Raw genomic sequence first — 70,411 nt, forward strand, 5'->3', positions numbered from 1 at the left:
AATGTGTTTTTTTTTTTAATTTATTTATTTATGCATACAAGAATACCAGGATTCACCAGAAACAGGACGGGGAACAGAACAGGCAGACTGACTGAAATACATTGCTGAGGGGAGCAGCGGACGAGACAGGAGAGGTCTGCTGCACTATGTGTGTAGCTCCCTGGCGGGCCGGGGATCAAACTCATCTCATGCTGCAATACTTGTGGATCACTTCGCAGTGCTGTCCTGTGCTGTGCTTAACCCCTTGCAACACCAGGGAGCCCCCCTCCACCCCAATAAGGTTTTTAAACCTGGGCCATGACAAGACCTGGGTGCAGAACCAAGTGTGGACACTAGGGGCAGCGCTGCGCCTCTAGTTAATGCCTTTGAGACTACAAAGGACTGCCATTGCCAGGAGAGAATCCAGAATACAAACTTAAGGCCATGGAAAGTCATATGTCCTGTAGATGTACAATTCAAAATTGCTAGAGTAAAGAAATTCAAAGAGATAGGAGGAAACAATGAAAGATAAGTCAAAATGATACAAGAGAACTCAATAAGATGTAAGGAGATACAACAGGTAGTGCTTGTTAACAAACACTTGCTGGTGCTTTTGTAAGTGGCACCCAGGGTGACTCAGCCCCTCCTTTTGTCTCTTCTCACAGATTCAAGATGAAGGGAAATGGAGATATCTGGGCCTCAAAGACAGAGACATGGGCTGAGAATTATTTGAAAGGCGTACAAACCTGCCTTTGAAGGAAATGAGTGAAAACCTTTCCATCCTGAACCCGGAGACCACATGGCTTCCTTGCACCTGAACCCCTAAGCTGACACTGATTTTTCTGCTCCAATTTTGGTGGGCCATAGAGGGTTGCTGGGCCCTGATAAGCTATGTTGTACTTTATATATTTAAATTCTAGAATCTTCATCTCCTGCTTTCTTGTGTCTTTGGACTCCACAGGGATTTTGGGGTGCAGACTTAATTGGCTTTGAGATGCTGGGACCAAGACTGGAGTGAAGGATGGTGAAGGAGAGAGACATATTGGACCTGGTCCCAGGGTACTGATTTCTTGTCATTCAGAGCCAATGAAAGAGTCATAACTGTCAGCCACCTGCCTTTGTCCTGTGGGGAAGCATTGACTTAGGGTACACTTTGCGGCTTGGTGGATTGGCAAGCCATTATGAAGCAGAAAGCTGGGTGCAGACCCTTCTATCCCTGCTCTGCTCAGAGGGCTTGGGACTGATGAGCCAAAAGTCACTTATGCCCTGGCCAGAGAGCATCTGTGAGGTCCTCTGCATATAAGATGTTGCTAGGGCCTCCCCGGTGGCGCAGTGTTTGAGCGCTGGGTTGCAAAGCTGCCCGCAGCCTCTGCAGCACTGGTTTGATCCCTGGCTGCTGGGTGAGGGTCCCACATGGTGCGCAGACCTCTCCTGCCGCCCACTGCTCCCCTCAATAGTGTATTTCCTGGGTCTGCCTGTTCTGTTTCCTGCTCTGGCTCTGGTGAATTCTCTCACCCGCCATGCTTCTGACTGTACCCAGTGCTTGTATAAATAAATAAATAAATCTTTAAAAAAAAAAAGATGTTTCTTGCCTCATTTTACAGTGAGGAGAGTGGGTACTGGAAAGAAAAATGACAGCATGCAGATACACAGCTGTTCAGATTCAGATTGTGCTTTCAGGCCCAGGGTGCTGTCTCCAGGCCAGAGCTCTTTTCTGTGCCCCACGTTGCCAGGTGAGTACCTGGAACAGCCTGGCACAAGGTCCTCTCTCAACCACAAAGGCCTGGGTTTGCTGGAGCTTCTCCGTGGTTGTCCAAGAGGATGTCCAAGAAATGAAAACACAACTCATCCAGAAAAGAGGCATCTTGGTAGGAACAGGGGTACCCTCCCTGCACTCAATGAACTCTAGAGACCTCAGCCCACCTGCTGCCAGGAAGGAAGCCTGCCTGGGATAGGAGGAAGGAGGGGTGTGGAAGAAGGAGTGTGTGTGGACCATCACCTCTGCCCTTGCTTCTTCTGGATAAGGGGGCCTGGCTTCTGATAAAACAACAGGAGGTGTGAGCTGACACGCATCCAGGGAGGAGGGAGGGCGTGTTGCCTGCCCTAGGAGGGTTTAGGATATAACTATAGGAGGATCTGGATTCTATTGTCTGCTGAATCTTAACTTCAGAGCTTAAGATCCCAGATCAGTCTGATGTCCTTCTCTGGGGCAGAAGTTAGAATGGGTGGGGAGGTTAGTGGGGAGGACACAGGAGGATGAGGAGTTGGGTGGGGATGTGGAGGTGAGCAGTGTTTTTCTGCCTACATGACCGCTTCCTGGGAGCACTTGCTGCTGGTGAATTGATAGCTCTTCAGTCTCTGCAAAGGGATCGTCTTACTGTGAAATGTGAAACAGCAGTAGACAGGGCTCTGAGCACATCTAGAAATAAAGTCACAGAGGAAAGTCCTGGGAGAAGGTGCTAGGTTTTTCTCCACTTGAAGGCAGCAGGAGTGTCTGCAGGGGGAGGAGAGGGAGAAGAGGATCTAATCCACCCCTTGTCCTGTGATCCTGCCCCGGGCCCTGGGTGGTACCTGCCACCTGAACTCAAGATCTGAGGTCACCTCCTTCAGCTGCTTGATGGACATGGTCATTAGTGATCAGGGAGCCCAATGTGTCCAGGCCTGGATGGGCCTCCTGATCTGCAGAGTTTGGGGAGATCAGATGGGAAGAGAAAATGTTCTGGATTTGGAGTGGGCAGCTTAGTTTAGGATTTATTCTGACTCTACTAATAGGTGTGGGGAGGACTCCTGTCTCCTACCTGGCTTTCAGTTTTCTGTTTTTATTTATTTATTTATTTATTTATTTATTTATTTATTTATTTAAGATTTATTTATTTATTTATACAAGCACTGGGTACAGTTAGAAGCGCAGGAGGGTGAGAGAATCCACCAGAGCCAGAACGGAGAACAGAGCAGGTAGACTGACGAAATACACTGCTGAAGGGAGCAGCAGGTGGCAGGAGAGGTCTGCGCGCCATGTGGGACCCTCGCCCGGGGGCTGGGGATCGAACCAGCACTGCAGAGGCTGTGAGCAGCTTTGCAACCCAGTGCTCAACCGCTGCGCCACTGGGGAGGCCCAGTTTTCTGTTTTTAAATCAGGTATTTAAAATGAAATGGTGAGGACCTTTCTGCTCTGATGGGTTGAGAAATGGGCCATTTCAGCATTGGGCTCATTAGAAGGAGAAAAGCAGAGAGAGAGACTGAGCTTACCTGGCTGAGTGAGCACCTGGGAGCTGAGGGAGGCAGCTGTGAGCAGCAGGCACAGGAGGGCTGCGGAGACCTGCATGCTGGAGGGTGAGTAAGGATGGCAGCTGCAGCCTGAGAGTGATGGTTGCTGGGTTGTCTCAGCCCCTCTGCTGCTCTGGCTGGCGCCTCTGCCTGCATTTATAGGAAGCACGAAGGATGGGAGCACCAAGGGGATATTTACCTGGACAGCAAACTTGTGTGTGCTGAACACCTGCACACAGGAGGGTCTCCTGGCCTCCCAGTAGTGGCTTAAGGGATGCTGAGCAGCTTGTGCAATATGTAGGTCCATTTTCGCAGATCTGCTTCCCTGAGCTTTTGCCCTCTTCATAATGTTCCAGGGAAGTTCCGGCATTTCAAATTCATTAACTGCAAACTCCTTTTCTTAAGTCTAAAAAGAAACAATCAAGCTAACTGAACATTAACTTCACTCCCAGGAACTTGTATAACCACTCACAGTCAATGCATGTGTCTGATTAGGCCCTGTACTCCCCCCCCCATGGAATTCACCCCCACACGTGGGCCCCCAAATTTCTTCCAAAGGCAGTAGTAAGAGGACATCACACCCTCCCAGCCATAAGGACTCCTGTCTTTCCTTCCATGGACGCCAGAAACTAACATCTCAGAGTGTGCTCAGGAGCCTGGGATCCACAGCCAGTCAGACCAGGGTGTGAGTCCTGTATCCACCACTGACAAGGAGCAAATGGTCTCTTTGAGGCTCGAAGAGGAACAGATTGCTGCTATGACCTCAGGGTGATGTTGTGAGATTCTGATCATGCCTGGAAAGTGCTCATCTCAGTGTGGGTCATTTCCACTACATGAAGGCCCAGGTGATACTGATCCTGTCTGTCTGGGGGCCGCACTGGGGGAGCCCCTGTTGTGAGGAGCTGGGTTAGGGTATCAGTGGGAGGAGTGGCATCTGGGGTGGCAGATGCCGGCAGTGGTACTTGTTAGGCAGCAGAGACAAGGTGGACACAATACCCCCAACATGCCCCAAGTTGGGAGGGGAGGATCAGAGTATTTTGCCCAGTAGGGATCTGCCGCAAAGGTGACAGGATCCCAGCATGGAACGCATGGGCTGCTTACTAGGGTGCTGTTGGCCCTGGGCAGGGGGGCTAGCTGATGAGAAGTGGAGTCTACATCTCTGTTGGAGATTCATGGCCTTGCACCCAGTTATGATGTTGAGCCAGCTACAGCCTGGAGCCCCTTGATGGATGTGGGGGTGGGCAGGGTCCTACAGGAAAGCCCTCTAGTGCCTGCTTGAAATGCAGACTTTTAGTTAAATTTGAATTTCAAATAAACAGTGTAATTTTGTAATATGAATATGCCCTTATTCTCATGTTGCCAAATCTGGGAACCTGTCCATCATTACTATAAATCTTCTCTCGACTGTCATATAACCAGGGGGAGTCTGCCCTGGGGAAGGAAGTCCTCTGAGATAGGTGATGATGGCTCTCATCAATGATGTTCTCTAGAGGCCTGGGCATCCACCTTGGTCCCACTGACAGAGTGGAAGCTTCTAGAGGTCCTACCCCAGAGCAGACGTTCAGCCTGCTCTTTCCCTACCCATTGATCTCTATAAAACAGAAATCTTCTAGAACTGTGGAATTCTGTGGTTTTAGAATCATTATGCTGCTGTCTTAGCACCAAGCATCCTGCCATCTGCCTCTAACAGCCCTGGGCAGCCTTGGTGCCCTGCTGTCCTAGGTGAGAACACAGTGAAGTTGGCTACAGCATGCAATGTTGTGTTTTAATTTAATCAATTATTTAACATATTTTGAAATTTGAGGTTACATTGGTTTACAACACTGTACATGGTTTTTAGGTACAGGATCACCTCGGCAGGTGTTTTTTGCACAATACCCACCACCAAGACACCCAGAGTCCTCTATCATAGCCCACAGTGCTCCCTCCCCACTAAACTCCCCTCCCCCCCGCCACCTTTTGCTTGCCCTCTAGTAGCCTCAATTCTGCAGTTGGATTTCTGTGTTTGTTATTGGTTTGGATTTACCCTTTGTTTTGTTTCCCTATATTCCACATATAACTGACATTCTCCTTCTGAAGATATTTTGCTTAGTCCATATTCCCTCCAGTTCCAACCATTCTATTGCAAATGACAATAGTTTTTTTTAAGATTTATTTATTCATACAAGAACTGGAGCACAGGCCAGAGGTATGGGGGCTGAAAGGATTCACCAGAGACAGAGTGGGGAACAGAACAGGCAGATCCACTGAAATACACTGCTGAGGGGAGCAGCAGGCCAGTCAGGAAAGGTCTGCTGCGCCATGTGGGTTGCTCCCTGGTTGGGGGTGGAACTCATACTGCAGTGGCTGCAGATAGATTCATAGATTGCTTCTTAACCCCTTGCGTCACCAGGGAGGCCCCCAAATGGCAATAGTTTATATCATTTTTTAAACTGAGTAGTAATCCATTGTGTGTATATAGCACAGTTTCCTAACCACTCATCTCTCTTTGACACTTTGGTGGTTTCCCTAACTTGGTTATTGTAAGTAGTCATCTACTAAAATCTGTCCTCACAGTATCACTTATTTGGCTGCCCTGATAAGCAACTGATTAAAACTAGAACTTTCAGCATGTGGGCGGGGCACTCTACACTACTCTTCTCCTTGTCCATCTCACTTCACTCTTCAAGGCTCCCAGGAATATTGAGATGGTGACACTTTCCACTTGACAAAGCAGGCACCTGGTTACTGCAGTGGCCAATTTAAGGGGGTGGGAGCCACCTCCAGTTCCTTCTAGCTGCTGGGGAGCCTGGAAGGTGAAGTCATGACTAAATGTTTCTGCCCCTCTTTTCCTGTCTTGGGCTCATGGTGGCCACAATGAGGGGCAGGAGGGGAAGTGAATTTCTAGAGGGGAAATTCTGGCCCCTTGATTCTCAAGTGGGCAGCATCCCCAGGAAGAGTGGAAAAAGAGAAGAATTTCCCATTGTAACACTGTCCTCTCCATGCCCAGGTGAGCTAAAGAACCCCTGGTTATTTCCCACAGATTAATCACACCTTTATCTCTGATCTAACCCAGGTCCCCATGTTACAATAGTAAAGGAAGAAAAAAAGCATCAATCTTCAAGGACACGGGATAAGGGAGTCCCTACAGTGAGTTAGTGATTTCTACTACTTCAAGTACCTTTGGGTGGTCTGAAGAAGGGAAACTGACAGAGAAGGGCTTTGGTGACTATGTTCCTGCCTGAAAGTTCTGAGATGGTCCATGTAGAGGTCAAACAACCGGGGTCAAGTGCATCGGCCCACCTCCTCAAGTTCTCAGCATGACCTTGGCAAATTCAGTTTCCTCTTTCTGGGATGTCTCTTTCCCCATCTGTGACATGTGGAGAAAACACCAAATCTACAATTATTATGTTCCAGGTCCTGAATCAACTGGAATTCCACCCCACCCCCCAACTTGTTCAGGCATATCTATTTGATTCTGATTCTGAAATGGAAATATGACATCTTCATTTTTTTTCAAAAGCCTTCCCAGGAGCCTTTTAGGAGCCATTGCTGCAGAGGGTGTTCAAAGAGCTTTCAACTCCCATGTACCAGTATTCCTGGGCTCCATTTGGGAACTACACAGAATAGGGGGATTGCAGGTGTAGAAGACCTTCATATGGGAGATCCAGACACATGGGGGTTCAAAGAGGCTGTGAGCCTGTCTGCTGGGGAGCAGAAGGGTCCTTATGGAGACACTGAATTTGAAATGGATTGAAGGTTCACAATCAGGGACAATGCCGTGAGTTCAGCAGGTAGAAGAGCAAGAGGGAAAGCCTGAGAGAGGGAAACACTCATGTTTAGGGACGTGCAAATATTCAAACACCCAGAAATCCATGGGGGAGGTATAAATGTCCAGGAAAGCAGCCTGTATGTACCCCAAATGACAGTGGGAGGGGCACTGAGGTTGTTGAGGTGGAGAGTGCACGACCAAAGTTACTCTAGGTTATGGGTAGGTCTTATGAATCTAACAGAAATTGAGCCAGCTATTTTTCTTGAGCACCTATTATGTGTTCCTTATTCCAAATAGGACATTCATTGTCTTCAAGACCCAGCTTAGGGTCACACCTCTCCGAAGCCACTTCCTCACTCTGGATGCTCTTCTTCCACCAGCACTATAGCTCCCTCCGGTAGCTCTGAAGGAAGATGCCCCTTTCATTAAGTCTCATTGTCCCTGCCCAAGCCCCTTCTCCCTTAGTGTGATTCCTGCCTCTTCAGCCCTCCTGCAGGAGAGTCTGGTAGAAGAACATTCCCTGGAGCCTCTCTGGTGCCTCAGGACAGCCCCTTGTCCTCCTCTGTGCCTCCATGTGGCACATCTGCTGTCCTTACCCTGGATGATTTTCCTTGTCTCACTGTGAGTCAAAAGGTAGGGGCTCAAGTTCACATCCTGCATCTCATTGGTCTCCCCTGGGGGAACTGAACACCTAGAACAGAGTTGCTGTGGAAAAGTGTGGCATGGTTGGCAAAAGTGACATAGCCAGTATGTGGGCCAGGCACGTGCCATCACAGAGCTTGCTGAATTCCCATCACACCCTCTTGAGGCCCCTGTTACTCTCTCCATCTGCAGTTGATACGTGACTGGGGGAGGTCACACAACTGGGAATGTGCAGAACTGGGTGTGGCCCACATTGATCCTGGGCCAGAGCTCTTTGGCTTTTCATGTCCCAGCACAGAAGCTCCATCCCTGAATGAAACTCATGGGATTAAAGAGGCCACGAACAGTCCACTTCCTCTCACATAACTTCACTTCCCACTCACCTGGGACAGCTCCTACTCATTTTCTCAAGATCCTTATCTCCTCCTGAATCGGGGGAGTTTCCCCACACCTCAAATACCACTCAGGAGTTTTCCATGCTGCCGTGATAACCGCAGGTGTTGGCTGTGGAACCAGCCCATTTTCTATGACTTATTGGGGCCTGGAAAACCCCTCTCCAGGCTAATAAAAGCTTCAAGAGATGCAGGATAGGCCAGAGAAAAGCTCTTAGCTCGTCGGACTCATCAAGACCATTCTAGTGAGCCCTGAATCTCTTGAAGCTGCCCGAGATGAAGCTGACCAGTGTGGCCCTGGTGTGCCTCCTACTGGCTGCCATGTGTCTGCAAGCCTTGGACGGCAAGAGCAGTGAGTGTGGCTAAGTCATTTGGTTTCTCCTTGGAGGAAGGGGGGATAGAAACATGGCAGGTGCTCTGGATTTGGGGAGAGCTCACCCTGAACTCACTGTCTCCAATAGCCTTTCTTTGGGAAAAATTCTAGTCCACGAGCAGGAATGAAAGACTTAGGTATGGTGGCCTGGAAGAGAAACAGTAGTCTGGAGCAACAGAGAGAGAGCTGAACTGCCAGCTTGAGCAAAAGGAGGCTCTGATGGAGGGCACCTGGCAGATTACTTAGGCTGAGTGAGACCAGAGGAGGGAGTGGGTTTGGCCCCCATAGCATAACAGATAACCAACAGAATCTGAAGTCAGGACTCAGGGCCAAAACAGTTGGCTAGCCTCAGGCAAGTCACTTATCTCTCAAACTCTGGTCCATCAGGTAAGTGGGATTGCAATGTCTGCTCTTTGGGACTATTAAAACAATGTTGACCTAATGGCAGACACACAAAGGGGCTACATGAACCCCAAAACCAGGAGGAAAGAACCAGGACTGGAATGCAAATTTCTTGAAGGTAAGGTGTACAAGACAGATGAGTGGGGCCAGCGGCTGGAACAGAGCTCAGAGCCAAGGGAGAAGGTATCTGGAGGGCCTGTGGGGCAGCTGGTCAGTCCTGGAAGCTCTTCCTCTCTCCTCCCATCCCTTTGAGCTCCTTGCACACTTCCTCATCCTGCCCCAGGTCCCAAGACCACAGTTGTTCTGAATGCACCAGACTCACCAGGCCCCCAAATTTGAGGTCCAGAGATTTTGCACCCACATATGGGGACAGAACTAGACACTAATGCTGATATCAGAACTGGAAGAGCCTTTAGACATTATTCTGTAAAGTCTCATTTTGCAAATAGGGAGTGTGGTGCTCAGAGTGAAGGCTCATTGAAATTAAGGCCACACAACTCATTTTTGGGGAATTTGTGTATGTACCGAGCTAGGTGGCTCCAAGACCCTCTGGATGTGGTCCCAAAACCTTGGTCTGCAGTGGAAGATGCTTAAAAAAAAATTCATTTTGGATGAGAGAAAGTAGTCCAAGGGAGAAATGAATGCAAAACAAGTCTGTGCTTCTCTCCTAGTGCACGTGTCCTCCTCCAATTGTTGTTACACATCTACAACAAGAAGGATCCACGAGAAGTTCATCAAGTGCTACAAAAACACCAGCTCTTCCTGCTCCTACAAGGATCAAGTAATGTGAGTTGACTCCCCTGGACGATCCCCACTTTCCCCTGCTGAGAACAGAAAACTGCCCTCCTGGAATGAGAAGTCGCTAGATGGCGGTGCTCCCCCAGAATAAGATTTTTAAACCTAGACAGTGAGGCCAAGACCTGAGTGCAGAACCAAGTGAGGATGCTTGGGGGCAGCGCTGCGCTTGTTAATGAGAGGATGGTGGCAGCTGTGGTCCTGCAGGAACTTACTTCATGGAGCACCAAGGTCCCAACTATTATATAGCTAATTTTATGCTCAAAATATGCTTAACAGTTCCAGGCATTACTGCATAGTAGAAGGAGGGAGGGATCACGATTAGTTCCTGCTTCTGAATTTACTATAGGTGTGGGGGACTTGTGTAGGTAACTCTTCTTACTATATATAGTTCATTATCTGGGTACTACTCTGCCCTCCTTATCTGTGAAGTGGAGTACACATGATAGAGATGACACAGGCCAGCCGGAGCTTGATGAAATAGTGGACACAAGTCATTCCGCATCTGCTGTAAGGACTAATATTTTAGCTGTCTCGGACACACATTTTATCTTGAAAACTGAGGTCAGGGAGATAGAGAGACTTGTCTAAAGACATGCAGCTCCTTAAGGCAGAATTGCCCTATAGCATGAATAGTTGACAGGTTTAGGAGATCAGATCAGAAAAAAAAAAAAACACTCATATGCACACTCATGCACACATACATGCCCAAACTGAGGCTCCCAGACAGACACATGCACAAGAAAAAGATGCAAAATGGGCACCTATGAGACATGCTGGGATGGGAATTTCACAACAGCTAATCTTCATGTGTCTGCAGCCTTCCCCTCAATGTGATACCCCCAGGGACACTCTTCAGGGATCCAGCAAACACAGTTTACTAACCTCTCCCCGGTGCTGTGTGCTGCTCCCAGTGAGCAGGTCAGGGGCTGTGCAATGGCTTAGTGCACAGGCCCAGAGAGAGCAGCTCAGGGATATGGAGATGGGGCTTGCATGTGGCAACCAGGGGGACTCAGCCCCTCCTTTGTCTCTACCCACAGATTCAAGTTGAAAAGAGGAAAAGAGAGTTGTGCCTCAAAGACAGAGCCATGGGTTAGGGATTATTTAAACAAGACGGACCCCTGCACTTGAAAAATGAGTGAATTCCTTTTCATCCTGGACCTTGGAGGCCACCTGGCTTCACCTGTACCTGAACCCGAAGCTGACACCGATCCTTTTGCACCAAATTTGCTGGGTCATGGGTGGTTACTGGGTCCTATAAGCTATGTTGTTGCACTTTATATTTAAATTCTAGAACCTTCAACTCCTGCCTCCCTATGTTTCTTAGACCACATAGGAATTTTGGCATTGAAATTGGCATTGAAATTAATTGGCATTGAAATTCTGAGACCAAGGTCTGGGGAATGGTGGAGGAGGGAGACTGATTTCATGTCATTCAGAACCAATAAAAGAGTCATGACCTCATCTGCCTGCCTTTTTCCTGCGGGGAAGCCTTGACTTTGGGGTATGATGTTGATTCTCTGCTTTGGGCCTTAGTGGTCTCGCAGCCACAGTGAAGAAGCAAACTTGGTGCCAGATCTTCTCTCTCCCTGCTGTTCCCACAGCTTAGATATCATTCAAAAACCAATTCTTCCCTGGCCAGAGAGGACCTGTGATTTCACATGTCTATACGTTGTTGCTAATCCACATTTTACACATGAGGCGTTTGGGGACTGGAGAAAGAAACCACAGGCACAGCAAGTCCATATCAGATCTGGCCTGGGGCCCAGGGTGCTGCCTCCCAAGCTAGAGCTCTTTCTTGTGCCCCAGGTTGCCAGGTGACTGGCTGGCACGACCTAGCTCAGGGACCTCTCTCCTCACATAGACTTGGGTTAGCAGGAACTTCTTGGGTTGACCAGCAGGACACCCAGATATGGCAAGGCTTCATCCAGAGGACAAGAGACATCTTGGTGAGAGCAGTGGAACCCTCACTGGGACGCTAAAGCCTGCTCGGCCCACCTGCTGCTAGGGAGGAAGCCCCCCTGGGACAGGAGGAAGGAGGTGTGTAGAAAGAGGGGTGTCTGTAGACTATCATGTCTGCTTTTGCTCTTCCTGGAGAAGGTAGCCTGGCTTCTGATAAAGCAACAGGAGGTGGGAGTGGACACTCATCCAGCAAGGAGTTGCCAGCCCTCAGGAAGGTTTAAGATGTAACACTAGGTGGATCTGGATTCCATTGTTTGGTGAATCTTATCTTCACAGCTTAAGATCTCAAATAAGTCTGATGTCTTTCTCTGGCACAGAAATTAGAATGGCAGGGGGAGGATCCAGGACTTGGGTAGGGATGTGGAGATGAGCTGTGTTTTTCTACCTACATGACAGCTTCCTGGGCGCATTGGATGCTGGGGAATTGGTAGCTCTTCAGTCTCTGCAATGGGGGCTTCTTACTATTTAATGTGAAACAGCAAGTGGACACGGCTCTGAGCACATCTAGAACTACAATCACAGAGGAAAAGCCTTTGAGAAGGTGCCAGGTTTTTCTCCACTTGAAGGCAGTGGAGGGTCTGGAGGGCAAGGGAGAGATGGAAGAGGATTTGATCCACCTCTGGTCTATGATCCTGCCCAAGGTCCCAGGTGGTACCTGCCACGCAGACTCAAAATCTGAGGTCACCTCCCTCAGCTGCTTGATGGACATGGTCATTAGTGATCAGGGAGCCAATGTGTCCGGGCCTGGATGGGCCTCCTGATCTGCAGAGTTTGGGGAGATCAGATGGGAGATAGAAAAAGTTCTGGATTTGGAGTGGGCAGCTTAGTTTAGGATTTATTCTGGCTCTACTAATAGGTCTGGGGAGGACTCCTGTCTCCTACCTGGCTGGCAGTTTTCTGTCTTAAAAATTAGATCTATAAAGTGAAATGCTGAGGACACTTCTGCTCTGATGAGTTCGGAACCAAGACACTTCAGATTCAGCCTTCCTAGAAAAAGAGAAGCAGAGAGAGCGAGAGAGAGAAGGAGTTTACCTGACTGAGTGAGCACCTGGGTGCTGAGGGCAGCAGCCCTGAGCAGCAAGCACAGGAGCTCTGCGGAGACCTGCACACTGAGGGCTGATGATGGCAGCTGCAGCCTGAGAGTGATGGCTGCTGGGTTGATTCAGTCCCTTGCTGTTCTGGCTGGCGCCTCTGCCTGCGCTTATAGGCTGATAAAGGGTGGGAACTCCCAGAGCATATTTACCTGGACAGCAAAGCTTGTGTGAACACTGCACACAGGCAGTATCTCCTGGCCTCTCAGGAGCGGGCTCAGGGGTGCTGAGTAGCTTACAGAGCTATAGGTCCATTATCACAGATCTACTTCCCTGAGACTTTGCCCTCTTCATAATGTCCCGGGGAAGTTCCGGTATTTCCATTTCATTAACTGTAGACTCGATTTTTAAGCCTAGACCTCATCAATCAAGCTAACTGAACATTAACATCACTCCCAGGAACTCATACAACCACTGAGTCAGTGAATTTGTCTGATTGGGCCCTGTACTCCCCCCTTGGAATTTACTCCCACACACCAAGATGATATTCTTCCAAATGGAGTGGGAAGAGGCCATCATACCCTCCCAGCCACAAGGACTCCTATCTTTCCTTCCGTGGACACCAGGACCTAATATCTCAGAGGGTGCTCAGGAGCCTGGGATTGGCAGCCAGCCAGACCTGGGTGTGAGTCCTGTATCCACCACTTACTGGTTTTGTGACTAGGAGCACATGGCCTCTTTGAATCTCAAAGAGGACAAGTTGCTACTATGACCTAAGGGGGATGTGGTGAGGGTCTAGTAATGTCTGGAAAGTGCTTAGCTCAGTGTGGGTCATTTCCACTTCTGAAGGCCCAGGTGATGCTAATGCTGCCTGTCTGGGGGCCACACTGGGGGAGCCCCTACTGTGAGGAGCTGGGTTTGGGTCTCAGTGGGAGGAGTGGCATCCGGGTTGGCAGATGTTGGGCAGCAGAGACAAGGTGGGCACGATACCCCAAGATGCCCCAGGTTAGGGGGGGTGATCAGAGTATTTTGCCCAGTAGGGATCTGCAGCAAAGACGAGGGGATCCCAGCATGGAAAGCATGGGCTGCTTACTGGGGTGCCGTTGGCCCTGGGCAGGGGGGCTAGCTTCTGGATGAGATACGGAGTCCCTGTCTCTGTTGGAGATTCATGACCTTGTACCCCATTATCATGATGAGACAACCACAGCCTGGAATCCCTGTTTGGGGCTGGGTGTAGGCAGGGTCCTTTCAGGATAGTTAGTTAAATTTAAATTTTAATTAAATAATGAGTAGTTTTGTAGTATGAATATGACCCAGAGGTCATTTTGGGAAAGCTGGAAACCTATTGGTCTTTACATCAGTAAAATTTTTCTCTGGGCAGGAGGGCCACACTGTGAAGGGCCACGCTGTGAAGATGTCTGCAGCCTCTGCAGTGTGGGTTCGATTCCCGGCTGGCTGGGGGAAACCCACATGGCGCGCAGACCTCTCCTGCCTTGCCCGCTGCTCCCCTCAGCAGTGTCTTCCATCTGTCTGCTTGTTCTGCTCCCTGCTCTGTCTCTGGTGGGTTCTCTCACCCTCCCGTGCCTCTGATTTTACCCCAGTTCTTGTATAAATAAATAAATCTTAAAAAAAAAAAAATTCTCTGTCTGCTGTCATATAACCAGGGGGAGTCTGCCTGAGGAAGGAGACCCTCTAGGATAGGGGATGATGGCTCTCATGAATGCTGTTCTCTAGAGGCCTGGATGTCCACCTTGGTGCCACTGGCAAAGTGGAAGCTTCTAGAGGTCCTACCCCAGAGCAGACGTTTAGCCTGTTTTTTTCCTACCCGATGATCTCTACGTAACAGAAATCTTCTAGAACTGCGGGATTCTGTGGTTTTAGAATCATTATTTTGCTAAGGAGTTTTAGCACCAAGCTTCCTGCCATCTGCCTCCACAGCCCTGGGCAGTCTTAGTTGCCTGTTTTAAGTGAGAACACAGTGCAATTGGCTTCAGCATGAATGTTGTGTTTTTAATTTAAACAATTGTTTAACTTTTTTTTTATTTGAGGTTATATTAGTTTTCAGCACTATTTTATTTAGAGGTATAGGATCACCTTTCCAGGTGTTGTTAGCACAACACACTCACCACTAAGACACACATAGTCCTCCATCAGAGTCCTCCACTGTGCTCCTTCCCCCCCACCTGCTCCCTCCTGCTCCCTCCCCCACCTGCTCCCCCTCTAGAGACTTCAATTTTTTTTCAGTCAGATTTCTAGAGTTTTAATAGGTTTGGCTTTATCTGACCCTTTGTTGTATTTCACTGTATTACACTTGTAAGTGACACCGGTCTCATATTTGTCTTTCTCTTGACTTATTTCACTTAGCATAAGCCCCTCCAGTTCCATCCATGTTGTTGCAAATGGCAATAGTTAATAATTTTTTTTTTAAGATTTATTTATTTATACAAGCACTGGATATAGTCAGAAGTGCGGGAGGGTGAGAGAATCCACCAGAGACAGAGCAGGGAGCAGAACAGGCAGACCGATGAAATACACTGCTGAGGGGAGCAGCAGGCACAGCAGGAGAGGTCAGCGCACCATGTGGGACCCTCGCTGGTGGCCGGGGATCAAACCGGCGCTGCAGAGGCTGTGGGCAGCTTCGCAGCCCAGCACTCAACCGCTGAGCCACCAGGGGAGGCCCAGTTTATATCTTTTTTAAAGCTGAGTAGTATTCCATGTGTGCCTATCCCACAGCTTCCAAACCACTCATCACTCTTTGACACTGGTTGTTTCCACAACTTGGTTATTGCAAATAATTACCTGTTAAAATCTGTCCTCATGGAATCACTTATTGGGCAGCCCTGATAAGCAACAGATTAAATTGGCTGGGCACCCTGTACTACTCTTCTCCTTGTCCATTTTTATGATTCCCAGGAATATTGAGATGGTAACATCTTCTGCTTGAAAAAGAAGACACCTGGCTACTGCATGGCTAAAGCAGGGGTGGAGGGAGCCCTTTCCAGCTCCTTCCAGCTGCTGGGGAGCCTGGAAGCCAAAGGCATGACTAAGTATTTCTGTTTCTCTTTTCCTGTCCTGGGCTCATGGTGGCCACAATAAGGGGCAGGAGGGGAAGTGAATTTCCTGAGGGGCAGTCCCACCCCCTTCCTGAGTGGGCTTGATGTTTGAGTGAGCAGCATTCCTTGGAATAGGGGAAGAGAGAAGAATTTCTCAGTGGCCACATGTTCTCTCTGTGTCCCAGGTAAGTTTGAAGAACTGATGATTACTTTACAGGTGAATGACACCTTTATTCCATCTCTCCTGAGACCCCAGTAAAACCACAGTAAAGGAAGAAAAGAAGTATCAGTTTACAAGGACAGGGGATAGGAGAGTCACAACAATGGGTTAGTATTTCAACTACTTCAATTACCTTTATGTGGCCTGAAGAAGTGAAACTGACAGAACAGGGCTTTGGTTACTGTGGTCCTGCCTGAAAGTTCTGAGATGGTCCAAGTAGAGGTCAGTTACCCCGGTCAAGTGCACTGGCCCACTTCCGGAAGTTCTCAGCAAGTCCTTGAAAGTCTGTTTCCTTTTTTCTGAGAATCCTCTTTTTCCATCTGTGACATGTGGAGAATTTACCAGATCCGGTGCCTGAATTACCTAGAATTTCCCTCTTCCTGCTGACTTGCATGTGCACATCTATTTTGATTCTGATTCTGAAATGGGCTTAAGACATCCACATTTTTTTCACAAACTTGCCTAAGAACATCTAGGTGCCTTTGCTGCTGAGGGTTTCAAAGAGTTTTAAATTCCTACATACCAGGATTCCTATGTTGACTCTCGGGACAGCAGCACTATAAGTGGTGCTGAAAGAGAGCAATTTCTCAGAGTCTATGTGCAGCAACAAGAAGCCTAGAGGGGCTATACCAGAAGTAAAGTGCAGCCTTGATCCAAGGGAGTTTCATATTTATTTAGAACCAGGTTCAGAGAAGGTGGTCAAGCATGTGGAGGAATGCATATGAGTGGGGGTGTGTTATCGGGGATGCAGCATTATCTGGTGCCAGCTAGGGTGGCGTGACCATGCTTATTGCTTGGGGAGCTCCATAGTTCCTGCTAATCAGGGAATACTCTCTCTACTCCCTATTCTTACCTAACTTTCTGCTAATCTTTATAGGTAAGTATTCTAGTTGGTCTTGCTAATCTGGCCATAATGTCTGCCTGCTATTTTCAGCAGATACTGGCTTCCCAGTATATTCATCATACCAGGACTTTTGCCCTGGTGAGAGGCCCCTGCCTGACTGTACGTTTAGCTTGACCAGTAGGAACTCTAGGCACCAAGAAAACTGTCCTGCTAACAAGGAGAGTTAGGGCTTAGTTTGGAGACTACACAGTGTAAATAGGGCACTTGCAGAAGTAGAAGTCCTTCACGTGGAAGATCAAGGCAGAGGGTGCTTCAAAGAGGTTTGAATTTATCTGCTGGGGAAGCAGAAGGGTCCTTATGGAGAACTGGAGATTTGAAATGGGTTGAGCGTTCACACGGGGAGATAGTGCTGAGGGCTCCACAGGTGGAGTGTGGAAGGCAAATCCTTAAGAGAGGAAAGCATCCAGCATGTTCAGGAACTTGCAAATGTTCAAACACACAGAAATCCATGGGGGAGGTATAAATGTCCAGGGAAGCAGCCTGTATGTACCCTAATTGACAGTGTAGGGGGGCACTGAGTTTTGTTTTTGTTTTTTTTTTTAAATTTTTTTTTAAAGAGGTATGTATTTTATTCATTTATTTATTTATTTGTTTGTTTGTTTTTTGTTTATACATGCACTGGGTAAAGTGAGAAGTGCGGGAGGGTGAGAGAATTCACCAGAGCCAGAGCAGGGAGCAGAGCAGGCAGAAGGACCGAAGTACACTGCTGAGGGGAGCAGCGGGCGGCAGGAGAGGTCTGCGCGCCATGTGGGACCCTCCTCTGGTGGCCAGGGAGCAGCCGGGGATCGACCGGGGATAGAGCCAGCGCTGCAGAGGCCGCGGGCAGCTTCGCAACCCAGCGCTCAACCGCTACGCCACCGGGGAGGCCCGGCACTGAGGTTGTTGAGGTGGAAAGTGCATGACCAAAGTCACTCTAGGTTATATGATACATGTGGGTCTTCTGCATCTAACAGAAATTGGGCCAGCTATCTTTCTTGAGCACCTATTATGTGTTCCTTATTCCAAGTAGGACATTCATTGTCTTCAAGACCCAGCTTAGGGTCATACTCTCCAAAGTCACTTCCTCACTCTGGATGCTCTTCTTCCACCAGCACTATAGCTCCCCCCAGCAGCTCTGAAGGAAGGTGCCCCTTTTGTTAAGTCTCATTGTCCCTGCCCAAGCCCTTTCTCCTCCTAGTGTGATTCCTGCCACTTCAGCCCTCCTGCAGGAGAGTCTGGTAGAAGAACATTCCCTGGAGCCTCTCTGGTGCCTCAGGACAGCCCCTCGTCCTCCTCTGTGCCTCCATGTGGCACATCTGCTGTCCTTACCCTGGATGATTTTCCTTGTCTCACTGTGAGTCAAAAGGTAGGGGCTCAAGTTCACATCCTGCATCTCATTGGTCTCCCCTGGGGGAACTGAACACCTAGAACAGAGTTGCTGTGGAAAAGTGTGGCATGGTTGGCAAAAGTGACATAGCCAGTATGTGGGCCAGGCACGTGCCATCACAGAGCTTGCTGAATTCCCATCACACCCCTCTGAGGCCCCTGTTACTCTCTCCATTTGCAGTGGATATGTGACTGGTGGAGGTCACACAACTGGGAATGCATAGGACTGGAATTCCCATACTGGTCCTGGTCCAGAGTTCATTGGCTCCATGTATCCTAGCATAGCAGCTCTACCCCTAGGTGGAAATTTATGGCATCAGAGAAGCCACAAACATACCACTTCCTCTTGCTCACCTTTCTCCAGTTTCACTCAGCCTGGACAGCTAGGTTTCTCAAGGTCCTTATCTCCTCCTGAACTTGGGGGAGTTTCCCGACACCTCAAATTCTGTTACAAGGCAGGATGTGTGGTACCCCAAACCTGCCAGCTCAAAATGGGATCTTCCTTCTACTGTATCAAGATAAAACATATTCTACTGCATAATATTTTTAGTTGAAAGGAATTTTAATACAATTAGAGTACAATAGAAGGGAAAGAGAAAGAACATAGGTTCCAAGTCAAGCACCCAATATTACCCATGCCCTCATTAGTAAGTGCCCAGCCAAATAGAGCTGACCTGTAACAGGGCCACTGAGGCCCAAAAGCTTGCCACAAGTTTAAGTCATCTTCTGGTTAAGGACCCTCAGGAAAGGGGCAGAAAGAGCCAGGCAAGTCTGGAAAGAAAAGACCAAAATCAGGGCCTCCCTTGTGCTGCAAGAGGTTAAGATGCAACCTATGAAGGTATCTGCAGCCTCTGCAGCACGAGTTCAATGCCCAGCCTGCCAGGGAGCTACCCACATGGCGTAGCAGACCTTTCCTGACTGGCCCACTGCTCCCCTCAGCAGTGTATTTCAGTCTATCTGCCTGTTCTGTTCCCCACTCTGTCTCTGGTGAATCCTCTCACCCTCCACACCTCTGACCTATACCCCAGTTCTTGTATGCATACATAAATCTTAAAAAAAAAAAATCAACATCAAGATAAAGGCTGCCATTGTTAGCCTCCCCACAGGCCTCTCACCCACATCTTTTTCAAATTTCTCCTTTACGTCCCCCAAGTCTCTGGTGCAAGTCCAAGATGAAAGCAAGCTTACCTTCTTCTCATGTTTCTCTGCTCCTTGTGGCTTCTCCAAGTCTCCCAACTCTCCTTTCCTTCTTCTAGTCTCCAGTCTCCTTCTTCTCATCTCCAGTTGCTCCTCCCTACCCAGCTCCACCCTTCTTTAAGGTGGAGCAGGAAACCTGGAACCTCCCCTCACCCTGGGGTATACTATGTTCCAATTCTATCAGGAGAGGCGGGGAAAGGACTTTTCCATGCAGCCAGGGTTATGTAACCAGTCCTTTACAGTGTGATTTACCAGGGCCTGGAAAAATCCTCTCCCTGCTCACAGAAGCTTTAAGGGCTACAAGATATGCCTGAGAAGAGCTCTTATTAGCTTCACCAACCCATTAAGACCATTCCAGTTTGGCCTGAGCTAACTGAAGCTCCCAAAGATGAAGCTGATTGCTGTGGCCCTTGTGTGCCTGCTGCTGGCTGCCACGTGTCTGAAGTACAGCAAGAGCTGTGAGTCTTGTTGGAGTCACTTGGCTTCTCCCTGGGGAGGGCAGAACATGGAAGGCACTCAGGGGTGGGGAGAGGGTTCACCCTGAACTCACTGTCTCCAACAGACTTTCTCTGGAAAGAACTCTAAGAGGAGGAATGGAGGAATTTGGCAGTGTGGAAGACTGGAAGTAAAGAGGAGCCTGGGGCAGACACAGAGAGACCTTGAACTTGAGCAAAAGGGGGCTCTGATGGAAGGGACCTGGCAGATTATTTAGAATAAGTGAACCCAGAGGGGATACTGGGTCTGGCCCCCATAGTGTAACCGATAATAGACAGAACAAGGAATCATGGCTTAGGGCCAAACCATTTGGTAAACCTCAGATAAATCATTTCCCTCTCAAACTCAGATTTCTCCATCAGGTAAATGGGACTATGATGTCTACTCTCTGAAGCTAGTAAGACAATATTACCTAATCGTAAAAACACAAAGGGGCTTTAAACTTCTCTAAAACCAGGAAGATGGAACCAGGGCTAGAACACAAGTTTCTTGAAGGGAAGGGGTGAGAGGAGGTGTATAAGAATGCAGAGGGGACCTGAGGCTGGAACAGAGCTGAAAGCCAAGGGAGAGTGTGTCTGAGGGCCAGGGGGGCAGCTGGTCAGTGCTGGAAGCTCTTCCCTTGTCATCCCATCCCTTTGATCTCCTTGTACACTTCCTGCTCCTGCCCTAGGTCCCTTGACCACGTTTGTCCTGAGTGCACCAGACACACCAGGCCTGGCAGAGTATGGGGTCTAGAGCTCTTGGACCAAATATGGGGGCAGAACCAGACACTGGTGCTGTAAGATCTTGTAAACATTTGTGTATAAATTCTTATTTACAAATAGGGGGTGTGGTACCCAGAGTGAGGCTCAATGTGATTAAGACCATACAACTGTTTTGGGGGAGCTGGAATCTGTCCAAGTATAGGACCAGGTGGCACTAGGACTGTCTGGATGTGGTCCTAAGGCCTGGGTTAGCCTTGGAAGTTGCTTAAAAAATTCATTCATTCTGACTTCACTTGAGTTCAAATATTCACATACACAAGTACAAATTAAATAAATAATTAAATGATTATTCATGTCTCTATTTTCTCATAAATAAAATTAGAAAAAAGCAGAACCTATCTTATAGGGCTGCTGTAAAAATTATTTCTTTCTGCCATGTTTAGAGCATATATTCAAAAATGTTTATAGATAAGGATATTTAATTCTATAATATTTTGTAGAGGAAAAAGAAGCTGAATGACTGGCTGATTAATGTCTTTGTAACACTAGTTCCTAAAGATTTCAAAAACTGAGAAGAAAATTATGTAACACCAATTTGTTGGAGTTATTTTTGGATAGGTAAGTCTCTTTTTAGACAGTATCAATTGTAGCAAGAAATTAGTTTGGAAATAAACACTGATATTATTATGTTAGTTATGTTATCTCTCTTATTTTTCAAGATTTGTAAGATTTTTTCTGTTCTATCTTTATAATTTTCCTAATCAAATGTATAATTAAAGAAAAAATTCATTCTGGATAAGAGGAAGAAATCCAGGGGAGAAATGAGTACAAAACATGTCTGCTTCTCTTCTAGTGCTTGCTTCCTTCTCCAATTGTTGCTACACATCTATGAAGGAAAGGATTCCCCAGCAGGCAATCAGGTGTTACAGAAACACCAGCTCCTTCTGCCCCTACAAAGATGTTGTAATGTGAGTGTAGCCCCTGGGCAGCCCATCCTTCTCCCTGCAGAGAACAGAAACCTGCCTGTCCGGAATTAGCAGATGCTAGATAGTGATGCATCCCCAGTTATTTATTCCCCAGCTTTTATTTATTTATTTATTTATTTATTTATTTATTTGTTTGTTTGTTTGTTTGTTTGTTTGTTTGTTTGTTTAATATTACTGCACAATGGAAGAAGGGAGGGGTCACACTTAGTTCCTGCTTCTGGATTTGCTGTAGCCTTGGGGGATTTTGTGTAGGAAACTCTTTTTTCTATGGCTCATTGTCTGGGTACTACTCTGCCCTCCTTATCTATGAAGTGGGGTACATGTGATAAAGATGACACGGGTGACTAGGGCTGAAATCGCTGAAGATCCAAAAACACTGATAATCCTGAACACCCTATGCTCAAACACTGAATCCTGAACACTGAAAAATCCTGGGGGCTGCTTCTGCAGTCCCTTATATTTCTTTTCAGAGTCTCCACCCCAAAATGTGATACTTTATTTGCATTTTCCCTGGAGCTATCTATCTTCACCAGCACCCCCCCTCCTGGGACACCATCTGTAATAGTTTTTGGCTTTAGCCACCGGTTACAATATGAAGCAAAAGTAGGTTCCCAGAGCTTTAGAGCCATCAGGGGCCAGAGCTTGATGAGATAGTTGACACATGTCATTCAGTATCTGTGAGGACTTTCATGTCTATTATTTCAGAAAACTGTCTCCAGACACACATTTATCATGAAAACTGATGTCAGGGAGTTAGAGGAATTTATCTAAAGCCAAGAAGCTCCTTAAAGGCAGACTTGCCCTGTAGTGTGGACAACTGCCAGGCATAGGAGATCATCAGAAAAGAAATAACACACAAGCCCACATATGTGTCCACACATATACATACACACAACAGCAAAACTGAGGGTCCCATATGCAACAGGGGAAATCACTGAGACATTCTAGGGCAGGAATTTTCATGGAACTAATCTTCACAGTGTCTGCAGCCTGCCCTGCCCCATGACACACCCAGGGACGCTCTTCAGGGATCCAGGAAACACAGTTTACTAACCTCTCCCTGGTGCTGTGTGCTGCTCCCAGTGAGCAGGTCAGGGGCTGTGCAATGGCTTAGTGCACAGGCCCTGAGAGAGCAGCTCAGGGACGTGGAGATGGGGCTTGTGTGTGGCACCCAGGGGGACTCAGCCCCTCCTTTGTCTCTACCCGCAGATCCCAGATGAAGGGAAACAGAGAGATCTGTTCCTCGAAGACAGAGAAATGGGTTCAGAATTACATGAAAAGGTTGCCATCCTGCTTTTGAAGGAAATGAGCGAATTGCTTTCCATCTGGACCCTGGAAACCAGTGACTTCACCTGCACCTGAACCCCAAAACTGATACCGATCCTTTTACCCTCTTTTACTGGATCATGAAGACTTTCTGATCCTAATAAGCTATACTGTTACACTTTATATATTTAAATTCTAGAACCATTGTCTCTTGCTTTCTTGTGTCTTTTGGGCCCCAGAGAGATTTGGGGGTGCAGACTTAATTGGCTTGGAGATACTGGGACCAAGGCTGGAGGATGGTGAAGGAGAGAGACATATTGAATCTGGTGCCAGGAGACTGATTTCTTGTAGTTCAGAGCTAATAAATGAGTCATAACTCTCAGCCTCTTGCCTCTGTCCTGAGGCGGAAGGTCTGATTTGGAATGTGGTGTTGATACTCCGCTTACGGGCTTGGTGGCCTGGCAGCCACAGTGAAGCACAAGGCTGGTGCTAGACTTTCTCTTTCCCTGTTCTTCCCAAAGGGCTTGGGGTGATGTCATTCAAAATTTACTTCTGCCCTGGTCAAGAGCCTCTGTGAGGCCATCTGCCTGTAAGACGGTGCTAGCCCTATTTTACAGGGGAGGTGACTGGGTACTGGAGGAAAAACCACAGGCATGTGGATACAGAATGAATCTGTATCAGATTACATTGGCCTTAGGCCATAGGGTGCTGCCTCGATGGCCAGAGCTCTTTACTGTGCCCCAGGTTGCCAGGTGACTGGCTGGCACAGCCTGGGACCTCTCTCTACCACACAGATCTGGCAGAATGGGTTAGCAGGAGCTTCTAACAGAGATGCCAACACATCTCATCCAGAGGAGGCAAGGCATCCCGGTAGAGCAGGGCAATGCTCAGGGACCTATGGGAGAGGAGGTTCTGTCCCTTTGAAAAGGACAGTCCCAAGTTCAACTGTGTCATTTGTGACTCTAGGGAGATTAGCAAGGGAGGGGAGTCATTCTGGGTCTCACTGGGCTTCCCCCTTTGTCAGGTCAGTGGCTTTAAAGAAGAAGGTCTAGTGTCCTCTGTCCCAGGACTGCTCTCTCTCCCCAGCATTCAGTATGTCACATACCTGGCCCTTTCTTAAACTGCCTCCTCCCTTCACCACCATCATCTCCCTGCCTTGCCCTCTCCCTCTGCCTAGACCACTGCCATGGGCTGTTCTCAGTCCTTGCCAACTCCATCCTGCCCAGGCCCACAGGCTGCACTTCCTGGTCCCCCTGATGGCTCTAAAGCCGTTGGCACCTCCTTCCTGCTTCAGACCTGACTCCAAACTCCCCATCTCCATTCTTTTATACCTTCCAGTCCCTCTATACTTAACCTCCCTTCCAAATATCTCCAGCTATGCCATTCCAGACTCTGGCCACATGGAGATGTGCTGTCCTGGCACTATTTCCCTCACCTCCTCTGAGAGACTCATTCTTCAGACTGTGTTCCCCCACACTCAGGATCAATTCTGCCCAATTCCCTCCTTTTTGGTCAAGTCTGTTGCTCAGACAGGCTTAGTCAAATAGTTTTCTCTGGGGATCAGGTGTATTGAAAGTCTGTATTGCTCTAGTAGGGAGGACTGTGTGGAGCAGGGAGGCATGAAGGCAGGGAGACCAGCTAGAAGCCAATGTTGGGGATGGGGCCAGTTTTGAAGAACACTCTGGGCTGCTGAGCTACACCTGAGACTCATATAAACCCAGGCTAGTCAGATAGGTAGGGCCCCTCTACTTCTAAATTCCTCTAGCTCCCTGAGTCATCCCCATGCACCCTAAAACACTCCCTACTTGTTGAAAGTGTCCTCCCATCTCAAAAAAAGAGAGAGAAATCACCTATGTCAGATATTTAAAGAAAATGTCTTGTCTGCAAAAAGTAGTCCTAAGATTGCACTCATCTTCCTGCAACCTCACAGTCAGCAGCCTCACATTCCCAGGAGCTCTCCTCCCTGAATGACAGTAGCCCTTCTTCTCCATGATCTTACCACCCCTAGGGTGTAGGTCAGTCTCAGCATGGTTGCCCATATTTCATAGGGAAGAAATTTGGACTCACAGACAGAAGCTAACTAGCTCAAAAACTTGCTTTAAAAAAATAAAGTTCATCATTGGGCCTCCCTGGTGGCACAAGGGGTTAAGCACAGTACTACGCAGCTGTCTGCAGCCTCTGCAGCATGAGTTTGATCCCCAGCCAGCCAGGGAGCTACCCACATGGCACAGCAGACCTCTCCTGCCTCACCTGCTGCTCCCCTCAGCAGTGTATTTCAGTCAGTCTGCCTGTTTTGTTCCCCACTCTGTCTCTGGTGAATTCTCTTACCCCCTGTACCTCTGTCCTATACCCCAGTTCTTCTATGCATAAATAAATAATTCTTTAAAAATAAATGAAGTTCATCAACTTTCAAAATAAACACATCAAACCAGCAGCAATTCCAATAATATTAAATATTATTTAAGACATACGTGTTTTACAGAAATCATCTTATTTGAAAATTACAGTAAAATTAGTCCTAGAGGTAGATGGGAGGCTGGTGGAGAAGGAGTCATTTCTCGAGCTGGGGCTTGGACTGAGTGGGGCTGGAGGAGTTGACGTCTTCAAGGCATGAGATTTTCGCTGCAGGTATTTCACACCATCCTGGACCCACTTGTCCTTGGGGCTGGCACAGATCTCCCTGGCTAGTTTGGTTGTGAAGCTATAGATGGAAGAGCATAGGAGGCACCATTAGAGGGTACGCTTTGAAATTTTTACCCAAGAGATGACTCACTGGACTCTAAAGCTAGCTTGTCGCACCTGGTGACTAGGAGGAAGCCTCCCTGGGACGGAAGGAAGGAGGGGTGTGGAAAGAGGGGTGTGTGGACCATCTCCTCTGGTCTTGCTTCTACTGGAGAAGGGGGCCTGGCTCCTGCTAAAGCAACAGGAAGTGCGAGCAGACACTCATCCAGGGAGCAGGGTGGGCAGGTTGACTTGGGGAAGGTTTAAATTGTAACAATAGAAAGATCTGGATTCTACTGTTGAATAGAATCTTATCCTCAGAGTTTTAGATCCTAGATTAGTCTGAGAACAGGGTGGGGGAGGATCCAGGAGTTGGGTAGAGATATGAACATGAGCATCATTTTTCTACCTACATGACAGCATCCTGGGCGCACTGCATGCTGGTGAATCGAAAGCTCTTCAGTCTCTGCAAAGGGATCTTCTTACTTTGAAATGTGAAACAGCAAGTGGGCACAATTCTGGAGGCGTCTAGAAATAAAGACACAAAAGACAGGCCTGTGAGAAGGTGCCAGGTTTTTTTCCACTCGAAGGCGGCAGGAGTGTCTGGAGGGGGAGGGAGAGGGAGAAGAGGATCTAATCCATCCCTTGTCCTGTGATCCTGCCCCGGGCCCTGGGTGGGACCTGCCACCTGGACTCAAGCTCTGAGGTCACCTCCCTCACCTGCTTGATGGACATGGTCATTAGTGATCAGGAAGCCCAATGTGGCAGGGCCTGGATGGGCCTCCTGATCTGCAGAGTGTGGGGAGAACTGCTGGATAAAGAAAAGTTTCTGGGGGCCTCTCCGGTGGTGCAGTGGTTGAGCGCTGGGTTGCGAAGCTGCCCGCAACCTCTGTAGGGCCGGTTCAATCCCCGGCGGCCGGTGGCCGAGGGTCCCAATGGCGCGCAGACCTCTGCTGCCGCCCGCTGCTCCCCTCAGCAGTGTACTTAGGTCCCTCTGCCTGCTCTGCTCCCCGCTCTGGCTCTGGTGAATTCTCTCACCCTCCCGCGCTTCTGACTGTACCCAGTGCTTGTATAAATAAATAAATAAATCTTAAAAAAAAAAAAAAATTCTGGGTTTGGAGTGCTCACCTTAGCTTAGGTTTTATTCTGGCTCTGCCATTAGGTGTGGGGAGGACTCCTGTCTACAATCTCACTTTCAGTTTTCTCTTTTAAAAATTAGATTTTAAAGTGCAATGCTAGAACCTTTGCTCTGAGAGGTTCAGAAGGTTCAGAGGTTCAGAGGTTCAGCTGCAAGCTTCCTAGAAAGAGAGAAGCACAGAAAGGGAGTCTGCCTTACCTGGCTGAGTGAGCACCTGGGTGCTGAGGGCAGCAGCTGTGAGCAGCAGGCACAGGAGGGCTGCGGAGACCTGCATGCTGGAGGGTGAGTAAGGATGGCAGCTGCAGCCTGAGAGTGATGGTTGCTGGGTTGTCTCAGCCCCTCTGCTGCTCTGGCTGGCGCCTCTGCCTGCTTTTATAGACAGCATCGAGGGTGGGAGCACCCAGGAGATCTTTGCCTGGACAAGGTCAGGGTCATGTCATGGTGAAAGGGACTCCGGAATCTGCGGAACTGGAGACTGGGCTGCCAGAGTTTTCCAGGAAATGCAAGAGGGAAGCTGTGGTGGCAGCAGGATAGGCGTTGTTTCCTCCCAGCTGCCCAGAGCACAGAGGAAGGAGTCCAGATGTGCTCCCCACCCCTACAAGTGGAAGTGAGCCTGGGGGCTAATCCCCAGCCTTGCTGTCTCCGAAATAACTCCATAAAGGAGGAGCACTGTGCTTAGGGCTCTGCAGGTTCTCTGCATGTGGTCCTCAGGAGGTCTGTGCCTTCATCATTGTGTCCCTATAGATGAGGATGCAGAGGTGCAGAGAGATGTTCCATTGGAAGTGGGTAGTGACACTGGAAGAGAAAGCCATTTATATATAAACGCCAAGGCAGTTTCAGACTTTCATTTAATTGGCAAAGTCTTTTCCAAGTCAGGGTTTACCTTCTACTTGAAACAAAGCCAGCTTCTGATTCCAGGGGCTCCTCACATGACTGATGCTGCCCCTTGTTCACGCTCAGACCCAGAGGGAGATGGTTTGAAAAGCTCTGATTTGTCTAGGTTCCTGGCCTTCAGGACCACTGGTTTTTAGAGCCATTGTGGAGAGGTGGGGAGCACTGAAAGGGAGCATCCTGTTGCTCCTGGTTCTGGCTTCCTCCTGCAGGGTATGTTCCTGAGTTAGTGCCTGGGAGTGCAGGAGGGGAGGGGGGACAGTGTTGGGTTCCCCACACTTACTCCTGACTCCTCAGCTTTGCTTATTTTTTGCGTCTTCCTGGAATACTCACCATCCCAGATGCTTTCCACTTTAGCAAAACAAGCCCTGATAAGAGTAAAAGAAAGGAATTAAAGAACTAAGATTAGTGGAACAGAAAAGAATACATACTAGAAACGATTGACAAAACTCAAAGTTGGTTTTTTGACAAGCCTATAATGAAGCTAAAACTATCTTGAGCCCAGTCATGAAAAAAAGGCAAAACATCTCACCAGCTGGGAGAGATGGGGATATTGCCATGGAGCCTGCAGACACAGAAGTAAAAACTTTATGCCTCCCATTTAATTTAGATAAAATCCATGAATTCCTGAAAAATATAACTTACCACCTTGCAAGAATGAAAAAAAAAATCTTTCTAAATGTAGTCAAGGAATTGAATCAATAATTGAAAAACATCCTGTGGGTGCTGAGGGATTGCATAGCTAGTTCCTCAAGCATTCTAAGAACCACTCATTTCACTCTTACATAATCTTTTCCAGATACATCAAAAGAGTGTATACTTCAACTCATTCTAACAATCTTGCGTGACTTGGATACAAAAATGATATCAAGATCCACATGAGAAAAGAAGAGCTGGCAAATGTCTCCCTCTGAAATCACATCTCACTTTTCTGTCCTCTTCTCTAGCTGGGAAACCCACCTGTGTGGCTCACAGCAAGGGGATGGCAGGTCTCTGGGTCTGATCAGATCTGGACACTGGAGTGCTCAGGGCATTGGAGACCGAGTGAGGTGAGTGAGGTGGGGGGCTTTCTGCTCTGCTGTCTCCACAGTGCGCAACCTGGATGCAGACCCACCCATGGTCTTTCACTTCTCTCCAGGTGGCTTCTCCCTAGCTCTTTCCATCCACATTCGTGGAATTGTTCTGTGTCCTTTCCCCTCAGACCCAGAGTCATACTGGTATTAGCCCCTGAGAGCTGAGGCATCCAGTAGTTTCTCCAGCCTGGCCCACATCTTGGTAAATAGCTTCTTTATCAGACCCTGCTCAAATAACTAGAATCGAAGTGTCATCTATTTCTTTCTGGCACTCTGACTGACATAAGTTTGGGCACCAGAAGGGGTGCCCACAAGTTCTGAAATTGGGCTACCTATACCCCCTGGGAGCACAGGAATGGAGATGCCAACATCCTGATGGCCAAGGTTATCCAAGGATGCAATGGCTGAAATTTAAAAAGTTTCCAGGTGATTCTGATGTGCACTAGAAATTTAAGAACACAATTTCGAAATCACATCACACTCCATGACCATTTCTTATCTACAATAAGGAGCTACCAGAGCATTCTCAAGGATGCTAACCTCCTCTGACCACAGTAAAGCTGGTCTGAACACCTGCACACACGAAGTGTCTCCTGGCCTCCCAGGAGTATGCTAGTGGGTGCTGAGCATCTTGCACGCTTCTAAATCCATTTTCAAAGATCTTCTTCCCTGAGCCTTTGCCTCTTCATAAAGTTCAGGGAAATTCGGCATTTCAAATTCATTAACTGCAAACTCCTTTTTCAAGCCTAGAAAGAACCAATCAAGCTAAATGAACATTAACATCACTCCCAGGAACTCATACAACCACTCACAGTCAATGCATGTGTCTAATTGGGCCCTGTACTCCCCCCTTGGGATTCACCCCCACACACGGGCCCCCGATTTTCTTTCAAAGGGAGTGGCTATCACACACTCCAAGCCATAAGGACTCCTGTCTTTCCTTCCGTGGACACCAGGACCTAACATCTCAGAGGGTGCTCAGGAGCCTGGGATCGGCAGCCAGCCAGACCTGGGTGTGAGTCCTGTATCCACCACTTACTGGTTTTGTGACTAGGAGCACATGGTCTCTTTGAATCTCAAAGAGGAACAGGTTGCTACTATAACCTCAGGGGGATGTGGTGAGGATCTAGTAATGTCTGGAAAGTGCTCAGCTCAGTGTGGGTCATTTCCACTTCATGAAGGCCCAGGTGATGCTAATGCTGCCTGTCTGGGAGGCATACTGGGAGAGCCCCTACTGTGAGGAGCTGGGTTTGGGTGTCAGTGGGAATAATAGGAACCAGGGCTGCAGAGGTCCAGCAGTAGTGCTTTTTAGGCATCAGAGACAGGTGGAAACAATACCCCAAGATGCCCCAGGTTGGGAGGGGTGATCAGAGCATTTTGCCCAGTAGGGATCTGCAGCAAAGATGAAGGGGTCCCAGCATGGAATGTGTGGGCTGCTTACTAGGGTGCTGTTGGCCCTGGGCAGGGGGGCGCTTACTTCCGTGATGAGAAATGGACTCCCAGTCTCTGTTGGAGATTCATGGCCTTGTACCCCATTATCATGTTGAGCCAGCTACAGCCTGGAGCCCCTTGATGGGTGTTGGGGTGGGCAGGGTCCTACAGGAAAGCCCTGCAGTACCTGCTTGAAATACAGTTAGTTAAATTTGAATTTCAGATAATTGAGTCATTTTGTTGTATAAATATGCTCTTAGCAGTTATTTTGCCAAATGTGGAAACCTATCAGTCATTACTATAAATCTTCTCTGTCTGCTGTCATATAACCAGGGGGTGTCTGCCCTGGGGAAGGAGGCCCTCTGAGACAGGTGATGATGGCTCTCATCAGTGCTGATCAATGGTGTTCTCCAGAGGCCTGGACTTCCACCCTGGCCCCACTTGCAGAGTGGGCGCTTCTGGAGGTCCTGCCCCAGAGCTGACATTCAGTCTGCTCTTTCTCCACCCAATGATCTCTATAAAACAGAAATCTGCTGGTGAAGCACAAAGTTTCCCAAGGCTGCTGCTTGCGGGAGTCTACCGCTTTGATTCTGTTGCTTTCCCAGGCCTGCTGCTTGGAGGAGTCTATGGCTTTGATTCTGTTGCTTGCTGGAGAGGAGAACTTGCTGGGTGTACTGCTCTGCTTGTTCACAGTGGTAGCCATGACTACCTTGAACACCTTCCCCAACAATAAAGAATGCTTATGCTATGATGGATGGGATAGCCAGTTTCCTCAGACAAACTGTGTAAAACCTTGCCATTTTGTGACAATTCACTCACTCTCCCTTCACCTCTCTGAGTGCCGTCTGATTTCTCTGGGAAATTGTGGTAACACTGGAACTTTGGAATTATGTGGTTTTAGAATCACCATGCTGCTGTTGAGTCCTAGCACCAAGCATCCTGCCATCTGCCTCCAACAGCCCTGGGCAGTCTTAGAGGCCTGTCGTCCTAGGTGAGAACACAGTGCGATTTTTTTAGCATGCAATGTTGTATTGTTAATTTAGATAACATTTGAACATTTTTGTAATGGAGCTAACATTGGTTACCACTGTATATGATCTAGAGGTATAGGATCACCCTTTCGCGAAAGGTGTTGTCAAACAACACACTCATCACCAATACACACAGTCTTCCATTGTGCTTCCTCCCTACTATCCTTTCCCCTCCCCCTCCTGCTACTGCCTTGGTAGCCTCAATTCTACAGTACAATATCTAGGATTTGTTATTGGTTTGACTTTATCTGACTCTTTGTCAGTGATACTCCACATATAACTGACATTCTCTTTCTGACATATTTTGCTTATCACAATTCCCTCCAGTTCCATCCATATTGTTGCAAATGGTAACAGTTTATATCTTTTTAAAAACTGAGTAGTGTTCTATAGTGTGTATACAACAGAGTTCCTACCCACTCATGTCTCTTTAGCACTTTGGTTGTTGTAGTCACCTACTTAAGTCTGTCTTCGCAAAATCGCTCATTGGGCCGCCCTGAAAAGCAATAGATTAAAACCAGAACTGCTCAGGGTGTGGGTTGGGCACCCTGCACTACTCTTCTTCCTGTCCATCCCACTTTTCTTTAAGGCTCCCAGGAATATGAGTGATGACACCATCCACTTGAACAAGCAAATCCTGACTGTCTCAGTGACTAATGCAAAGGGGAGGGGCCAGCACAGCTGCAAGCCTGCAGAGGAAGAGAACACTGCCATTGTGACTCGGGGGAGTCCACCCACCAACCCTGCAACACAGCAAGGTGTATCTCTCTCTTCACACTGCCAGCTCTCCTAGCTCTATTTCATTCTAATACCCCACCCTCCTTTTGCCTCTTCTTTCCATCAGTTCCAAGCAAGAATCATTTGAGGTCTGGCTTCCATTGTGTCTCATCCATAAAGACTTGTCACCTTTCACAGATTTCATAGAAAACCAAATCCTCCTCTGAAGCAGAAGGCTAATGACCCTCCAAGTTCAGCCCTACCACTTCTGCTCTAGAAAGCAGAGCATTTTGGGGAGTCGGGTCTGCAAGAGCACACAGAATTGAATACTTAACGAATATTAGAGAGCTAAAGGCCTTTAAAGGCTCTAAAGGCCCTTAGAGGGCTAAAACCATTGGGTCCACCCCCTGGGAGACAGTGATCATATAATCTATCTCCCATGTATGTATAGACATAACCAGGATTGTCCCTGGCAAACCGAGGCATACGTCTCCTTCCCACTGGGGTCTTATGTTCTTATCACTTGCCTTGCCAATTCAGGTAGGGTGCTTACTGTTTCTAGCTGCTGCTGTCCTTTCTCTTTGGGAAAATCCCAAGATGAATACCTGGGAAGGTCTCTTCCCCTGACTCAATAGAAAATGTAGGCAGCGAAGAGTTTGTATTGGGAACACACAGGAATTGAGAGTGAGCTCAGAAAAGTTTAGATGTTGGGGCAGCCACCTGATAGAAATACTTAAAAGCATTTTTTAATAATAGAAGCTCACTGAGTTTTCCTGGAAGATACTTCTTAAAAAGCTGAAAAATGTTATGAAATGATTTGTACACTCAGCATTAAGACAAAACCACAGAAATAACTTTCTTGTTTTTTTTTTTCTTTCCATGTGAACATTTTAGGAATTTTACTAGCTATAAATTTGTCTCAATTTGTTCATCTATGTCAAAATATTGCCAAAAACCACTATTTAACCATCAATAATTTCATTTCTTAATGGTGGATAGTTACTTGTTTTATGAAAACACCATCATTTACCTAGACCCTATCGAGTTATTGGGCATTTAGTCTATTCACTTTGATTCCAAGGAATACTGTGCACACAATGCAGAAAATGACAAACCTTTACCAGCATCTCTGTTTACTTTGTGACCATGGAAGCTGGATCAATAGTATTGTTATAGGACAAGGAGAGGGGCAGCCCAAGCCCCGCAAACCTGCCTATTCTAAATGGGTTCTGCCATCCGCCGCATCAACACAAAACACATGAGACTTTAATGGAAAGGATCTTTAATAAAACTAGGAAACAATACAGGTAAGGCAAAGAGTCTAGTTTCTAAATGAAGCACCCAAAGTTACCCGTCCCCTCGTGGGTAAAAGTCCATCCATATGGGATCGGCCCAGAGCAAGGCCCCAAAGCCTGCCACAAGTCTAAAGCATCTTCCAGTGGGGACCCACAGAAAAGGGTCAGAAACTACCAGACAAGCCCAGAAGGAAAAGAGCAAAATCAACACCAAGATAAAAGCTGCCATGGTCACCTCCCCACGGGTCTCACCCACATTTGTGTCACCCAGTCCCCGACCAAAAGACAAGCGCAGTTTCTTCACGTGTCTCTAGGTTCCATCCTGCTTCCTTCCTCAGTCTCTTCTGCCGCTTCTCCTCTCCCTGCTCAGCTCCACCCTCCCTTGGGTGGGGCAGGGAACCTCCCCCTTTCCTCAGGACCACCCTGTTACAATCCCCCCTTTTAATTTTTATTCCACCACTATTAAAACATTTTTAAATTTAGTGTCATATTCTACATTCACATGCAAAAAAATGATAGGAATGTCTTAACTACATTTTAGCCTATGTATACAAAAGCCATCACTCACATGGAATTGACATTTGCATCATCCCAGAAAATTCCTTGAGTCCTTTCCAGTCACCACTGATCCATCGCCTCAAGGCAACCATTACTTTGACTTCTGACACCATCGGTGGCCTATTCTTGACACTCATATAAATAGCTCATGGAGTATGCTTTCTTTGAGGTCTGGTGCTTAATCAATTTTTTTCTGGAAAAGCTTTTATTTATGCCTATGGAGGGAGGAAGGTGCAGTCTCTTTTGGTTGCCACCTTCCCCAGGGCAGTCAGGACCTAGTTCAGCTCCTCTCTCTTCCTCTTGATTCACAGTGCGTCCCCACCCTTTTCTTGACAAACTTGAGGGCCCGCTGGTCCTTGGAGACCTTGGGGCAACTCTAGCTCCACGCTCAGAGAGGGCAAAGCTGCATCCCTCCTGGATGGTTTCCTGCAGGACTGTGGTGTGCTGTTGAGGCACCCACACAGCTGCTGTGCCTCATTGCTCTCAGACACCTTGTGTCCCTGTCGGGGCCCCCAGCTACGGGGTAGTGTAGAGCCCTGGCTGCAGCTCTACCACGGCTGCCACCTGGAAAGGGTAATCAACTCTTTTAAAAATCGGTGTAGTTTTTTTAATTGCTCAGTAACATTCCATTGTGAAAATACACCACATTTTATTTCCCTGTTCTCCTATTGACAGGTTAATGGGAACTGTGGTTGTAATGATAGAGTTACTACAAGCACTTGTTTAAAAAAATTTGTGCACATCTGGACCAGTTTGTCTGAAATATTTACTTAGAAGTAAATAAGATAAGTGTGTGGTTTATTTTCATTTGCAAATGCTGAACAGATTTCCAAACTTCCCACTACCAATGTTGAAGAGCTGTTTGCTCTGCATTCCCACCAACAGTTGGCATTATAAGGTTTTTCTATTTTTGCCATTTTGGTGTGTTTGTGGTAGTATTCCATTTTGTGTTCAACTGCATTCCCCTGATTACTTATGATGTTGAGCTCCTTTATTTATTTTTTTTTTAAGATTTATTTATTTATTTATACAAGCACTGGGTACAGTCAGAAGCGTGGGAAGGCGAGAAAATTCACCAGAGCCAGAACAGGGAGCAGAACAGGCAAAAAGAAGGACTGAAGTACACTGCTGAGGGGAGCAGTGGGTGCAGCAGGAGAGGTCTGTCTCGCCATGTGGGACCCTTGCCTGTGGCCAGGGATGGAAGCGGCGCTGCAGAGGCCGCGGGCAGCTTTGCAGCCCAGCGCTCAACCTCTGTGCCACGAGGGGAGGCCTGTTGAGCTCCTTTTTGTGTGTTTATAAGACTATTCAGATATCTTCTTTTGTAAAATACCTATTCGAGTCTTTTTGGGGAGCAATTTTAAAATGAATTATTTTATTAATTTATAGGAGTACCTTATATAGATTGAATTAAAGTGTATATATGTAATATGAAATTTTTTCTCCTGGTCAGAGACTTACCTTTTTCTTTTTTACTTTATTAGTACTATCTTTTGATGAATAGAGACTTTCATTGTTGATGAAATCCAATTTTTATGGTTACGTGTGCTCTGTTTAAAAAGTCATTTCCACCTCAAGTTACAAAAATATTCTTCTAGATATTTTCTAGTTTTAGATTTTATGTTTAGGTCTATAGACTACCTTAAATCAATTTGTGTCTATAGTGTGAATTGAGAGAATTTTTTCCCCTGTATAGATATCCCTATTCTCCTGTTGACAGGTTGACGGGTGTCAATAGGAGAATAGGAATGGTTGCTACAGCATCATTTCTTTGAAAGATCTGTTTTTCTTCATTGTTTGACAACGTCTCTTCAAAATCAGATCATCAAAAGATGAAGAAAATCTATATTATATATAATCATATGTGAACTTATATACACATATAATTGATAATATTGTGCATATGTACACATCTCCATGTACATAAATATGTACATACATATAGTCAATTATATGTCTCAACTTGACAGGGCCATGGTATGACTTAAATTATTATTGCCTGAATAGAACAAAAACCCGATCCTCCCTGATGACGGCTAAATGGCAATTTTCTAATACCACCATTTCCCCTGTGTTTATTGTTAACATTTTACTTTACAGCAGATGTTTTACCTCTCTGACTTTACCCAATGAATTGAAATAAATTATTTTGCATTTTTAACATTTGTGTTTATTTGAGTTACCAAATTTCTCCAACTTTGGTCAGTGTGACTCTGTTCAAATTGGTTTGTATATATTCTTGACATATCTCCAATTGCCACCCACTACTGCTATTTTCTCCTCCCCAGCCAAGTTGTTATCCCATGAAAAATAAGAGCACATAGTTCAAAATTATATAAACATACATTTTATTTAATAATTCCATGATTGTCTAATAATATTTTTTATTTATTTATGCATACAAGCACTGGGGTACAGGCCAGAAGGGTGTGTGTGTGGGGAGGGAGGGTGAGAGGATTCACCAGAGACAGAGTGGGGAACCGAACAGGCAGATTGATTGAAATACACTGCTGAGGGAGCAGCGGGTGAGTCAAGAGAGGTCTGCTGCACCATGTGGTTCAGCTTCTGGACCAGGGATCGAACTCATGCTGCAGTGGCTATGCATAGCTTCATAGGTTGGATCTTAACCCCTTGCATCTAACAATATTAACTTCAACACTACATAGCACATACTGCACTTATAAGAGCACTAATTTTCTAAGAATACAGAAGAGTTTCAACAATGCAAGTGTGAAGATTCAGGCCTTCAGGGTTCGGGATCTCCTGTTCAGGATCTTTATGGCATTCTGGACCCACTTCTCCTTGGGGTCTGCACAGACCAACTTGGATGACTTGGTCTTGAAGCTGTGGGAGTGAGGACACAGTTAGAGGGAATATCTTCACATTTGATGCAGTAGTGTGACCTGTCAGCCCAATAACCTGAATAAACCTTTCTTCCTGGGTGAGGGCCTGGGCTGGGACAGGAGGAAGAGGAAGAATGGAAAAAGAGGGCTCAAATCATCATACTGCTCTTTGCTGTGCCGGGGGAAGCCCTCCAGCTCCTGGCTGAAGGAAGTTGGGTGATCTGATCAAGTTCTTAGAAGGAAGCCTGGATAGGGTGTAGATCCGCCTCCTGACTCAGTTTCTCTAAGGTAATAAAGGTCCTTTGGAGTATGTGGCATGTTCATAGACTCATTTGAGTGTGAATCCTGACCTCTTGTCCTTCCATGGAAAGAACTCAGATGGAACTTTTGACTGAGGCATTAGGCATGACCCACTCACATCACAGCTTCCAGGGGACAGTGGCTGTTGGTGATCCTGGTGTAGCTTTCCAACCTCTGGGTGGGGATCTTCCTGTTGATCACAGTGAAGCAGCAGTTGAATGGAATGTCAGCTTCAGCTGAAAAAAAAAAAAAAAAAAAACAGTTTGTGAAGAATAAGAGTTAGGATGTGTCATAAGTAAGTATTTTTAATGGGAGGAGAAGGTGGAAGACAAAGCAAACACATGTGAGTTTCACCTAAAATCTTCCACCACCAAGTTCCGATCTTATGGATAAAGTGTTGCCTGAAAGTCAGTTTCCTCATTTGAACTATAGGGACCTTTGTTTTTGAGTGAGAACGGAGAAATTTTGGGTGACTAGACTATTCCATGTAGTGTCATGAGAAACACTTCTGACAATGGGATGATAAATTCCAAGACCATACTTCCCAGACATTTGTCCCATGCATTTTTGCATCAACCCGGTCCTTACTTCTGTGTCACATCACCAGACAATGTGAGGGTTACTGAAGCAGTGGCTGTGTTGAGCATCTCTTTCCAAAAGTGGTGTCAGGAAAGATCAAGGGGACTGGTCTTGGTGGCCTGGGCAACCAGTTCTGCCACTGTCTCTTGCTAACTGAGCTGGCTTTCTTGTCATTTCCCCTCTTGGTTTCACTTTCTCTATTTTTGTCTCAATGCAATGGAATGAGATACTCATTCTGGGATGTCAGTACCTGCAGTGATCAAAATGTTAAACCTTAGGAAGAGAGGAGACTCACCAGGTTGAGCGAGCACCTGGGTGCTGAGGGCGACAGCCGTGAGCAGCAGGCACAGGATGGTTATGGAGACCTTCATGCTGGAGAGTGATGATGGCAGCTATAGCCTTGGAGTTACTAGTTTCAGAGCTTGTCTCAGGCTCTCTGCAACTCTGTTCTCTCTGCCTGCCTTTTATAGAGATCCACACATAGGCAGGTTCATGATCAAGGACGATGAAGTAAGAGCCTGAATGTGCTGAGTTGGGACCAGATCCTGGGGTGATTTCCCAGCAGAGAGAGGAAGCAGTGCTATTTTCAGTTTGTATGGACTGTGCAGCAGAGGCGGGAGTGTGTGTGGTTGCCGCAGCAAAGCGTGGGAAGTGACCTCACTGGACTATGAAGAGCTATGATTTCTTTGAAATGGAAAACTGCCTGTCCAAAAGGGAAAAAGAAGTGGAGGTCATAGTGGAGTGGAGAGAACAAGGGCCTGACCCCCTCCAGGAGGTCTGGGATGGGGCCCTAGAGCTTTGCCTGTACTCTCTCTTAGACTCTGGTCCCTGCCATCCTGAACTAGTCAGACCCTTTAGACACCCACATAGTTATCAAGCACAAGGTAGTTTGATGGAGCCTTGGCAGAATGGAGGAACTCAGGGAACTTCAAGTCCTAATGCCCTGGAATCTTAGTGTCGTGGACCATAGGAACTGGATAGCACCTGCTCTCTTTGTACAGTGATCATTTACCAATATTTTATGTAGGCACTAAAGTTTCCTTCCATGTGGAATCATATGGAGCAGCCCATTATTTCCTATAGCATCAAGAGGAACAAATGTGTTTGAGAAAGGACTCCCAACTTGGGAAGAACTGACATCTTAACAATATTCATTCTATGGTCTCACTCATAGCAGGAATTTAGAAAACCTAAATAAGGGACCAGGAAAAAGATTAATTAATACAAAGTAAAAATCAAAATCAAGCAACTATAAACCAGAGACACACTATGGCAGGGAGGGGAGGGAAGAGGAACAACTAGGTCAAAATAAGGGGGGGTGCAATTGTATGGGGAATATAACCAAAATGAAAATGCATACATTGTGCAAAAATGAAAAATGATGTAAGAATTATATAAAATAAAATATTAGTTAAAAAAATAAAATCAACAGTAAAACAAACAAACAAACAAACAAACAATATCCATTCTTCCTCTTAGGAACCAGTGACTATTTCTCCATTTATTTAAACCTTCCTCAATTTTTTGTCAGATTTTCTTCAATTTTTTTTTCCGATTTCCTGACGTAGCTTGCGTGCATATTTTCTTAGATTTGTTTCTAAATCTATTCTTTTTTGTGCTAATACAAAAAGCACTGTTATTAATTTAAAACTATATTTTTTCATTGGTGTTTTATAGTTCATTGATGAACTTGCATGATTCACCATGTATTCTGCAGTCTGCTATACTTGCTTTTAGCAGCAGAATTCTGTTTGTTTGTTTTTGGTCAATTTATTTGTGATTTTTCTTCTTGGACAATTTTGTCTTCAACAAAGAAAAGATTGCTTCTGCCTTCCAAATCTGTGTATTTTTTCATTTCTTTATCTCATCTCACGGATTACCTAGGACTTCCAATGTGATGTTGAAGAGGAGTGAATAGGAGAAACATCTTTGACTTGTGCCCAGCCTCACCATTAATTATGGTGTAGGTCTTTTGTAGATTTTTTTATTAAGTTGAGGAAGTTTTTTTTTAATCATGAATGGGTGTTGAGTTATATCAAGTGCATTTTATTCATATCAATATAAGATACTATTATTCTTTAGTCTGTTGAGATAATGAAGTACATGAATTGATTTTTGAGTGTTTAAACAGGCTTGCTTTCCTGGGATGAACATACTTGGCTGTGGTATATAATTATTTTTTTATGTTGTTAGATTATATTTGCTAATATTTTGTTGATGTTTTTGCTTCACTTGGTTTTTTTTTGGTGTTTTTTTTTTTGTAGTTTTCTGTCTGTGTTCTTTTGTTGTAATGTCTTTTTCGGGGTAGTGAGGACATAATAGTATGAATTAGGAATTAATTTCTGCTTCTATTTTCTGGAACAAATTCTGAAGTTTTGGTATCATTTGTTCCTTAAGTGTTTGGTGGAATTCCATGCTCTGTTTTAGAGGTTTATTGATTATCTTTTCCATTTCTTTAATAAATATAGGCATACTCAGGTTACATACTTCTCCTTGTCTGAGTTTTGTCTTCTCCTTTGCCTTGCATCTTTCAAGAAATTAGTTCATTGTTTTCAAGTTGTCAAATTTGTGGGAATAGCATTGTTCATAATATTACTTTATTATACTTCTAATGCCCATGGACTCAGTAGTGATGACCCTATTTCATTTCTGATAGCAGTAGTTTTGTCTACTCTCTTTTATGTTATTGTTACCCTAGAGAGAGTTTTATTCATTCTATTGCTTTTTTTCTGATGTATGTATTCAATGTAATAACTTTCCTCCTAAGTGTTACTTATGCTGCATCCCACATTGGTATAAATTGCATTTTTTTAGCTTTTTTTTTAAAAGATTTTATTAATTAATTAATTTATGCAAGCACTGGGTACAATCAGAAGTGCAGGAGGGTGAGCGAATTCACCAGAGCCAGAGCGGAGAACAGAACAGGCAGACTGACGAAACACACTGCTGAGGGGAGCAGCGGGTGTGGCAGGAGAGGTCTGCTCGCCATGTGGGACCCTCGCCGGAGGCCAGGGATCGAACTGGTGCTGCAGAGGCTGCGGGCAGCTTTGCAGCCCAGTGCTCAACCACTGCGCCACCAGGGGAGGCCCATAAATTGCATTTTTATTTTTACGTAATTTAAAATATTTTGAAATTCTTTTGAGACTTCTTTGAACTTTGTTATTAAGAAGCATATTTTAGGGACCACCCTGGTGGCGCAAGGAAGTAAGCACTGCACTATGAAGCAATCTATGGCCTTTGCAGCATGAGTTTTATCCACAGCCAGCCAGGGAGCAACCCACATGGCGAGGTAGACATCTACCTCTCCTGTCTACCCTGATGCTCCCCTCAGTAGTGTGTTTCAGTCAGTCTGCCTGTCCTATTTCCCTCTCTGTCTCTGGTGTGTCCTCTTAATCCCCGCATCTGTGGCTTGTGCCCCAGCTCCTGTATATATAAATAAATAAATCTTTTTTTTAAAAAAAGAAGTATATATATATTTTTATAGATTTATTATTTATACAAGAACTGGGGTACAGGCCAAATGCATGGGACAGTAAGAGGATTCACCAGAAACAGAGCAGGGAACAGAACAGGCAGACTGAAGAAATACACTGTTGAGGGGAGCAGCGGGCGAGACAAGAGAGGTCTGCTGTGCCATATGGGATTCCTGCTGTCAGGCTGGGATTGCACCTGCACTGCAGAGACTGTGGACAGCTTCACAGTGTGGCGCTCAATCGCCTGCACCACCAGGATGGCCCAAAAGAAGTATATTTTTTAGAAAGTGTAGGCCCAGATGTTTTCACAAATGAGTTCTACCAAATGTTCAAAGATGAACTGGTGGACCTCCGCTGGTGGCACAGCGGTTGAGCACTGGGCTGCGAAGCTGCCTGCAGCCTCTGCAGCGCCAGGTCTATGCCCTGCCGCTGGCGAGGGTCCCACATGGCGATAGACCTCTCCTGCCATGCCCGCTGCTCCCCTCAGCAGAGCATTTTGTCAATCTGCCTGTTCTGTTCCCTGCTTTGGCTCTGGTGAATTCTCTCATCCTCCTGCGCTTCTGACTATACCCAGTGCTTGTATAAATAAATAAATAAATCTTTGAAAAAAAACAAAAAACAAGATGAACTGGTGCCTACACTATGAAGAAAATTCTATGGGGACTATACCTGAGGTGGGGTCGGGGGGAAAGAAACAGTATTTAATAATGAACAATGATGTAAAATATATATACATAGAAACAAAAAAAATGTGAAAGATAGAATACTACCAAGTTTATTTTACAATGACAACATTACACTAATACCAAAAACAAACAAAGACAGCACAAAAAAGAAACTAAAGACCAATCACCCTAATGAACACAGATGCAAAAATACTCAACAAAATCTTAGCAAACCAAATCCAACAAAGCATCAAAAGGATAATACATCATGACCAAAAGGGATTAATACCAGGGAAAAAATGATGTTTGAACATCTGAAATCAATTAATATAATCCACCACATCAACAAAAAGAAAAATAAAAACCATATGATCATATCAATAGATGTTGAGAAAACATTTGATAAAGTCCAATATCCATTCATATTGAAAGCCCTTGAAAAATCTTAGGGTGAAGGGACATACCTGAACCTGATAAAAACCATATATGACAAAACCACAGCCAATATTATTCTCAATGGCGAAAAATGAAGGACTTTCCTTAAGAGTAGGAACAAGGCAAGGGTTTCCTCTCTCACCACTGCTCTTCAATATAATACTGGAAGGCCTAGCCAGGGCAATAAGAAAAGAAAAAGACACATAAGGAATCTAAATAGGATTAGAAGAAGTAAAACTATGACTATTTGCAGACGATATGATAACATACATAGAGAACCCTAAAAACTCCACAGAAAAATTTATCAAAATAATCAACCAGTTTAGTAAAGTAGCAGAATACAAAATCAACACAGAAAAATCAGTAACCTTCCTATACACAAGCAATCTATCTGAAAAAAATGAAATCAAAAGAATGATCACTTTTATAATTGAAACAAAAAAAATCAAATACTTGGGAATAAACTTAACAAAAGAGGTGAAGGACCTATACAAAGAAAATTATAAAACACTGTTAAAAGAAATAGAAGATACAAAGAAATGGGAAGACATCCCTTGCTTATGGATTGGAAGAATTAACATTATTAAAATGGCCATCCTGCCAAAAGCAATTTACAGATCAATGCTATTCCAATAAAATTCTCATTGACATTCTTCAAAGAAATAGAATACTGATGAAATTCATATGGAACCACATAAAACCACAAACAACCAAAGCCCTGCTGACGAAAACAAAGGAGAATGGAGGTATCACACTTCCAAACTTCAAACTGTACTACAAAGACATGATAATTAAAACAGTTTGGTACGGCAACAAAAACAGACACACAGACCAGTAGAACCAAAAAGAAAGCCCAGAAATGAAACCACACATATAAGGGCAACTAATCTTTGACAAAGGAGCAAAGAATATGCAATGAAACAAAGATAGTTTGTTCATTAATGGTGTTGGGAAAACTGTACCACCACATGCAAAAGAATGAAACTAGACCACTACCATGCACAACAATCAACTCAAAACGGATAAATGAGGGCCTCCCCTCACGGCACAGTGGTTGAGCTCTGGGCTGTGAAGCTGCATGCAGCCTCTGCAGCGCCGGTTCGATCCCCAGCCTCCAGCGATAGTCCTACAATGGCACACAGAACTCTCCTGCAGCACCCACTGCTCCCCTCAGCAGTGTGTTTTGTCAGTCTGCCTGTTCTCCTCCAAGCTCTGGCTCTGGTGTATTCTCTCACCCTCCTGCGCTTCTGACTATACCCAGTGCTTGTATAAATAAAATAAATAAATCTTTAAAAAAAGAAAAAGGATAAAAGATCTGGACATAAGACCTGAAACCATAAAATACATAGAAGAAAATATAGGTAAAACACTACAAGACATACATCTCAGTAACATCTTTAAAGACTCATCACCCAAAACAAAGAAAGTGAAGGAAAAGATTAACACCTGGGATTACACTAAACTAAAAATTTCTGTGCAGCAAAAGACACATTAACTGAAACAAAGAGACACCCCAGTGAGTGGGATAAAATCTTGGCACTCCATACAACTGATAAGGGACTGATCACAAAGATACTCAAAGAACTCACATGACTCAACAAAAACAAAGCAAACAATCCAGTCAAGAAATGAGCAGAAGAACTTAAAAGATACTTCTAAAAAGAAGAAATGCAAATGGCCAACAAGCATGCGAAAAAATGTTCTACATTCCTTAGAATCAGGAAAATGCAAATCAAAAACACAATGAGATACCCTCTTACACATTTAAGAATGGCATGTAGTATCAAAAAAACTAGCAACAGCAAATGTTGGCAAGGGTGTGGTGAAAAGGAACTCTCCTACATTGCTGGTGGGAGTGCAAACTGGTCCAGCCACTATGGAAAGCTGTCTGGAGTTTCCTCAGTCTACTAAATATGGACCTACCATATGACCCAGCAATTCCACTCCTAGGATTCTACTCAAAGGACACAAAAACATTGATTCAAAAGAATACCTGTACCCCTATGCTTATTGCAACACTATTTATAATAGGTAAAACCTGGAAACAACCCAAATACCCAAAAATAGATGACTCGATCAAGAAAATGTGGCATATATACACAATGGAATATTATTCAGCAACCAAAAAAGATAAACTCATGCCTTTCACAGCAACATGGATGGAGCTAGAAGGGATTATGCTCAGTGAAATAAGCCAGAAGGAAAAAGAAAAACATTGCATGATTTCACTCATAGGAGGAATATAAGGGAACCAAATAAGATATCAGGGGAAAATATAATAAAACTACAAAACACAACAAAACAAAACAAAAACAGACAATTACAAACCAGAGACATACTGCAAGGAAGGAGGAAGAAGAGGTCAGAGGGAGGGAGGGAAGAGCACAGGGGGCTGTGGTGATGGTGCATGGTACATTGGTGAAGGAAATTCTGTGGGCACTCCACCTGAGGTGGGGGCAAAAAAGCAAACATTGTTTATAAATGAACAATGATGTAAAATATATATATATATATATAAATATAAAAATTAAAATAAAAATAATAATTATCTTTGATGTATGTATAGACATAAACGAGGATTGTCCTTGGCAAACTGAGGTATACAACTGTTTCCCACTGGGGTCTTAGCTTCTTATCACTTGCCTTGCCAATTCAGGTGAGGTACTTATTGTTTCCAGCTGCTGCTGCCCTTTCTCTTTGGGAAAATTCCAAGATGAATACCTGGGAAAGTCCCTTCCTTGACTAAATAGAAAATGTAGGCTGCAAAGAGCTTGTGTTGGGAATACACTGGAATTGAGAGTGAGCTCAGAAAAATTTATATATGTTGGGGCAGCCAACTGATAGAAATATTAAAAAAGATTTTTTTAATAATATAAGCTGACTTAATTTTCCTGGAAGATACTTCTTAAAAGGCTGAAAAAATGTTGTGAGATGATTTATACACTCAGCATTAAGATAACCACAGAAAAAACTTTCTGGTCTTTTTTTCCTTTCTATGTAAACATTTTAGGAATTTTACTAGATATAAATTAGTCTCGATTTGTTCAGGGATATCAAAAACCTTGCCAAAATCCACACTTATTCATCAATAATTTAGTTTCTTAACAGTTGTATAGTTATCTGTTTAATGAAAACACCATAATTTGCAGCAATGTGGGTGGAACTAGAAGGAATTATGCTCAGTGAAATAAGCCAGAAGGAAAAAGAAAAATATCCAGGAATATAGGGGAACCAAATAAGACATCAGTGTAAAAAAATAATATAATAACAGTACAAAACACAACAAGGCAAAAATGGACAATTATAAATCAGAGACACACTGCAGGGGAGAAGGAGGGAGAGGGGTCAGAGGGAGGGAGGGAGGAGCACAGGGGACTGAGGTGATGGTGCACGGGTGCATTGGTGAAGGAAACTCTATGGGGACTACACCTGAGGGGGTGGGGGGAAGCAAATATTGTTTAAAAATGAGCAGTTATGTAAAAAATTTAAAAAATAGTATTAAATTTTTTTTAAAATATGAAGTAAATAAAAAAGTCTTAAAAGTGGATATTCTAAAGGTCCTTAAAACAATTTAAAGTAAAATGGATATTTTTAAAATAAAATGGTATTTAGAAAAAAGAAAACAAAGTGTTGAAGATCTGAGAAAATTTTTTTAACAGTTTATTTATTTTTTATTTTTTTAACATTTATCATTTTTTAAATTTTTTAGACAATATTTGCTTCCCCCCACCCCCTCAGATTGAGTCCCCATAGAGTTTCTTTCCCCAAGGCACCCATGCACCATCACAGTCCCCTGTGCTCCTCCCTCCCTCCCTCTCATCCCTTTCCCTCCTCCTCCCCTGCAGTATCTCTGATTTATAATTGTCTGTTTTTGCTTTGCTGTGTTTTGTAATGTTATTATTTTGGGGGGTGGGCTCCCTGGTGGCGCAGTGGATTGAGCGCTGTGCTGTGAAGCTGTCCGCAGCCTCCACAGCGTTGGTTCAATCCTGGCCAGCAAGAATCCCACATGGCACAACAGACCTCTCATGTCTAGCTCACTGCTCCTCAGCAGTGTATTTCATCAGTCCACCTGTTCTGTTCCCCACTCTGTCTCTGGTGAATCCTCTCACCCCTGCCCCAGCCCTCTGGCCTGTACCCCAGCTCTTCTATAAAAATAAGTAAATCTTTAAAAATAATTTTCTGGCTTATTTCGCTGAGCATGATCCCTTCCGGCCAGAAAGAAAAAGAAAAATACCGGATGGTCTCACTCATAGCAGGAATCTAGAAAACTTAAATAAGGGACCAGGAAAATGAATAACTATAAGAAAGTGAAAATCAAAATCAACAAAAAACTATGAACCAGAGACACTCTATGGGGGTAGGGGGCGGGAGGGGAGGGGAGGGATTGGGGTCAAAATAAGGGGGTTGCAATTGTATGGGGAATATAAAAATAAAATTTATTATTAAAAAAAAGAGAGAAAAAAAAATTTGTGTTCTCAAATGACTTGCCATAGAATATTTTGATTAACTCAAATGTCAGTGGTGCACCTGTGTGGCACCAGGCTTTAGTCCTTTTGATATATAAAATTGCTTTTTTTGTTGTGAAAACAGAGTCAATTTGGGAATATTGATACCTCATGAAAAGTATTCTCATAGGATTGTTACATCTTTTCAACATAAACATAAACTAATGAGATTATTCTAAAATATATAAGACTCCTTAAAACCTAATAAGACAGTCCATTATAAAAGGGGTGAAAAAAGATGCTCAAAAGTCCAAAAATTCTACATCATTTCAGGCTAAATTTACTGAGGCTGTAAAAAGGTATACTAATCTAGACCCTGAAAAGTACAAACAATTTAGAGGTCTTCTTCATTAGCCAGCCTTGCTCTGACATCAGGTGCAGGCTCCAGAGACTAAATCCAGGGCCTAAGATCCTTTTAACACTTCTGGACATGGCCTTCAAGGCCTACAGTAACATGGAGGGGACTAGCTAGACTGAAAAAAAAGAGGGAGAAAGGCAAGACAAGGGCCCAGTTAAAAAAGAAAAGAAAACACCAACATTTACCTAGACCCTATTGAGTTATTGGGCATTTAGTCTATTCATTTTGATTCCAAGGAATGCTGTGCACACAATGCAGAAATTGACAAATCTTTATGTGACCATGGAAGCTGGATCAACAGTATGAGCAGTTCAAACTGTTAAAACGTTTTTAAATTTAGTGTCATATTCTACATTCACATGCAAAAAAAATTGATAGGCATGGCGTGACTACATTTTAGCCTATGAATACAAAAGCTAGCCATCACTCACATGGAATTGACATTTGCATCATCCCAGAAAATTCCTTGAGTCCTTTCCAGTCACCACTGATCCATCGCCTCAAGGCAACCATGACTTTGACTTCTGTCACCATCGGTGGCCTATTCTTGACACTCATATAAATAGCTCATGGGGTATGCATTCTTTGAAGTCTGGTGCTTAAATATTTTTTTTCTGAAAAAGCTTTTATTTATGCCTATGGAGTGGGGGAGGTGCAGTCCCTTTTGGTTGCCACCTTCCCCAGGGCAGCCAGGACCTGGCTCAGCTCCTCTCTTCTTCTTCTTGGTCCACAGTGCATCCCCACCATTTTCTTTTTTTTTTTTTTTTTTTTCAAAGATTTATTTATTTATTTATACATTTATACAAGCACTGGGTACAGTCAGAAGCACGGGAGGGTGAGAAAATTCACCAGAGCCAGAGCAGGGAACAGACTGACGAAGTACACTGCTGAGGGGAGCAGCGGGCAGCAGGAGAGGTCTGCGCGCCATGTGAGACCCTCGCCCAGTGGCCGGGAATCGAACTGGCGCTGCAGAGGCTGCGGGCAGCTTTGCAACCCAGCACTCAACCACTGCGGCACAGGGGAGGCCCCCCCCATTTTCTTGACAAACTTGAGGGGCTACTGGTCCTTGGAGACCTTGGGCAACTCTAGCTCCACGCTCAGAGAGGGCAAAGCCACATTCCTCCTGGATGGTTTCCTGCAGGACCGTGGTGTGCTGTTGAGGTGCCCACACAGCTGCTGTGCCTCATTGCTCTCAGACAACTTGTATCCCCGTTGTGTGCCCAGCTATGATATAGTGTATTGCAGAGCCCTGGCTGCGACTCCACCATGGCTGCTGCCTGGAAAGGGTAATCAACTTTTTAAAAAAATCAGTGTAATTTTTTTTAATTGCTCAGTAACATTCCATTGTACAAATATACCACATTTTACTTCCCTGTTCTCCTATTGAAGGTTGATGGGAACTGTGGCTATAATGATAAAATTACGTAAACACTTTTTCAAAATTTGTTGTGCACATCTGGACTAGTTTGTCTCAAATATTTGCTTAGAAGTAAATAGGATAAGCATGTGTTTATTTTCATTTGCGAATGCTGAACAGTTTTCCAAACTTCCCACTACAATGTTGAAGACCTGTTTGCTCTGCATTCCCACCAACAGTTGGTATTATAAGTTTTTTCTATTTTTGCCATTTTGGTGGGATTTTTTAGTATTCCTTTAGTGTTCAATTGCATTCCCCTGAGTACTTGTGATGTTGAGCTCCTTTTTGTGTTTTTATAGACTATTCGGATATCTTCCTTTGTGAAATGCCTATTCCGGGCTTGTTTTGGACCCACTTTAAAATGAATAATTTTATTAATTTGTAGGAATTCCTTATATAGATTGAATTAAAATGTGTATATGTAATATGAAATGTTTTCTCCTGGTCAGAGACTTATCTTTTTCTTTTTTACTTTCTTAATAGTATCTTTTGATGAATAGAGACTTTCGTTGTTGATGAAATCCAATTTTTATGGTTATGTGTGCTCTGTTTAGAAAGTCATTTCCACCTCAAGTTACAAAGATATTCTTCTAGAGTTTTCTAGTTTTAGATTTTATGTTTAGGTCTATAGACTATCCTAAATCAATTTGTGTCTATAGTGTGAATCGAGAGAATTTTTTCCCCTGTATAGATATCCCTATTCTCCTATTGACAGGTTGATGGATGTCAATAGGAAAATAGGGATGGTTGCTACAGCATCAATTCTTTGAAAGATCTTCTATTCTTCATTTTTTTAAGGTTTATTTATTTATTTATTTATTTATACAAGCACTGGGTACAGTCAGAAGCACGGGAGGTTAGTGAATTCACCAGAGCCAGAGTGGGGAACAGGACAGGCAGACTGTCAAAATACCCTGCAGAGGAGAGCAGCAGGTGCGGCAGGAGAGGTCTGTGTGCCATGTGGGACACTCCCTGGTGGCCGGGCATCGAACCGGCACTGCAGAGACTGCGGGCAGCTTCGCAGCCCAGTGCTCAACTGCTGTGCCACCAGAGGAGGCCCTATTCTTCATTGTTTGATGACATTCTTCAAAATCAGATCATCAAAAGATGAAGAAAATTTATATTATATATAATCATATATGTGAACTTGTATATACATATAATTAATAATATTGTGTATATATACACGTCTCTATGTACATAACTATGTACATACATATAGTTAATTATAAGTCTCAACTTGACAGAGCCATGAAGTGACTTAAATTATTATTGCCTGAATAGAACAAAAAACCCGATCCTCCCTGGTGACGGCTTAATGGCAATTTTCTAATACCACCATTTCCCCTGTGTTTATTGTTAACATTTTATTTTACAGTAGATGTTTTACCTCTCTGATTTTACCCAATGGATTGAAATAAATTATTTTGCATTTTTTACACTGGTATTTATTTGGGTGATCAAATTTCTGCAAATTTGGTCAGTGTGACTCTGTTCAAATTGGTTCTTATGTATCCTTGACATATCTCCAATTGCCACCCACTGCTGCTATTTTCTCCTCCCCAGCCAAGTGGTTATCCCATGAAAAATAAGAGCACATAGTTCAAAATTATGTAAATATACATTTTATTTAACAATTCCATAGTGTCTAATAATATTAATTTCAATCTTCCATAGTACATATTGCACTAATAAGAGCACTAATTTTCTAAGAGTACAGAAGCGATTCACTTTGATAACCCACTGAGAAACTGATAAACTATAGACAAGTAGGAAGAATAGTGACATCTTGCCACAAACTTCTTGTGCACACAGAGAAGAAAATACCTCACTCTCTTTTCTGTATTACATTCAGTGCTATTTCTAGCAGATAACTTAATGAACACTCAATCAATAACTTAAAATTTAATAGTATTTAAGAAATATGGAGCTTTAAGTTATTTATCAAAGTCACTCTTTTGGATATTATAATTAAATAATATCGCTCTGCATTGGCTAAAGGGCGGGGGGGTTAATAAATAAGATTTTCTTGTAGATCTTAGTCTCTCATCCAAGAGAGACTAAGCCTTGTGAAGTTCAAGCCTTCGGGGTTCAGGATCTCGTGTCCAGGATCTTTATGGCATTCTGGACCCACTTCTCCTTGGGGTCTGCACAGACCAACTTGGGTGACTTGGTCTTGAAGCTGTGGGAGTGAGGACACAGTTAGATGGAACATCTTTACATTTGACACAGTAGTGTGACCTGTCAGCCCATAAACCTGTATAACCCTTGCTTCCTGGGTGAGGGCCTGGGCTGGGACAGGAAGAAGAGGAAGAATGGAAAAAGAGGCCTCGAATCATCACACTGCTCTTGCTATGCCGGGGGAAGCCCTCCAGCTCCTGACTGAAGGAAGTTGGGTGATCTGATCAAGTTCTTGATCCACCTCCTGACTCAGTTTCTCTAAGGTAATAAAGGTCCTTTGGAGTATGTGGCATGTTCATAGACTCATTTGAGTGTGAATCCTGACCTCTTGTCCTTCCATGGAAAGAACTCAGATAGAACTTTTGACTGAGGCATTAGGCATGACCCACTCACATCACAGCTTCCAGGGGACAGTGGCTGTTGGTGATCCTGGTGTAGCTTTCCAACCTCTGGGTGGGGATCTTTCTGTTGCTCACAGTGAAGCAGCAGTTGACTGGAATGCCAACTGAACCTGAAAAAAAAAAAAAACAGTTTGTGAAGAATAAGAGTTAGGATGTGTCATAAGTAAGTATTTTCAAGGGGAGGAGAAGGCAAAAGACAACACAACAAATGTGAGGTTCATCTAGAACCTTCCACCTCCAAGTTCATATCTTATGGATAAAGTGTTGCCTGAAAGTCAGTTTCCTCATTTAAACTAAGGGACTTTTGTTGTTGAGTAGCAATGGAGAAATGTTGGGTGACAAGACTAATCCATGTAGTGTCATCCCAAAAACATCCACTGGGAGGATAAATTCCAAGATGGTGCTTCCCAGACAAAGCTGGTATCAGGAACGATCAAGGGGACTGACTGGTCTTGATGGCCTGGGCATCCAGTTCTGCCTCTGCCTCTGGCTAAGTGACCTGGCTTTCTTCTCATTTCCCCTCTTGGTTTCACTTTCTCTATTGTCCTGTAGACTATGCAATGGTATGACATACCCATTCTGGGATGTCAGTACCTGCAATGATCAAAATGTTAAACCTTAGGAAGAGAGGAGACTTACCAGGGTGAGTAAGCACCTGGGTGCTGAGGTCGGCAGCCGTGAGTAGCAGGCACAGGATGGTTATGGAGACCTTCATGCTGGAGGGTTATGATGGCAGCTACAGCCTTGGAGTTATTGTCTCAGGCTCTCTGCAACTCTGGTGACTTGCCTGCCTTTTATAGAGATCCACACATGGGCAGGTTTATGATTAAGGACAATGAAGTAAGAACCTGAATGTGCTGAATCAGGACCAGATCCTGGGGTCATTTCCCAAAAATGAGAAGGAAGCAGTGCTATTTTCCACTTGTATGGACTGTGCAGCAGAGGTGGGAGTGTGTGGTTGTCTCCAGTAAAGGGTAGGAATTGACCTCACTGGACTATGAAGAGCTATGATTTCTTTCAAAATGGAAAATAGTCTGTCCAAAAGGGAAAAAGTAGTCGAGTTCACAGTGGAGTGGAGAGAACAAGGGACTGACCCCCTCCAGGAGGCCTGGGATGGGGCCTGTACTCTCTCTTAGACTCTGGTCCCTGCCATACTAAACTAGTCAGGCCCTTTAGACACCCACATAGTTATCAAGCACAAGGTAGTTTGACGGAGCCTTGGCAGAATGGGGGAACTCAGGGAACTTCAAGTCCTAATGCCCTGGAATCTTAGTGTCATGGACCATAGGAACTGGATAGCACCTGCTCTCTTTGTACAGTGATCATTTACCAATATTTTATGTAGCACTAGGGTTTCCTTCCATGCGGAATCATATGGAGAATCCCATTATTTCCTGTAGCATCAAGAGGAACGAATGTGTTTGAGAAAGGACTCCCAACTTGGGAAGAACTGCTGTCTTAAAAATATCCATTCTTCCTATTCATAAACAGTGACTATTTCTCCATTTATTTAAACCTTCTTCAGTCTTTTGTCAGATTTTCTTTTTTCAGATTAGCTGACATAGCTTGTGTGCATTTTTTTTTAGAATTGTCTAAATCTGTTCTTTTTTTGTGCTAATACAAAAGTCATTGTGTTATTAATTTCAAATTATGTTTTTTCATTGATGATTTGCAGTTCATTGATGAACTTTAATTATTAAACATGTAATCTGCAGTCTGCTATACTTGCTTCTTAGTTGCAGAATTTTGTTTGTTTTTTTGTCAATTTATTTGTGATTTTATGCATGGACAATTATGTCTTCAACAAAGAAAAGATTGCTTCTTCCTTCCAAACCTTTGTATTTTTCATTTCTTTATCTCATCTCACTGCATTGGCTAGGACTTCCGATGTGCTCTTGAGGAATAGTAGATTTTTTATTATGTTGAAGTTTTTTTTTTGAATCATGAATGTGTGTTGAGTTATATCAAATGCATTTTATTGATATCAATATAAGATATTATTATTCTTTAGTCTGTTGATATAACGAAGTACATGAATTGATTTTTGAGTGTTGAAACAGGCTTGTTTACCTGGAATGAACACACTTGGCTGTGGTATGTAATTCTTTTTATATGCTGTTAGATTATATTTGCTAATATTTTGTTAATGTTTTTGTATTACTTTTTTGTAGTTTTCTCTTTGTGTTTTTTTGTTGTAATGTCTTTTTCTGGGTAGTGAGGACATGATAGGATGAATTAGGAATTCATTTCTGCTTCTATTTTCTGGAACAAATTCTGCAGTTTGGTATCAGTTGTTCCTTAAGTGTTGGTGGAATTCCATGTAGGTCTGTTGTTCTGTTTTAGAGGTTTATTGATTACCTTTTCCATTTCTTTAATAAATATAGGCATACTCAGGTGACATACTTCTCCTTGTCTGAGTTTTGGAAACTTGTGTCTTTCAAGAAATTGGTTCATTTTTCTTCAAATTTGTGGCATAGCATTGTTTATAATATTCCTTTATTATACTTCTAATGCCCATGGAATCAGGAGGAATGACCCCATTTCATGTCTGATAGCAGTAATTGTGTCTACTCTCTTTTATGTTGTTGTTAACTAGGTAGAGTTTATTAATTCTATTACTTTATTTTTTTTCTAGAACCAGCATTTGGTTTCATTAAATTTCTCTATTGTTTTCCTGTTTTTCAATAATTGATTTTTGCTCTAATTTTTATTTCCTTTCTTCTGGCTCCTTTAGGTTTCTATTGTTCTTCCTTGAATCTTTTCCTAAGGTGAGAGCTTAGATAATTAACTTTAGAGCTTTTTCTTTCTGATATATGTATTCAATGTAATAAATTTCCTGCTAAGTACTACCTATGCTGCATCTCATATTTTTAAATTCTCTTGAGACTTCTTCTTTGACCCATGTTATTAAGAAGTATATAGTTTAGAAAGCCCAGGTAGATGGTTTCATTAATGAGTTCTACCAAATGTTCAAAGATGAACTGGCACCTACCCTACAAAACCCTTCAAAAAATTGAGAAAGAAGGAATAATACCAAGTACATTTTACAAAGCCAACATTATACTAATACCAAAACCAAACAAAGACAACACAAAAAGGGAAAACTACAGAATCCCTAATGAACATAGATGCAAAAATACTCAACAAAATCTTAGCAAATGGATTCCAACAAAGCATCTAAGAATAATACATTATGCCCAAGTGGGATTAATACCAGGGACACGAGGATGGTTCAACATCTTAAGAAATCAATTAATTTAATACACCACATCAACAAAAAGAAAAACAAAAGCCATGTGATCATGTTGATAGATGTCGAGAAAGCATTTGATAATGTCCAACATCCATTTATGATGAAGACCCGTGAAACTCTTGGAATAGAAGAAACACAACTCAACACACTAAAGCCATATATGACAAACCTACAGCCAATATCATTCTTAATGGTGAGAAACTTAAAACTTTCCCTTTAAGATCTGGAACAAGACAAGGATTCTGCTCTCACCACTGCTTTTCAAGTCCTAGCTAGAGCAATTAGGCAATAGAAAGATTTATAAGGAATTCAAATAGGGAAAGAAGAAATAAAAGTATCATTATTTGCAGATGATATGAACATATATAGAGAGAGCCATAAAAACTCCACAGAAAAACTAATTAAAGCAATAAACCAGTTCAGTAAAGTAGCAGTTTACAATATCAACACACAAAAATCAGTAGCCTTCCTATATGCAAACAACATATCTGAAGAAGAAGAAATCAAGAAAAACATCCCATTCACAATTGTACCAAAATATTAAATACCTGGGAATAAACCTCACAATGGAGGGGAGTTACCTAAACAAAGAAAACTGGAAAACGTTGATAAAAAGAAATAGCAGAAGATACAAAGAAATGGAAAGACATCCCCTGCTCATGGATCAGCAGAATTAACATTATCAAAATGGCCATTCTACCGAAAGCAATTACAGATTCAATGCAATTGCAATAAAAATATAAATGGCATTCTTCAAAGAAATAGACAAAATATTGATGAAATTCATAGGAACCACACAAAAAAACTTTGAATAGCAGAAACACTCCTGACAACAAAAAGGAGGAATGGAGGTATTATACTCCCAGACTTCAAACTATTCTACAAATCCATAATAATTAAAACTGTGTAGTACTGGAACAAAAACAGAGACACAGACCAATGAAACTGAATTGAAAACCCAGACATAAAGCCACACATAATATGAACAACTAATCTATGACAAAGGAGCAAAGAACATGCACTGGAATAAGGACCATCTTTTCAATAAATGGTGCTGGGAAAACTAGACCATCGCATGCAAAAGAGTGAACTAGACTACTACCTCATACCTGAATGTAAGACCTGAAACCATACAACACATAAAGAATACATAGGCAAAACACTTCATGACATGCATGAGAAAAAAAAGGTTTTTTTGTGGTTCCTATGAATTTCATCAATATTTTATCTATTTCTTTGAAGAATTCCATTGATATTTTTATTGTAATTGCATTGAATCTGTAATTGCTTTTGGGAGAATGGCCATTTTGATAATGTTAATTCTGCTGATCCATGAGAAACATTTTTAAAGACATCCCCTGAAACAAAGAAAATGAAGAAAAAGATAAACAGCTGAGGCTACATCAAACTAAAAAGCTTCTGTATAGCAAGAGAGACAATAACCAAGATGAAGAGACACCCACAGATGAGAGAAAATATTCATACTCCTTAAAACTTATAAGGGGCTGACATCAAAGACATACACAATTCAACAAAAATAAAATAAAGAATCCAGTAAAAAAATGAGCAGAAGTGCTAAAAAGATACTTCTCCAAAGAGGAAATGTAGGTGGCCAACAAGCACAGAAAAAATGTGCTCACACCAGTAAGAGTGACCCACATTAAAAAAAATAACAAACTAGCAACAACAAATGCTGGTGAGGATGTAGAGAAAAAGGAACTCTCTTACATTGCCAGTGGGAATGCAAACTGTTCCAACCACTATGGAAAGTCATGTGGAGGACCCTCAAATTACTAAAAATGGATCTACCATATGACCCAGCAATTTCAATCCTAGGAATCTTCCCAAAGGACACAAAAATATTAATTCAAAAAGACACTTGCACTCCTATGTTCATTGCAGCACTATTCACAATAGCTAAAATATGGAAACCCAAATGCCCAAAAACAGATGACTGGATCAAGAAGAAGTGGTATATATATATATGCAATGGAATGCTACTCAGCAATCAAAAAAAAAATACTTATGCATTCATATATATGCACAATGGAATACTATTCAGCAATCAAAAAAGATAAACTTATGCCATTCGCAGCAACATGGATAGAACTGGAAGGGATTATGGTCAGTGAAATAAGTCAGAAGGAAAAAGAAAACTATTGGATGGTTTCAATTATAGGAAGAACATAGGAAAACAGGGAAAAAATACAAAACAGTCAAATTATAAATGGTAGATAGTCATCAGGGAGGGGGAAGGAGAAGAATCAAAACTGGAGGGAAGAACACAAGAGTTTATGGTGATGGTTCAGAGTTGCCTAGGTGGTGGTAATTTTATGGGGACTACACCTGAGAGGAGAAATCAAACATTGTCAAAAATGAACAATGATGTAAAATTGTATAAATAAATTTTAAAAAATAGAAGTATATTGTTTAGTCTCCAAACATGTTAGGATTTTCCAGGAATCTTTCTGTTTCTGATTTCTAATTTTAATTAAAGTTCTACACTGTTTTGTGACACAGAATGAGGTCTATCTAGTGATAGTTCCATGTAATCTTGAGAATAATGTGTATTTGTGAGCGTGTGTGTGTGTGTGTGTGTGTGTGTGTGTGTTTGATGGAGATTGAAATGAGAGGTACAGAGTAGCTTCAGGATATAAAGAAAGAGCAGTGGAGAAAAGGGATTTTAATCAGTGTGTCTGTGAATTATGTATATGAACCCCTTTAAAGTTCTTTGAGAAGTATGACTAAACAATAGAATCATTTGTTAATTACTTTAGGTTAATGAGTTGTATTTCTTGCATTAGATCCTATTCTGAGTCTTATCACAAGGGTTCCACCCTATTGATGAAGACTTGGACACAAGTCTGAGGCTCACAATTCCACCTCCTGGACAGACCGCCACACAACTGCCAAGGTCACACACTCATCATCCAAAACTGTTCCATTTTCCCGTACATCTGAACTTTTTTTATGACATAGTCTAAAGATGTCAATTAGATGCAGATGATTGATAGTATGCTTCAGTATGTCTATAATCTTATGGATTCTCCTGTTAGACATGTCAGTTATTGACAGTGGTGTGCTGAGTCTTTACCTAAAATAGTGACTTAATATCTGTCATTAATTTTGGAAAATTTTCATCCATTATTTTTTTAGATATTTCTTCTGCCTCTGTTTCTTCTTTCTTTTAGTATTCCCATTAGTATTCACACTATATCTTTTGCAATTATCCCACAGTTCTTGAATATTCTTCCATTTTTGTATTCCATTTCCCTTCATATTTCAGTTTGGAAAATCTCTAATGACATGTCTTGAAAGTAATTGATTTCTCCCTTGGCTGCATCCATTCTATTGGCAAGCCCATCAAAGGGATTGATTCTCTTACAATATTTTTTGATTTTAGCAGTTCCTTTTGTTTTCTTTTTTTTTAAGATTTATTTATTTATTCACACAAAAGCTGGGGTATAGGCCAGAGATGCTGGGAGTGAGAGGATTCACCAGAGACAGAGTGGGGAACAGAACAGGCAGACTGACTGAAACACACTGCTGAGGGTAAGAGCTGGGGAGTCAGGAGAGGTCTGCTGTGCCATGTGGGTGGCTCCCTGGCTGGCCAGGGATAAAACTCAGGCTGCAGAGGCTGCGGACGGCTTCATATGTGGTGCTTAACCCCTTGCACCACTAGTGAGGCCCCTCCTTTTGTTTTCTTATTAGAGTTTCCATCACTCTGCTTGTATTATCCATCTGTTCTTGCATGGTGTCCAATTTTTCCATTACAGTCCTTAGAATGTTAATCATAACTGTTTAAAATTCTTGAGATGATGATTTCAAACTGTTTACCATATCTTAATCTGGTACTGTTGTTTAACTACAGTTGTCAACTATAGTCATCATGATAAATCCTCAGTCCTTACCCACCTTTTGGCTGGAAGTTTGTACCCTTTTTTATTCCTTTGTTTCTATGAGTTACACTTAAAAAAAATTACATGTACATATACCATGTACACTTGTTCTCTGTTTAGCTTATTTCACTTACTGGATCACATAGTAATTTTTAATTTCTTTAGTTGCCTCTGCACTGTTTTCTACAGTGACTTACCAGTTTGCAGTCCCACCAATAGTGTACAAGGGTTTCCGCCCCAGAAAGTTTTTTTCTTGTCTTTTAGTATGTCTTGCAAGTTTTTGATGAAAGACAGACATGATGTGTTGGGTAATAGGAATTAAGATAAATATGTTTTTAGTATGAAGGTTTATGTTATTCAGGCTAAGAGAATTAGGCTGTTTTGTTTCCTGTTTGCTATAGTTATAGGTATCAGTTTCCTGTAGTGTTTTGCTTTTGTCTTTCCTTGTTGTTGGCTTTCTCTAGAGACTCCTTCTTAAATAAAGTCTGAGCCTGGCAGTTCTTTCAGCTGTGGTGGTTTTGTGTGGGGGGGAGGGAAGCATTCTATAACCCTCTGCTGAGGTCTCATTTGTGCCTGGAATGTGATCTTCACGGTGCATTGTGAATGCAGTAGGGGATCAGAAATAATAAAGTAGCTTTCACAGAAGACAAGTGGTCAACACAATGCTCTCAGTATTTTTCAAAACAGCTAATTTCCCTCTGAGTATATTTTCAACTGGTTACTTTCCCCTGACCCTATTAGAAACATGAGGAAATAGTCTCTGGTCTTTATTGGTAGAGATCCTTTAGGAAAAACTCATGAAAATGTGGTGACCTCCTAAGACTGGGGTCCCAGTGGGCTTTAAATCTCAAGCTAAGCCCTTGCTCTGGCCTTGTCATTTTGTCAGTTGCAATTTAAATTTTCCTAACAGTTCCTGGTTTCTAGCAGCTTCTGTTTCTGGTAAACGGTAGTTCTTGATATTCTTTTTTTTTCCTCCAGTTTTTGGGGTAACGGTTTGTCTTGTGACCTCAAACTCTGATGGATCTAAGAAGAGTTGTTGATTTTTGTTTTTAATGTTGTTTTTCTATTTTTGGTGACAAGAGTGCTGACTTTGAAAGTTTTTTTGCAAGTTAGAGAGGAAACTTGAAATTGTTGGGCATCTTTTCTTTGATGTCTGCCTAGTTCTTTTTTTTTTGAAAACAGTTTTATTTTTTTTGTACTTTTTTTTGAATTTTATTTTTATATTCCCCATACAATTGCAACCCCCTTATTTTGACCCCAATCCCTCCTTTCCCCACCCCCACCCCATAGTGTGTCTCTGGTTCACAGTTGTTTGTTGATTTTGATTTTTTCTTTCTTATAGTTATTCTTTTTCCTGGTCCCTTATTTAGGTTTTTTATATTCCTGCTATGAGTGAGACCATCTAGTATTTTTCTTTTTCATTCTGTCTTATTTCGCTGAGCATGATCCCTTCCAGTTCCATCTATATGATCCAGCAATTCCACTCCTAGGTATTTACCCAAAGGACACAGAAACATTAATTCCAAAGAGCACCTGCACCCCTATGTTTATAGCAGCACTGTTTACAATAGCTAAGCTTTGGAAACAACCCAAATGCCCAAAAATAGATGACTGGATCAAGAAGATGTGGTACATATACACAATGGAATATTACTCAGCAATCAAAAAGAGATAAACACATGCAATTTGCCTAGTTCTTTTGCCCATTTTTTTTCCAGCTTTACTGAGGACTGAAGTATAATGAACAAATAATACTGGAAGATAGTTAAAGTGGACAGCATGATTTTTGATATACATATATCTTGCAAAAGAATTCCTCTCACTGGGGCCCCCCTTGTGGTGCAAGGGGTTAAAATGCAGCACTATGGAGTTATCCACAGCCACTGCAGCACAAATTCCATCCCTGGCCAGGGAGGTGACCCACACATGGTGCAGCAGACCTCTCCTGTCTTGGCTGCTGCTCCCCTCGGCAGTGTATCAGTCAATCTGCCTGTTCTGCTCCCCACTCTGGTGAATCCTCTCACCCCCACCACCACACCTCTGGACTTGTATGCATAAATAAATATACCCCAGTTCTTGTATGCATAAATAAATAAATCTTTAAAAAAAATTCCTCTCACTGATTGAATTAACACATTCATTGCCACACATATTTATCAGTTTTTCTTCGGTGAAAAGATATATGTTCCATTCTCTTAGCAAATTTCAATTATATAATACAGTTGTCCACTATAGTCATAATGATAAATCCTCAGGCATAATTCACTTTATGGCTGGAAATTTGAACCCTTTTTTATCTTTTGTTTCTATGAATTAGACTTAAAAAAATTACACGTAAGTGTACCGTGTAGCATTTGCTGTTCTTTGTTTGGCTTATTTCACTAACTAGATCAATAGTAATTTTTAATTTCTTTAGGTGCCTCTGGACTGTTTTCCACAGTGACTTACTGGGTTATAGTCCCACCAGTAATGTACAAAGGCTCCTCTCTCCACATCCTCACCAGCACTTATTAGCTTGTCTATTTGATAATAGCTATTCTACCAGGTGTTAGGTGATATTTCATTGTTGTTTTGATTTGATTTTCCTTGATGGTTAGTGATGCTGAACACTTGTTGGCCATTTGTAGCTCTTTGAAAAAAATGTCTATTCATGTTCTTGGCCCATTTTTTAATTTAATTGGGTTATTGTCTTTTTCTTTATTTTTATTTTTTTTCTTTTTGACACTGAGTTATAGGAGTTCTATATATATATATATATATATATGTTTTGGATATTAACGACTTACTGGATCTAAGGTTTGAAGATGCTTTCTTCCATTCTATAGATATTTTTGTTTGTTTTTTGAATGACTGCTTTTGCCAAGCAAAAGTTTTTTTTAGTTTGATCTAGTCCCACTTATTTATTTTTGTTTTTGTTGTCAAATATTTTGCCAATATTGAAATTGAGTTTTGGGTTTTGATTTTGAGAGTTTTTGTTGTTGGTTTTTTTTTTTCATATTTGAATATACCTCCTTTATCAGACATATGCATCTGACAAATACTTTCTCCTCTGTGATATATTCTTTTAACAGTATTTTCCACAGAATAGCATTTAGCTTTAATAAAGTGTGATTCATCTGTTGTTTTCTTTCCTAAGTTTTGCTTTTGGTATTATATATGCAATTTCATCATCAAATCCAGATTGTATATTACCTTTTCAAGGAACATTTTTAGAACTCCCACACATCATTAAATACTCTCCAATAATCTTAAAAGTTAAAGGCTCTGTAGGAGTCATATAAAAATATATCATAATTAATTTAAACATTAATTCAATAAATTTAAACATTTATAGTTGGGGATTACACAGATTCCAGTTTGTCATGATCATAATACATATGAGAAAGTGGATGTAGCATTATCATTAATGTCTCCACTTTATTCCCTAGTTAAGGAATTAAGAGATCAACTGATAGGAGGGAGGTATGACTGTTCACCAAAGAATTTTCACACTGGTATATTATCATTTTCTTGTCAATTATGCAATCTATCCTTACATTCCCTTATTTTTTGCTTTCTGTAAGTTTTATCACTGCATTTTCTATCAAGTCGATATCAGTAGTTGTCACGATTACTCATCATTCTATAGACCATAAGGGGCCTGAGATTTCTATAATATTAAGACGGGGGTACAGCTTCAATTGAAACCAAACTGTCAAACCAAATTATCAACCAGTTTTTTCTTTCTTTTTTTTTTTTTTTTTAAAGATTTATTTATTTATTTAATTTATACAAGCACTGGGTACAGTCAGAAGCGCGGGAGGGTGAGAGAATTCACCAGAGCCAGAGAGGGGAGCAGAGCAGGCAGAAGGACCGAAGTACACTGCTGAGGGGAGCAGCGGGCGGCAGGAGAGGTCTGCGCGCCATGTGGGACCCTCCTTGGGTGGCCGGGGAGCAGCCGGGGATCGAACCGGCGCTGCAGAGGCTGCGGGCAGCTTCGCAACCCAGCACTCAACCACTGCGCCACCAGGGAGGCCCCTTCTTTCTTTTCTTTTTTCTTTTTATTTATTCATACAAGCACTGGGTACAGTCAGAAGCGTAGGAGGGTGAGAGAATTCACCAGAGCCAGAGCAGGGAACAGAACAGGCAGACTGACGAAATACACTGCTGAGGGGAGCAGTGGGCGCGACAGGAGAGGTCTGTTGCACCATGTGGGACCCTTGCCGGCGGCGGGGATCGAACCGGTGCTGCAGGGACTGTGGGCAGCTTTGCAGCCCAGCGCTCAACCGCTGCACCACCAGGGAAGGCCCTATTTTATTTCTTAAGGCAAAATTGCCTGACCAACAATTAGTTGTGCGATGAAAATGTTTGGGGCAAAAATGTTTGCGACAAAGAACTTATGGGGGATCAATAGGGCATGGTCTAGAAGATGCAGGAAGAAGCACAGAGAATGACTTTAGATTTCTAAAATTGCTTCCACACAAAGTAGTAGGGATGGACCTCTGGGAATGCATGTGTTGTGCAAGGAAGAATAAGCATCTCTCAGAAATGGAGGGGTATCGAGACCTGGGATTCTGTCATGAACCAGAAGAGTGGATTATCAGGGGCCTTTTAGGGGGTCCTGTCAGAGCCCGGTGCTGACAAGCTCAGGGGCACCGGTGTCTTAGTTCTAAGATCTCAATCAGTAAATCGCTTTGATTATGCAATTTCCCTCTCTTTTTTTTAAAACGGAATCTGAGAAATCCCACTATAGGAAAAGCTAGAATGAAACTTGATGACATACAGTTTTGGCAGCTGTCCCCTCCAGCAGGCTGGCTGTGTTGTTTGGGGAAGTGGTCATTCCACCACCTCTGTTTCTTTTTGCCTTGCTCTCTGCCCTGCGAGCAGTTGCCTAAAGTAGATGAGAAGCCCGAGATCAGAAACTCTAACCTGTGAAGGGAAGGCAGGAAATGAGTGCCCTGCTAATGGAAATAGGTCTGGATTCTTAAGTGATTCTCAACAAATGAGGTAAGACAGCATCCATGAGAATGAGGAATTAGAGGAGAGACAGCATCCATGAGAATCAGGAATGCTGCTTTCATTTTTCAGCCATGTCACAAGTGTCCTCAAAGGTCACAAAATTAAAGAACACACCGAAAGTGTTTACGTTTGATTTATTCAATCCTTCCCCTTTCCAAATGAAAGAATTATAGAAGTAAAATGATTTATGATAAATGGGACAGCTATGCCACGACAAGCCAGGCCTGATGAGTGGGCATGTCAGAACAAAATCCATTAAGTAATTCCAAGTTGGAAGACAAGAATCCTGCAGGGAACTACAGCGAGATACCCAGAAATCTGAGAGACTATTCAGTGCACTTGTCTCTGCCTCTGTTATCAAAATCCCTGGGGAGTTATTAACAATATGGGAGGGATGTTTTAATCTGCTCCAATATTATGACTCAGAATCTTTGAAAATGACTTGGAGATGAATAAATTCTCTGTTTTTCAAGGGTTCTAGGTGACTTTTAACCAGGGCCAATTTGGTAGCATTAACCCAGTTCAAATGCCTCATTTATATGTATGTAAACTGGAGCACAGGGGAAAACGGTTTGTCCAAATTTTCTAGGAAACTTAGTGAAGAAGCCAAAAGCTAGAGGTGTGATCAGCATGCCAAGTGATGCAGTGGTCCTCCAGGTCTTGTCTTTAGAATGTGGTTGTATCTGTTCTAATGGAGGCCCCAGAATTTCCAATGTTTTGTGTCTGTAAGTTCATATTACAAGACTGAGTGAGTGTGGACAGTTGGAATGCAAATGATTCCAAGGAAAATTACTGAACAGATTCTATCCCTTCCCTAGAGTTTCTAGAAAGGAACACAACTTTGCCAATACCTTGAGTTGAGTTTGATGGGATCCCTGCCCAACTCCTGACCTCTAACACTGTAGTTTAATAAATTTGTGCTGTTTAATCTACTATTTTAGTGGCAATTTATCATGACAGTGATAGAAAACCAATATATTATTTTTTAAAACGTGTGACTCTTTGTTAATATAATAATTTTGTAAAATATCATCTTACATACAAGCAAACTAACCTAACCTAAGGTGACAGAGTTCAGGTTAGGGGTTTCCTTTGAGGGATATTATCTGGACGAAGGTATGAGTAAGACTTCTGGGGTTTGGAAAAGTTTCACAAATGTTGATTTGGGTAGTGGCTACAGAGAATCTATACATATCAAAATGAATTAACATTATTGGACTGTAGTAGAAAATTATGACAGGTATTCCCTGCTCTTTGAAAGTTGGCTTTACACACTTTGGTTTTTTTTTCAATATTTTATTTTATATAATTCTTACGTCATTTTTTTATTTTTGCACAATGTATGCATTTTCGTTTTGTTTATATTCCCCATACAATTGCACCTCCCTTTATTTTGACCCCAATCCTTCCTATCCCCACTCCTGCCCCTCACCCCCGCCCGTGTGTCTCTGGTTTATAGTTACTTGTTGATTTTGATTTTTACTTTGTATTAATTAATCTTTTTCCTGGCCCCTTATTTAGGTTTTCTAAATGCCTATGAGTGAGACCATCTGGTATTTTTCTTTGTCTTTCTGGCTTATTTCACTGAGCATGATCCCCCCTAGCTCCATCCATGTTGCTGCAAACTGCATGTGTTTATCTTTTTTGATTGCTGAGTAATATTCCGTTGTGTATCTATACCACATCTTCTTGATCCAGTCATCTATTTTGGGGCATTTGGGTTGTTTTCATAGCTTAGCTATTGTAAATAGTGCAAATAGCTATTGTAAATAGTGTAAATATTATAAATAGTTCTATATGTGTTTAGTATTTGTTTTGCAACTACTCTTCTAGAAGCTCAGTGGTACCTTGAGCAGAGAGAAGCACAGCCATGCTTCCTTCCCCAAACTACTTTATACAGGCCTATATTACATCCCCTGCTTTTGCTATATGTTCATGATGGTTTTGGTTCTATGTGTTATTTGCTGCAATGTGGTTATTTTGGGATGTCTAAGAACACTCAACTTTTTCCATATAAGTTAATGGTAACTATCTCTTTTCTATATGTCATTTCAGCTTAAGAAAGTTTTCTACCTTGGAATGTGGGGGGTATAACCTCCAATAAAAAAGTAAGTAAAAAGAAACCATCTCAGTACCATGTTGTTTACATTTTTATTTAATGGTTGGTATTTTTATGTGCCTATCCAATGGTTATATTTTTACCTTGTGAATTATCTGATAGTTTCCTTAGCCTAGGACTTCCATTATTTTTCTTATTCTACTTTTGTATATTCCAATTTTTGAAAGCACTCTTCTCTCCCTTTAACAATACAGAATTCACAGAACTTGAAATCTACCTCTAACCGCAGGATTCCCACTAGCAAGAAGGAACTTAAGAGCTCTCAAAACAGTAGCTGATTTAAGATTTTGGCACTGCCCCAGCCAATTGTATCATACAGCATTGCTACATATGGTGCAGTGTGTTTTTGGAATTAAATTAATAATCTCCAGTTTACATGCAAGATTGCTGTCCCATTGAATAAGCTTAGAATGTTTTTATTTTCCAGTTAAGTGGTTTGATATAAAAGGTGATCTGGAAGCAAGTCCAAGAAATAAATAGAAGAACAAGTCCATTGTGAGGAATGTAAGTGGATAGCAGAAATGCAAGGGTTATTATCGAGAGGCATATTCTGGCTTGCCTGCTGAGTAGCTGTGTGGCCTAACCAGATTGCATTAGGTCCACCTGCCTCCTCTACAAAATGTAGGGCTGCAAGATCAGGGATGGCAAATAGGTCTCAATGCCAGTGTTGACCCCAGAGGATTGTTGGAATAATGTTGAGGCCTTACCTTGAGATATGAGAAATAAGAGTGCAGTTCTGTAGTGATGATCTTCATGAACACAGTATCAGGGGTGGCCCCAGTGCTGTGACATGATGGACACCTCCAGTTCAGGAGATACCTATGCTCTTCTATTTTATTCTCTCATTGTTGTCTTCTTGAAACAAGTCCAGTCTGAGACCAGGCATCTAGGGCATTAGGGTTGGCTGGAGCTGCTGGGGCCAGTGGTGGTACAGGTCATGTCTGCCTGTCTCAAGCTGGTCTGACCAGTCTTCTCCAGGAAGTTCCTTCAAGAAGCTGACTCACCTTGGAGACTCAAAGTCATAGTCATCTTCAGCCGCATGCACTTGCCCACATGGGACCTGAGGCTGGTGGCACATGGGACACCTCATCTCAGATCCCACTGTTCATGGCCCTGGTGTCCAAAGCTCTGTGGGAAGTTGGTAGAGGGCAGGCCCTCTGTTGAACCATTGGACCATGTGTGTGAGCCATTGGGCTCTGAAGTTCTAGACACTGGGCAGACATTTGCCCACTTAGACACATCTATATTGGTGGGAAGACATGTGTGTTGGTTTCCTAAGGACCTGAAGGTGTTACCTGGAAGTAGTGATATTTCTAGGGGTACATAAGCAGAAGGTCCCAGGTGCTGGTCTCACACTTGGGTCAGGGTCCAACTTGGTTGCTATCCCCAAGTTCCATAGACCATCATTTCCTTCTCTTACTGAAGACCCCTCTCTCGTGACAGATCCAACCATTGATTTGAACCATCAGTGCCTCTTGGAGATTCTGTGAATATATGATTCCAGGTTGTCCCTCTGGGAAGTTCTCTTTCCCTAGACAAAGGGTCACATTCTTGAGTTTATCTTACTTCTTTGGATTCTTTGGCTTATGTGGAGTTTGTTTGTATGTCTCTTTGTTTTTGTGAAACAAATTCATGTGTATTATTGCTAGTGTCTTCTGGTGTTTATTTTCATTATTAAATAATATAGCATTTCTCTTGGTTGCTTCCTCTGTGATATTTTGGTATGCTATTCAGCAAAAAATGCTGAGCCATGGAAGTCAGGTGCCTAGAGTGCCAATTCTGACTCTGTTGCTTCTTAATTAAAATGTAACTCTGGGCAATTACTTCACTCAGCTTCCTCTTCTGTACAATGCCATTATTCTTCCCTTAAAAACTACCATGAGATACCATCTTACACCAGTGAGAATGGCACATATTAAAAAAACTAGCAACAACAAATGTTGGCGAGGGTGTGGAGAAAAAGGAACTCTTCTGCACTGTTGGTGGGAGTGCAAACTGGTCCAACCACTATGGAGAGCTGTGTGGAGATTTCTGGACCTACTAAACATAGAGCTTCCATATGATCCAGCAATTCCACTCCTAGGTATTTACCCAAAGGACACAGAAACATCAATTCCAAAGAACACCTGCACTCCTATGTTTATAGCAGCACTATTTACAATAGCTAAGCTTTGGAAACAGCCCAAATGCCCAAAAATAGATGACTGGATCAAGAAGATGTGGTACATATACACCATGGAATATTACTCAGCATTCAAAAAAGATAAACATATGCAATTTGCAGCAACATGGATGGCGCTGGAAGGGATCATGCTCAGCGAAATAAGCCAGAAAGAAAAAGAAAAATACCGGATGGTCTCACTCATAGCAGGAATCTAGAAAACTTAAATAAGGGACCAGGAAAATGAATAACTATAAGAAAGTGAAAATCAAAATCAACAAAAATCTATGAACCAGAGACACTTTTGGGGGGGTGGGTGGCGGGAGGGGAGGGATTGGGGTCAAAATGGGGGGGGGTTGAAATTGTATGGGGAATATAAAAATAAAATTTATTATTAAAAAAAATAATAAAACTATCCAAGCCTTTTAGATGCTCTCTGAACCTATCAACAGAATATGATAGATACTTCCTTGTAGGTAACTTTAGTTTAAATAATTTTTATTGTTCATTTCTCTTAACTAAATTAGTAAACAAAATAAGATGTTTCCCATTGCTTCTTTTTTTATGCTTTATTCAGTTACTTTAGTAATTTTTGCCGAGATGAGTAGAAATGAGTGACACTCTTTTATTTTGAAATAGATCATTTTTTGAAGGTAGGCATTATCTAAGTTTTATAAAAGTTTGGCTTATAGCCCAACATATCTGTAATGAGCATTTTCCTTTTTAAATTAAAAAAAAACATTTAAATTTTATATGATGATGTAAATCATTTCCTTATAATGCCTTCCTTGATTTCTTGAGGAAACTCAGAAATAAACTTTCTAAGTGAAAAAAAAATGAGAAATATAACTTAAGAGTATTCATAAAGCTCAAGGCAGTAGCTAATGACCTCTGGAGTCAGACTGCCAGAATTTTGATGCTGTGGGTGTTTATTTCTGCTCTCGTTACCTCAGTTTCTCTGTCAGTAAAATGAATGTGAATTAAATGAGTTGAGACAAGATAAGGGCATTGAACAGTGGGTTGATAGCATATGGTATTTATGATTCAGCTGTTAAGATATTCATAATGAGGGGGGGTGTAGTGGTCAGAGGATGGTAGGAAGGGAACTGTTGGACAGAAATATTCTCTGAACTGTCCACATGCTTCCCATTGAAGACATATAGCAGAAAAGGGACTTCAGGAAGGCCTGTGTCATAGATGAGGAGATAGAGTTTCCTGGATACATGGGAGAATGAGGTCCCTGGATCCATTCATGACCCAGAAGTACAGAATACTCTAGAAGGGATGGGAGACAGACCCCAGGCATGACAGGCACAGAGAGGCACTAAGTTGCAGGGAGTTTGAAGACTGCGGTCAGCAAGGTCCTTTGGTTATTTAATTTCCCTCCTTTTGTTTGGGAAATCTTAGTATAAAAGCTAAAATGAAACTTGAGACTGCTCAATTTCTGCAGCTGTTCTGTCCAGCTGTCCAGCTGCACTGTGGGAAGGTGGACATTCTGTCCCTCTCTTCCCTCTCCTTGGAGACTTCCTACTTCATGGTTAATGAAAGCAAATACAACAATGTGCTTGCAATTTAGGATCCACAGTGGTGAGGCTGTGGTCTAGACCATATGGGTAGTGGAGAGGGATAAGCTAGCACTGGGAAAGAAATGAGTCTCCTACAATGGAAGCTGATTTCCTTCTTCAGTGATTCCCAAGGAACGTCAGGTCAGGTGGAGAGTACCCTAGGACTTACAAGTCCTGGCTGCATTTTTCAGCTTTGTCTCAGATTTATTCAGAGATCATCAAATCATAGCAACAATGGAAAGAGACATTAAAAGAAAGAAGTAAAGTACGTTTGAGCAGCTAATTCATGTTGCACCAGGACTTGGATGAGCAGTGTGAGAGTGGAGCAGGTCATCACAAAGTCTGCCATGCAAGTTCTAGACAAAGTGGGCAGCCCCCCCACCCAGTGTAAGAGCACAAGTGGACCACAGAGAGCATGCAGACTGGGCTGCAGTTCCCTAGGAACACTGGTTAAAAACCTGAAAAGAATACTTTTCCAGAAGCCAAAGTCCTGACTCAGAATCTAGTGATGAGGCATGGAAATCTGTTGTTTAGAAATAGTCCTGGTGATCTTGATTCTTAGCCAATCTGGAAGCCATCAATCTCAGGCAAGAGCATATTAATGATGCACTAGCTAATATGAAAGGAGAATGGTTTGCACAAGCTCACCTGCCCATTTAATGCAGAGGCTCAGCCTAAAGAAAAAGTGGATGTTGCAACGCTCAGTTACTTGTCATGGGTCCATGTTTGGTTCTTGATAGCTGATGGGAACTCTTTTATCAGGGGTCCCAGTGTTTCCAGTGCTTTGATTTATAAAGCTTTGGAACTCCTGTTCATGGACAGTAGCTGGAGGACAAATGGTCTGAAAACCACTTCAAAGTGAACATCTGTGACTTTCCAAGGGGAATAGAAGCAAGTTCTCTTTGCCGTCAGATGCCCAAGCCCACTTTATCACTCCCTGCCTCTCACCATTCCTTACATTCCGTGCAAGACTTGCCTAGGGCCTGAGAGTCTTCTGGGTGTAGATACATTTGGTGACATCTTAATCGATTGTGTTCCAACTCATTTTGTGCTCCTACACTTGGTGGGATATTTAACGTTCAGTCAATTGGTTTTGAAGATGAGCTGTTGGTGGCAGAAAAGGCACACAGGACCCCTGGCATGAGGATGTGTGAAGTTGTCTGCTTGCTTTCAATGCTTTGTTTGAAACTCTGTGTCTAGGCAGGCAATTGGCTGAGCTAGAGTAGGTTCACTCCTCTGTGGTGTGAGCACAGATCGGAGACACTTTTTCCTTCCAGTTCTTCTTCATCCAGTGCATATGATGATGTTTGCCAAAAGACATGACTCCAGGAGCTGGGAGGATTTGTGAGGTCACCTCTCAGATTCCTTCGTTTCCTACCTGCGCCACAGTTTTGTGCCGTGGCACTCTGACCAGCACCAGTGTCCCTTGCCTCCAGGCAAGCCAAGACTTTTCCAGCATCCCATGGTTCTTTTTTTTTTAAGATTTATTTATTTATTTATTTATACAAGCACTGGGTACAGTCAGAAGCGCAGGAGGGTGAGAGAATTCACCAGAGCCAGAGCGGGGAGCAGAGCAGGCAGACTTGACAGAGTACACTGCTGAGGGGAGCAGCAGGCAGCAGG

At 43.2% G+C, this 70,411-nt stretch overlaps 4 protein-coding genes and 1 long non-coding RNA gene across 5 annotated transcripts; 1 reads left to right on the plus strand and 4 right to left on the minus strand.

Moving 5' to 3' along the window:
* Positions 1 to 8,248: 8,248 nt before the first annotated feature.
* CCL1 (C-C motif chemokine ligand 1) lies at positions 8,249 to 11,053 on the plus strand. Its single transcript, XM_037494862.1, has 3 exons — positions 8,249 to 8,383; positions 9,478 to 9,592; positions 10,642 to 11,053. The coding sequence occupies exons 1-3, from the start codon at positions 8,308 to 8,310 to the stop codon at positions 10,730 to 10,732; spliced, it is 282 nt and encodes a 93-aa protein (XP_037350759.1). The 5' UTR covers positions 8,249 to 8,307; the 3' UTR covers positions 10,733 to 11,053.
* Positions 11,054 to 25,245: 14,192 nt separating this feature from the next.
* On the minus strand, positions 25,246 to 26,983 carry LOC119231059 (C-C motif chemokine 13-like). Its single transcript, XM_037492684.2, has 3 exons — positions 26,842 to 26,983; positions 25,919 to 26,033; positions 25,246 to 25,485 (listed from the first exon to the last, which is right to left on the minus strand). The coding sequence occupies exons 1-3, from the start codon at positions 26,915 to 26,917 to the stop codon at positions 25,275 to 25,277; spliced, it is 402 nt and encodes a 133-aa protein (XP_037348581.1). The 5' UTR covers positions 26,918 to 26,983; the 3' UTR covers positions 25,246 to 25,274.
* An 883-nt stretch (positions 26,984 to 27,866) lies between these two features.
* LOC129144815 (uncharacterized) lies at positions 27,867 to 30,122 on the minus strand. Its single transcript, XR_008549491.1, has 3 exons — positions 30,085 to 30,122; positions 29,148 to 29,353; positions 27,867 to 27,902 (listed from the first exon to the last, which is right to left on the minus strand). It is a non-coding gene; the product is annotated as an uncharacterized LOC129144815 (long non-coding RNA).
* Positions 30,123 to 36,003: 5,881 nt separating this feature from the next.
* On the minus strand, positions 36,004 to 37,873 carry LOC119231060 (C-C motif chemokine 8-like). The gene is made up of 3 exons (XM_037492685.2): positions 37,654 to 37,873; positions 36,898 to 37,015; positions 36,004 to 36,480 (listed from the first exon to the last, which is right to left on the minus strand). The coding sequence occupies exons 1-3, from the start codon at positions 37,727 to 37,729 to the stop codon at positions 36,375 to 36,377; spliced, it is 300 nt and encodes a 99-aa protein (XP_037348582.1). The 5' UTR covers positions 37,730 to 37,873; the 3' UTR covers positions 36,004 to 36,374.
* A 12,419-nt stretch (positions 37,874 to 50,292) lies between these two features.
* On the minus strand, positions 50,293 to 51,508 carry LOC119232315 (C-C motif chemokine 8-like). Its single transcript, XM_037494304.1, has 3 exons — positions 51,433 to 51,508; positions 50,786 to 50,903; positions 50,293 to 50,393 (listed from the first exon to the last, which is right to left on the minus strand). The coding sequence occupies exons 1-3, from the start codon at positions 51,506 to 51,508 to the stop codon at positions 50,303 to 50,305; spliced, it is 285 nt and encodes a 94-aa protein (XP_037350201.1). The 3' UTR covers positions 50,293 to 50,302.
* Positions 51,509 to 70,411: the final 18,903 nt, after the last annotated feature.

The sequence above is a fragment of the Talpa occidentalis genome, unplaced genomic scaffold, assembly GCF_014898055.3.
Source record: "Talpa occidentalis isolate TD23 unplaced genomic scaffold, MPIMG_talOcc4v2.1 talOcc4.7, whole genome shotgun sequence".
NCBI classification, from domain to species: Eukaryota; Metazoa; Chordata; class Mammalia; order Eulipotyphla; family Talpidae; genus Talpa; species Talpa occidentalis.

Bases quoted from the DNA above. Each gene is read 5' to 3' on its own strand.
- LOC119231059 (XM_037492684.2), bottom strand. From the start codon at position 26,917: ATGCAGGTCTCCGCAGCCCTCCTGTGCCTGCTGCTCACAGCTGCTGCC. The intron at 26,034-26,841 runs GTAAGGCAGACT...CTTTATTTCTAG, and splicing joins CCAGGTGCTCACTCAGCCAG to ACGCCTCCAGAATTGTGCCC. The intron at 25,486-25,918 runs GTAGGTAGAAAA...TTCCATCTATAG, and splicing joins TGCGCCCAGGATGCTGTCAT to CTTCACAACCAAACTAGCCA.
- LOC119232315 (XM_037494304.1), bottom strand. From the start codon at position 51,508: ATGAAGGTCTCCATAACCATCCTGTGCCTGCTACTCACGGCTGCCGAC. The intron at 50,904-51,432 runs GTAAGTCTCCTC...TTTTTTTTTCAG, and splicing joins CCAGGTGCTTACTCACCCTG to GTTCAGTTGGCATTCCAGTC. The intron at 50,394-50,785 runs GTGAGTGGGTCA...TCACTCCCACAG, and splicing joins TGTCCCCTGGAAGCTGTGAT to CTTCAAGACCAAGTCACCCA.
- LOC119231060 (XM_037492685.2), bottom strand. From the start codon at position 37,729: ATGAAGGTCTCCATAACCATCCTGTGCCTGCTGCTCACGGCTGTCGCC. The intron at 37,016-37,653 runs GTGAGTCTCCTC...TTTTTTTTTCAG, and splicing joins CCAGGTGCTCGCTCAACCTG to CTGAAGCTGACATTCCATTC. The intron at 36,481-36,897 runs GTGAGTGGGTCA...TCACTCCCACAG, and splicing joins TGTCCCCTGGAAGCTGTGAT to CTTCAAGACCAAGTCATCCA.
- CCL1 (XM_037494862.1), top strand. From the start codon at position 8,308: ATGAAGCTGACCAGTGTGGCCCTGGTGTGCCTCCTACTGGCTGCCATG. The intron at 8,384-9,477 runs GTGAGTGTGGCT...CTTCTCTCCTAG, and splicing joins AGCCTTGGACGGCAAGAGCA to TGCACGTGTCCTCCTCCAAT. The intron at 9,593-10,641 runs GTGAGTTGACTC...CTCTACCCACAG, and splicing joins TCCTACAAGGATCAAGTAAT to ATTCAAGTTGAAAAGAGGAA.